Source organism: Nannospalax galili, unplaced genomic scaffold, assembly GCF_000622305.1.
Source record: "Nannospalax galili isolate Female #2095 unplaced genomic scaffold, S.galili_v1.0 scaffold39, whole genome shotgun sequence".
NCBI classification, from domain to species: domain Eukaryota; kingdom Metazoa; phylum Chordata; class Mammalia; order Rodentia; family Spalacidae; genus Nannospalax; species Nannospalax galili.
Window position 1 is genome coordinate 7,295,787 of NW_008346683.1, and position 72,089 is coordinate 7,367,875.

The 72,089-nt window shown below is 42.6% G+C and overlaps 2 protein-coding genes across 6 annotated transcripts; both read right to left on the bottom strand.

Moving 5' to 3' along the window:
* Positions 1 to 14,014: 14,014 nt before the first annotated feature.
* Positions 14,015 to 58,838, bottom strand: Txnrd1 (thioredoxin reductase 1). 5 transcript variants are annotated; one of them, XM_029568314.1, is made up of 15 exons: positions 58,689 to 58,824; positions 57,322 to 57,419; positions 40,603 to 40,940; positions 38,903 to 39,016; positions 37,405 to 37,477; positions 35,211 to 35,330; positions 32,688 to 32,830; positions 32,216 to 32,331; positions 29,604 to 29,829; positions 27,021 to 27,113; positions 26,638 to 26,714; positions 25,610 to 25,874; positions 22,109 to 22,204; positions 20,349 to 20,483; positions 14,015 to 15,902 (listed from the first exon to the last, which is right to left on the bottom strand). In XM_029568314.1, the coding sequence occupies exons 3-15, from the start codon at positions 40,906 to 40,908 to the stop codon at positions 15,840 to 15,842; spliced, it is 1,827 nt and encodes a 608-aa protein (XP_029424174.1). In that variant the 5' UTR covers positions 40,909 to 40,940; positions 57,322 to 57,419; positions 58,689 to 58,824; the 3' UTR covers positions 14,015 to 15,839. The 5 variants fall into 5 exon arrangements, with proteins under 5 accessions (XP_029424174.1, XP_017656104.1, XP_029424176.1 ...); XM_017800615.2 differs by lacking the exon at positions 57,322 to 57,419 and having other exon boundaries at positions 58,689 to 58,827; XM_029568316.1 differs by lacking the exon at positions 40,603 to 40,940 and having other exon boundaries at positions 58,689 to 58,823.
* Positions 44,416 to 46,511, bottom strand: Eid3 (EP300 interacting inhibitor of differentiation 3). The gene has a single exon (XM_008843144.2). The coding sequence runs from the start codon at positions 46,361 to 46,363 to the stop codon at positions 45,287 to 45,289; it is 1,077 nt and encodes a 358-aa protein (XP_008841366.1). The 5' UTR covers positions 46,364 to 46,511; the 3' UTR covers positions 44,416 to 45,286.
* Positions 58,839 to 72,089: the final 13,251 nt, after the last annotated feature.

Below are 72,089 nucleotides of genomic sequence, written 5' to 3' on the forward strand. Positions count from 1 at the left end.
GAGAGGCTTTTCAATAAATTGCTCTGGCACAGTTGGATAGCTATCCATAAGCACCAAACAAAAAAACAAATAAATTCTCAACCCCAGACCATACATTTTATTCAAGAATTAGCAGTCATGGATGAGAGAGAGAGAGAGAGAGAGAGAGAGAGAGAGAGAGAGAGAGAGAGAGAGAATCTAAATCTTGAGATCTAGGGTCAGAGACTTGACCCTCAAAGTGTGATCTATGAAAAAGAAATTTTGATAAACTGGATTTCATCAAAACTAAATGCTTGTTTTGCAGAAGAGTCTGTCAAGAGGGTGAAAGAACAGCTAGAGAAAATGTCTGTAAGCTCCATCTCTAACCAAGAACCGGTAGATATCTATATTACATAAAGAAAAAAATCTTCAACTGCCCTCTCTGATGGTTGGAAAGAAGACCCGAGAATAATGAAATGCCATTCGATGCCTGTCAGATTAGGAAATTTAAAAGTAAAGCAAAGAAAATACTTTACTATTCCTCTCCCCCTTGTGTATGTGTGCATATATGCACACATGTGTTACTAGGATTGAACATAGGGCCCCATATGTGCTAGGCGAGCACTCTCCCACTGAACCACACGCCCAGCATTTACCCTTTCAGCCCCTGGGTTAACAAACAGGTTATAGTATGCCGGGGACTGATGAATGCTGGACTTTCTGTCCTTGAGCCAGGAAAGTCCCTGGCTGGCCAGAGCAGTTGTTCACCCTGCACGAGGTTCCAGGCAATCACTGCTTCCTCTCCTGGCTTCCCTGTTGTACCATAATCTACGGAACACTGGGTGTTTTGCATTATAGCCTTGTTTATAGTCTTGCATATATTACATGGCTCAAGAAATATTTGGAGACAGAAGGAACAAAGGGATGGAGGAGAGAGGACGAAATGTAGGTGGCCAGTCATTTTGCCTTCAGTATTTCCAGACTACCTCAGCCTGCCTTTCAGGCACAGCGCTCTTTGTGCTGGCTCCCCGTGGGGGCATGCACACATCAGGAAACTAGTTCTGATGGCATCGTGCCAGTTTTTGTTTGCAGGGTTTCTCCCTGGCACACCATGAGCTGGCCCCATGCATGACTGTATCCTATTCACCACATGTAATCAAAGGTGTCAGAGAATGGGTGCTGAGTTCAGTCAGCCTGGGTTCAAAGCCTAACTCTACAGGTTACTAGCTGCATCACCTTGAGCAAGCTGTTTTGTCTTTATTTTTAAAAAAATATTTATTATTTTTATTTTATGTGTATGTGTGTATTGCCTGCATGTAGGTAAGTGCATCCATGTCATGCAATGCCCGCAGAAGACAGAAGAGGCTGTCAGATCCCCTGGAACTGGAGTACGGACAGTTGTTAGCTGCCATGTGGGTGCTGGGATTCAAACACAGGTCTTCTGCAAGAACCAGAGTTCTTAACCACTGAGCCATCTCTCCAGCCCCATGCTTTGACTTTTTCTACCTTAGTTTCCTCATCTGAAAATGAATGGATGGGTAGTGCAGGCTATATAGGGGCTAGCAAAATGGCTCAGCAAGGGAAGACACTTGCCGCCAAGTTTGATGACCTGAGTTTAATTCCTGGGACCCACATGATGAAAGGAGAAAACTAACTTCTGCAAGTTGTCCTTTAATCTCCATACATGCAGGGTGGTGTGTGCACACACATACATACAAAGTCAGTCAATCAATCAATAAATAAAATGTAATAATTCTTTTTAAAGAATAATACAGGATCAGGCTTGGGAAGGTGGCTCAGTGGGTAAAGTACTTGCTGTACAAACATCAGGAGCTGAGTTTGGATTCCCTGCACCTATATAAATACCAGGTGCTGAAGTGCATGTCTGAACCCCAGCACTGGGGTGGGTGGAAACACGTAGATCCCTGGAGCTCACTGGTCAGCTAGTCTAGCCAAATTGGTGAGCTTCAATTTCAGTAAGAGATCCTGACTCAAAAAAAAAGTTAGCAATAGAGAGAGACGCCCAGGGTCAATCTCTGTCCTCCACATGCACAAATACATATTCATATACCATACACCAAAACTAAAACAAACAAAAACCCAGGAGCCGGGGGCTAGAGAGATGGTTCAGTGGTTAACAGCACTTGTTGTTCTTCTAGAGGACCCAGTTTAGGTTCCCAGCACCCATGTCATGCTGTTCACAACTGCCTGTAACTCCAGCTCCAGGGGATCTGATGCCCTCTTCTGGCCCCTTCTGGTACCCGCACATAAATGATATACATTCACACAGACACACAAACATAAACACACACAGAAATAATAAAAATAAATCTTTTTTAAAACCCAGGAGCTGCCACCTGGTGTTTTTGTGAGAATTTATAAGTTGCTGAATGTAAACTGCTTAGCACAGTGCTTGGAATACAGAATGCTCAGTACTGTTAGCTGGAATTATACAGAAAGACAGAAACCCACAAACCCACTCAAGAGGTCAAAAGTAACTCACAGTGGCTTAAAGCTGCACATGCCTGCACTTTCTAAAATACAGGCAGACAGCAGTCTCTGGCTTCTCGGAAGGACAGGAGGGAGTATCTCAGGGTGAAGAAGAAGATGACACAGGAAGGCTGCAAGTCACCAATGACTATCCCTTGCCCATGTCCTTTTTTGTGTGTCCCCACTCATTTCCATAGAGACCATATAGGCCAGTGTCCCTGAAGTGTCTCTGGCTCCTGCGTACTTTCCACATGCCTTCTCCCTGGAGGCAGGCCAGGGTTCTTGTGGAGACCCTCTGCCATTGCTGTGTCTTCAGAGCCTAGTGTGCCGGACAGGCACTCTGTAATGATTTAGATCAACCGATGAGTCTAAATGCCTTAAGGGTTCTCTCATCTCACCTCATCTCATCTCATCTCCTGACCTGTGCTGATCAAGGCCCTTCTAATGTCGTTCTTCCTGTTGGCTGGGTCACAAACCAGGAAGCAGAATGACCACACACAATGGCTCCACCTGAGGACCTCCCCACTATTGTCCCTCTCCCTGACCCCTGACTTGAGAGAGCACAAGGGGAAATCGAGCATACTGGATTCAAGTCAGAAGTCTAAATCATCTTCATCATCATTCTTTTTTGAGACCTAACGTAACAGCCCCTCTGTCTACTCAGCCCAGTGACATCCACACAGATTCATTTTCTCTGCTCTTGGCACTTAATATTATCTTTGTGCATGAAGTGGACCACAGAGTCAGGCTCAAGTAGAATGAGAGCACCTACCCGGAAGAGAGTAGGTGAACTCTACAGGGCTGAATTAGCGTCTCCCCGCAGAATGGACCATCCTTCCTGTGTGTCCTATCCTTCCTGTGTGACCCATGGGACATGCCACCAACAGCACTTACTTACCCATTCTCCTTTCCTACACGGTTGTGTGGCTTTTCCAGGAAGATATGAACAAATGCCTATTTACCCCATACAGGACACCAAAGACAAACCAAGGAATGGATTCCACCCAATCTAGTTTGGGGCATCAATGGGTTCACCAGCGTTACTTGTATAAGCATGGGTGCCTCCAAGGCAACTGCATCACCAAAAAGCCCACTCAGCATGGGGGATGACTCTCAAAAGCTGTATTCCAGAACTCTCTGCACAGCTTGGAGGCAGCTCTGCAGGGTCTCTCTCCAATAACCACTGGCTGCTTATATAACCTTGGCAAGAGGTCTTGCCAATCTTGTAACTTTGGGCTTACAGAACCTGCTAAGTAGCTCCAGCTTCTCTCTCCTGGGGTGCGGGAGGGTGATGTTTCCATGCAGAGGAAATGGCTACACACACTGTGAGTCATTTAAAGGCAGGGACTTGTTCCTTTCATCAGCTTGGTAATGAACCCTCCCTGTCAAGGTTCCTTCCACACATGGAAGAGACCATGAGGTACCACCTCAGTCTTCTGACCTTGCATCTTGTTCACGTTGATATCCTTGACATTAAATACAGAGCCTGGCAAATGGAAGACGTGTCTACTGAATGGATAAAGATCCCTAAATATCCCCAAATAGGGTTGTGGAACATGTCCCCACTAAAACCCATTTGAGCACTGCTGTGGGAGCCAGGTTCCCTACTCCCCAGCCCTAGGGGAGGGGTAGCTATGGGGACAGGATGGGCTCTGCATCACAAGAGGTCTGAGGGTGCCCTTTATCTTTGCAACTCAGTAGTAATCCAGCTATCTGGCATTCTGACTGCCAGTCCTATATTGAGAAAGATCTGCAGGCCTAGGTCACTTTATCCATGAGGAATTGACAATGTCACTTAACGCAGGACCCTGTAGTTTATACTACCTGTGTTGTTTTTAACTTTATTATTTTTATTTTAGGTGTATGAGTATATGGCCTGCATGTATATAAGTCCACCCATATCATTAATGCCCACAGAGGTCAGAAGAGGGCCCCTGGAACTGGAGTTAGGATAGTTGTTGGCCACCATGTGGGTGCTGGGAATCAAACCTGGGTCCTCTGGAAGAGCAGCCAGTGCGTTTAACTGCTGATCCATCTCTCCAGTCCCATTTATACTCCTTGTAACTTTGGGATCGTCCCAGCACTTAGGAGCAAAGCGTGAATGCTTTCCCCATCATTAAATTTTCAAGTTGAGCACTGATGTTGATGGTCACATAGTGTTTCTGCATATCAGTGGATCAGCCCCTTATGTAAGTAGTCCTCTGGTTTGGGATTATAGGTTGTATTTAGATTTTTGAATCTCCTTCTCCCTAATCCTTCAGAAAAGTACTCAGCTAGCCCTGCCTGGACCACCACAGATATTATTTTGTGTCTCAGGGTATGGGGGTTGCAAATGAAGACCTGGACAGGCCCAGAGGCAGCCAACTAAAACCTGGGCAGGATACCTGCAGCGCCCTCAAAAAAAATAAAACAAAACAAAAAAAAACAATGTCTCATCCCCTAGGATGGTGGGCTGAGAATAGGCAAAGGCTGGTGTCTGTGTCAGTCAGAGCAGGGTGCTGGGGTGGGGCAGCAGGAAAGGTCTGCAGGGGACAGAAGAGTGTGTTAGAGAGGCGACCACACTAGCCTCATGGCCCCTACAGACCTAGGGAAGCACACAATGCCCTGGCTGTTTGTCAAACTTGGGAGAGAGGAAGGAACAGAGGAGGAAACAGAACATCATGAAGCCACCTGGAGTTCACTGTTTATAGCTTCACCCATAGACTCCAGCAGCTGGCTTTCCAGAGGTGTCGTGCACTGAGGGCCCTTTGAGAGCAGCTGGCCTTTGCCAAGAATAACTGCCAGGTCCAAATTGGTTTCCACCCAGAGGAGGGAAGATGGAAAGTTCCCAAAGCCCACTATGTAATGGGGCCTTTCACAGTTCACCCAGCAGACCCTGGAAAACAGCAAACAACTAGGTCAGCTGTTTAGAAATTACTGCAGGGGCCTTTTCAAGACAGCTAAAACTTGCTCTAGAATCTAGGGTGGCACCAAGGTGTGTCTTCGTGCCTCAGAAGCAGTAACCACGGCAAAAACCATCTCTGAATGTACCATCATAGTATGAAGGTCCCCACTGAAATGCATGTCAAAATTTAATCACTAGACTGGGGAGATGGCTCAGTGAGTAAAACGTTTGTCATGCAAGTATGAGGACCTGAGTTCAAAGGCCCAGAACTAACACAAAAGCTAGGCATGCATGGCAACGCACACCTGTAATTCCAGAGCTCCCATGGCAAGATGTGGAGCCTGAGACAGGAGAATCTTGGGAAGCTCAAGGACCAGCTAATCTGGTGTACACAGCGATGAGTCACCCTGTCTCAAACAAGGTAGAAGGTGAGGACTGACACCCAAGGTTGTTCTCTGACTTCCACACATGTGCCATGGTACACATGCACCATGGTATATGTGCACCAGAATTCACATACATACATGTACGTATAATATGCACATACACATCATACACATACTCAAAACAATTTTTTTTTGTCTTTTTGAGACAGGGTCTCCCTGTAGTCCCAGCTGTCCTGGAACTCACTATGTAGACCAAACTGGCCTCGAACTCACAAAGATCCACCTGCCTCTGCCTCCCAAGTGCTGGGATTAAAGGCATGAGCCACCACGGCAGCCTTCAAAATAATTTTTAAAGAAAACAATTGTAACCCCACTGTGAGACAGAACAGGTTGCATGTTCTTAAAAAGTGTTATGACATTATTTATTTAGTTATTTTGTGGCGTGTGGAGGAAGGAGGTGAACATCTGGAGGTCAGAGGACAACTTGAGGGAGCTGGTTCTCTCCCTCTACCATGCGGGTCCCAGGGATTGAACTCAGGTCTTCAGGCTTGGTGACAGGTACTTTTACCCAATGAACCATCTCACTGGGCCCTAGTTGGGACCTTTGAGAGATGACCATGTCTGTGCCATTCATTCAAGTGTTTACGTTCCTGTAAAACACATGGCTGGAGCCTACTGTTCCTAGAGGCAGACATGAGGGGACAGGACAGCTTTCAGACTTGGGAGTCACTCATACCACATACATGCCCACTTATGAGGTCCAGAAGTAATTACGTGCCTCCAAGACTCACTTTTCCCATCTGAACACTGGATGGCTCTTTCAAGATTGGAAGCAGTGCATGGGAATGTCTTGGATGCTCAGCTATTTCTCCTTGTCAGAGACTCCAATCCACAATGCTTCTCCCCCTGCCCTCTCAGGCCCTCATGAAGGCCTTTACTTACCTATGAACATGTATCTCAGAGCTGCCACCCTCCAGCTTCCCAAACAAGACCCTAAACCAAATGGAGCTCATCTACAAGTATATGGGAATTAGGTCTACTATAATTGGCTGAAGTCATATTGTGTAGACATTTAAAGATATGCCCAGTGCAAAGTTTTTGAATTGAGGTCTTTATCTTGTGAAGTATTTTCAAAAGTTCTTGGGGCTGGAGAGATGGCTCAGAGGTTAACAGCACTTGTTACTCTATGGGAGGACTGGAATTCAGATCCCAGCAACCACACTGGATGGCTCACAAACACCTCTAACTGCAGCTCCAAAGGATATGATGTTCTATTTCTGACTTTGGTATGTGCGCGCACACACCACAGAGTAAAATAAAATAAATCTTCCAAAAATATATACATCTACATATATAAAAGTGGTTTAGATGGAGTTACCCTATAACAGAGGAAAATGTCTTCTCCAGACAACATGGAGGCCATCAAATAAAAAGCACAATGCCAGGTAGGGGTTACCCCTTTTCAAGTTGTTGGTCAGTGAGGACCCAAAGATACCCCCTACAACATTACAAGCTAACTTGATGGTAAGACCCTATTGCTGAAGATACCACATGCTTGAGTCATAGGATATGGAGAAGCTGGTACTAAACCTGGAAACTTCATCCTTACTGGCTGGCTATGCACACCACGGGGGGAGAAAAGTCATCAACAGTCTTATTCAGCTGCGAACCCTGTGAGGTACAGTAATGACCGGCCTGGCAAGGCATGCACACTAAACTAATAGTGTTTTGAATATTATGGGGGCAACTAATCACTTTCCAATTAGATTTCAAGCCTGCTCCACAAGACAGAACCCATGAGGCCAGAAATCCATGGCTAGCTAGGTCACAGGACCTAGAGGAGAACCTAGTACTATTATTCTGCCAATTAACTGCCCCCTAAGTTCTTACATTTATATACAAACATTAGTGTAGCTCCCACCCCTCATCAGAGAAGTTTCTTTTTGCAGTAGATGTGATTAATACAGAGCCCCACAACTGGTCAATGTGCAGAGAATAAGAGATTGTGGAGTGCTAAGCTCTAAATGGAACGTCTCTATCACACTCCCTCCAAGGCTCAGGGATCATCTTAGAAAAGGGGACAGAAAGGCTGTAAGAACCATAGAGAGTAAATGTCTATAGTGGAATAGTATTTTGGGGACATGGCAGTACAGTTGCACACATGAACTCACACTGGTTGTGACTGCATGCATAAGACCTTCAGAAGATCAAGTCAGTCAAAATCCCAACATGGACAGGGGAGGGGGCTCATGAAATCTGACCCATATCTGAGGAACTATTCAAAATTGATGGCTCTTCCAGTAGATGGTCCAGGTGGTGGTTTGAATGAGAAGTGGCCCTCTAGGCTCAAGCATCAGAACCCTGGGTCAGTTGGTGCTGGTGTTTAGGGACGGTCATGGAATTTTAGGAGGTATGACCTTGGAGAAAGCCTGTCACTGGGGGTGGCCTTTAAGAGTTCATAGCCTTGCCCCACTTCCAATTTGCCCTCTCTTCTGCTTCTGTGTGCTTGAAGACAGGAACACTCAGCTTTCTGTTCCTGCTGCCTCCTGCCATGCCTCCCTCACCATGATGGACTCATCCCTCTGGAACTATAAGCAAAACAAGCTCTTCCTTCTGTAAGTTGCGTTGGTCATGATATTTTATCACAGCAACAGAAAAGTGACTAACACGGTTCCATACCCATGCAAATAAAGGCAGCACTAAATGGACTCAGTATTTAAATATAATTATATAACATATTTTTAAAATTATTCGTTAGTACCATTAAGGTAGTAAAGACTTGACCACTAAGTACCATGGGCAAAAGGCCCAATGTACTGTGTATCTCTAGATAGATAGATAGATGATAGATGATAGATACATAGATAGATAGATAGATAGATAGATAGATAGATAGATAGATGATAGATAGAGCACATGAAGGGCAAAGGGGAGGAACTGGAGAGGAGAGAATCCATTGGGGGATGGACTTAATCAAAACACACTAATAAATATAAAATAAATCTTTTTGAAAGCTCTTGAAGGTTTGGGGTAACACTGGGCCTTTTGCCCACGGTACTTAGTGGCTGAAAAGACTCAGTCTTCACTGCCTTAACAGCACTAATGAAGTTCATGGATGACATTCATTTTGCTGAGCTCTCCAGATACCTACCTTCCTGCCTTCTGTCAGGCCCTGCTGAGCCTATCCAGACCCTCTGAGGATTTAAAGAGTTGGATACGCAGTAGGCCTTAGATGCACAGACCACTGATATAGTTTGCTCTTATGCAATTTTGTCAGCATAAAGTATAAAAAGGAATGGTGGAAGGATGACATCATAGGAAACTATAAATTAGAGCAAGAGATACAGGAAAATTGAAAAGGAGCAGTTGCCATGGAAACAAGAGAAAAGAACAATAAAATCTATGGGATGTCACAGTCTGCTCTCTCATTCTAAAGTACATATGAAATTTCTCCATGAACTTGGGATTGCTGTTGAGAGCTGAATTGGTCGGAAAGCAAGGGCAAGTTCAGGCTTCTGTGAAAGACAGGACAGGGGACGACAAAGGCCTTGGCACAACACTTTGGTCTCTCAGCTTCCAGCTAGTTATTGAACAAAATAAGCCTAAAAAAGTGATTCATCTGATGGCTTGCAGGGTACAGGTATTATGCACATTATACAGAAACTGAGGCAGAATGAAATTAAAAACAGAGATTTAGCCAGGGCTATCCAGTCAAGAAATCACAGATCTGGGATTCAAACCTGGATCCCCTGGGTCAGAAGTGAGGTGAAAATTCAGCATGCCTAAAGTCGCTGCCTGTCAGTTACTCAGGGTAGGGATTAGAGTGAGGCGGTGGGAGGACTGACTCTCACCCTGACCTAAAGTGGGCAGTTCCCTGCTTCCCAGGATCTTCGATGGATGCTCAGGCTCTCCCAGAATGCTTACAGCCTGTCTCACCACCTCCACAGCATCCCTTTCCACGACCTTGCACCCCAAAGCTGAGCAATGCTCCCACCACTCTGCCCGAAACACCCTCTCCTGGCCTCCATTCCCCTCCATAGGACAGGGCCTCTCCTTTAGGATAGCTGCTGGCTTGTCGCAAAATGTTTCTTCTTCCTGCACTCCTGCCTTGGGGACTTTGCCATCCTCAGGACTGTAAACCCCTCCAGGGTTGAAGCACTGACCTACTTATTTAACCCTTGACTCTCTGCTCCTTTCTGGAACTCCCGTGTACAAGAGTCTAACACACATCTCAAGCCTGCACTGAAACCCAGCTGCTGCTGCCCACAGACCGGCCACATCTCTGATGTTTCTGTGAAATGGCACCCCCACACTCAATCCTTCAGACTCTTCAAATGCCTTTGACTACCTTCTCCTCCACCAACACCTAATCCAACACCCAGTCATACAGGGTCTGGTCTCAAATAACCAGCACGATGCTCTCCACAGGCATGGACGGGTACCACCATCCCATCCCAGTTACTGCAGCAACCCTGGCTCCCTCAGTTAGTCAAAGAACACCTCATTCCCTGTAGGTGTGCCCCTCTCTTCTTAAGAGCCTCCCATTAGCTCCTGTCCATCATGACAGGACGCCATCTAGTCCTCTGCCTCTCTCTGACCTGTAGTCTTCCTCTTCCCTTTGCTCGCTCAATTCTACCACACATTTCGAACAACCTCTCAATTACACTCTGCCTCAGGGGTTTTGCACCTGCTCATTTCTGCCTTGAGTGTTCTTTCCTTCAGATACCTGCTTGCCTTTGTCCCTCACTCCTCCAAGTCTTCAGTTTAATGTCATCTTCTCAAGTGAGGTCTTCCCTCAGCACCTTAATTAAAATTTGATTACCTATGCCCCAAGGCCCCAATTCCTCCATTTGCTTAGCAGTCTCTGTCCCTGTCTCCGTGTCTCTCTCTCTCTCCCTCCCTCCCTCTCTCCCTCCCTCCCTCATTGAGATAGGGTCTCATGTAGCCCAGGCTGGTTTCAAACTCACTATGCACCTATCCTACTTTTCTTCCCTTTGTTGTTGCTGACAAAGGGCAACTTAGGGAAGAAAGGGTTTCCTTAGCTCACAATTCAGGTTACAGTCCACCTACATTACAGGGAAGTCAACTTGAAATGGTAGGAACTTGAAATGGCTAGTCACATTCAGTCAAGAGAGTGCATGTCTACTGCTCAGCTCAATTTTTTTCCATTCGTACAATCCAGGGCCCAGTGCCACCCACATTCAGTGTGGGCCTCCTCACTTCAATGAACACAACTAAGAACAATCCCTCACAGGCGTGCCCAGAGGTCAGCCTGATCGATAAACCTTCATTACATTCTGCATTCATTATTTTCTGTTGCTGTGATAAAACACCATGATCAAGCGAACTTATAAAAGGAAGAGTTTATCTGAGCATATGGTTCCAGAGCAATCAGAGTCCATCGTGGCAGGGAAGCATGGTGGCCAGAGGCGGCCAGAGCAGAAAGAGGAGCACTCATGTCTTCAAGCAGGTACAGAAAGCTGAGAGCGACTAGAAATCCTGCAAAGTTTAAGAACTCTCTAAGCCCACCCTCAGTGATGTGCTTCCTCCAGCATGGCCACACCTTCTAAGACTTCCCAAAACAGTGTCACCAACTGGGGACAAAATGTCCAAATACCTGGAGCCTATGGGGGACATTCTCATTCAAATCACTAGACTCCTTTCCCAGGTGATTCTACATTGTGCCAAGTTGACAAAAGTAATGATCACAACTGACCTCAAACTCCTGAGCCTCTCACTTCTGGAAGGTGCTGAAATTACAGCCACCAATGGCACCAAGTTCGGCTCACCTTTGCCCATTTCCTTCCACTACAACAGTCTTGAAGACAAGTGTTTCTGATGCCTTCTCCACAGAGGCACTCACTACTCACCTCAGAATCTGCTACATTTTTGCTGACATAATAAAAAGGAATAGTGGCTTTTTTTTTTTTTTTTTTTTTTGAAAAATTGGCATATCCCCACACTAGCTGAGCACACGCACTTTCAGAGTAAGGCGTGCTGGATCTGTGGCACCTCTGTGGTATGGACATTCTATGGCATGGGGCATTCTTTAATTTTGCTGTTCAACTCTGCTGGCTTAGCCCTCACCCAAAGGCTGTGCTTTTGTAGTCATTAGGCACCACCACACATCCAGGGAGGCCAACCCCAAGCAAGGGCTTCTGACAGTCCTACATGCTTATTGGGTGCATCCACAGAGCCAAGGATCCATTTCAAAATCAACACATGCTTCCATTCGGTGTGCTGCAGAGATGGTGGTAGGACAGCAATGTAAAAAGAAGCATCATGACTGGAAACGAGAACAGGCCACTGGTGCCAGCTGTGCTTAGCTATCTTACTTGGCCTCAGTGCTGCCTGGGCAGCTTTGCCTACCCTAACCCTCGATTTCTGCACCTGTAATTGGCTTCCCTTTCCAATCTCAAATACTATGAACCAGTGCTGGACTAGGTGGTCAGTGATGAGATACCTTCATGAGAGGACAAAGGAGGTGGCATCCGAATCTACTACAGTTTACTACACAGATCGCCAGGAGCCAGCATTAATCAGTCACCATTAGCATCCCATGTCAGCAGGACATGAGCTGCTGTAGCACCTTGTTTCCTAGCAGTGCAATTTCAAGTTTAAAATGAGAAAGTTGGGGCCAGGTGTGGTGGTACATACCTTTAATCTAGTACTCAGTAGACAGGTGATCTCCATGTGTTTGAGGGCAGCCTGGTCTACATGGTCAGTTCCAGGTCAGCCAGTACTACATAATGAGACTCTGTCTCAAAAAAACAAGTAAAACCTTAAACTCTGGGAGTAGAGAATTGAGGCTGAGGGGATGGCTCATTGGGTAAGAATGCTTGCTGTTTTCCAAAGTGGTCAGACCAATATATAACTCCAACAGGAATACATGTTCCAACTGTTCCATGTTCATCAACATTTAATACTGTCATTCTTAAAGCTTGCAAGAGTAGGTTTACATGAGTTCTTCAGAGAAACAGTGTGATTTTATGAACTGCATCATGAGGTTAAGGAGCTTGAGAAGCTTTACAGTCCCACCTACAAGGTGAAGGTCCAGGATGGACAGTGGCACAGTTCTGGGAAGCAGGTGAGGCTGAAGTCCAAGTCTGCAGCCAAATGTGTAAGAACTAGAAGCAGATGAAGATGAAGCAGGATCAACGCCCCAGCCTAGGGGAAGGACAAATCTACCCTTGTTCAATGTGGGGCCTCAGGACTGGATGGACACCCGTCCACCCTGTGGATCTGATTCAAATGCTAACCCCTCCACACACACCCTCACAAGAACATTTGAAATGCTGTCCTGCCAGCTCTCTGGGCAGCCCTAAGCCAGCCAAGAGGACATGGAATTAGCCAGCAGCGTAGGCAGGAATGGCAGCTATCTCCATGCTCTTTGGTTTGCATCACCCTCACTGGTAAAGCTATCATGCTTATATCCTTTCTACTTTCTGTGGGAAGTAGCCCTAACGGGAAGAAATGAACAGACATCCACTGCCGCCATCTCCCCCAAGGCCTGATCCAGGTGACATTGCTCTACATTCCAAACCAAGCACACCAAACTTTAAAGTTGGGTTTTCTTTGTTGGGAACTGTGGGGCACAGGGGTGAAGAACCATTAGCACTTAGTGGTAGAGACAGATTCACCTGCCAGGCTTTCTGTAGAGCTCCTTAGACAATACTGGGAACTCTGGGAGTAGAGAACTAAGGTTGGAGAAAATAGAGAGAAGGTGGCTTTTAAGGGCCAGAGAGGAGGGGAGAGGCCCAGCTGGCAGGGCTGAGCCCAATTATACATCTCAGATCTAAAAGGGCTCAGCAAGGGACATTTGGACAATAGGATCTAGCTATGGTATGTAAGTAAAGTGGCAGAGGAAAGGCCAGTTAGTGTTAGAGCATCAGACAGGAGAGTGCAGACAGCACCACAAGACATGTGAAAATGGTGAGCCAAAGGATGCATGCTGCAGCCCAGGTCTATCAGAAGTGAGATGGAGTGTGGCAAGGGGAAGAGGCGAGGCTTTGGAGCCTCAGGCCTAGCTCTGGCCTTGGTAACTTGCACTACAAATTGACTGAAACCCTGGACAAGGAATTCACACCTCCAAGTCTGTTTCTCCATCTGTGAGTGGGTATGAGAACCCTCCTGTCTGGGTGCTGTGAGAATGAAGCCAGACAGTGTGTGCCAAGCCTTGTGTCTGGCACATGTTTCAGGGGCACTCATGTGGCTGTTATGGACGGCAGCCTGCAATTACTCCCAGTGAAAAGCAAATACATTTGGGGGAGGTATTTGCTAAGGACTACACAAAACAACAACTTTGAACACCTTTTAATGGTTCACATTTTTTCCCCCAGAAACTTTGTAACAAAAAATACATGTAATTGAAATTTGTGTTACAGTACATTGTGCAATTACAGAATCTAAACAAGTATGAAGTATCCTTCTTGTGGGGGCAGAACATTCCATTCCACTAAGAGAATCACAACATGATTAGGCACAATTTTCTCACATTGCCTGTTGTTCTAATCTCAGAGACTGGCAGACTTGGGAGAAAAAAAAAATCGAAACATAAATAAATAAAACTGAACGTAGTCAACTCCTTCAGCTCCCGTTCCTTTCTCCTTGTCCCATTTTCTTCACATACGCTGAAGGGACGAGGACATGAGGTGGAACGTTGTGGGCAGGGTAGGTCCTCTGCTGACTAGGAGCCAGGCAGATACATGGCTCCCTGAGTGGCTCAGAAATATACTGTAAAACGCCACCTAGTACTGTGGGTGGAGATTCCAGCAGAGCAGAGGGAACAAAAAGGAGCTATAGAACCCTGGCAGGAGCCTGACTTGCAGAGCACTCACTCAAAACCCAGCGTGGAAAGTAGGAAAGATGGCCTGCACATAAACGTCAGCCAGCATGTTTACACAGAAATGCAAAACTGAGGTGCTAATACCATGCTGTAAAAAATACCAGGTAGACTGTTAACAACACGAATGCTTCTACCAGGTTCATTCAACAGAAAAAGGAGAAAAAAATTAGGTTTTCCAATGAAAATCCTTCACATCCACCTGTGTTTAATAATAACTTACGATATGAACAGCTTCCTTAAAAGAGCAATTAACACAAAAGACTTCTGTGCTACATGTGGAAAGAGTTACTTTCCTATGAATGTGGTTCTCTAGAAAAGACAGATGAATAAAATAAACACAAAGCTGAAATACGATTTCAGCTTAGAGCAAAATGGACCTAACAAAAAACAAGAAGTTTTAAGCAAATTCAGCATTTTCCATTCAAATGATCTCAGCTCACTTAGACCAGACAATAAATTAAATCAAATAAGAGTCGGATTTTCCCCACCTGGGTGTTCATTGGCCTCTATGGTGGATGGTGTGGGACTATGCTACACTATTCCAAGTGCCATGCAATGGAATGTTTCTTCAAGTAGGCAGGCCAAGTAGCCATTCCCTTCCTAAGCAGGCCTTTGGGGATGTACCACAGGGGGAACTTGGTAAGACTGGATCATAGTTTTACTTGTTTTAAACATAGGACTTATTAAAAGAGATGATGTTACATAGGTCAGTAAAACAAACAGTGTATTTTAGTCATAGGGTAGTTTTGCTTTCATAGGACAAACCTATGCAGCTCTCATAAGCCACCTTGTGCCCCTTCCATACAATAAGACTATCTAGATAGTCCAGCCATGACTTGCTTCTGGACAAAAACTGATTTGCTAACATTTTTCATCCCTAGTATCATTAACCCCATGGAGAAAAAAGAAAAAATAGAACTGACATTAGACAACTTGGGAACAAGAGTAAGAAAACCTACAAAGGAGGGTCAAGCTAAACTGATACGACAGCTATTCCATCACTGCCCACCACTTGGGCTTGAGGCTGGTGACTTCATGGACGCATGCTCCGATGCACTGCCGAGTGTCAGTCTGAGTCCATTATGGTGACCCCAGCGTGATGCTGCCTGCCTTCTACTTGCCACCTGCTACCCACGAGATCCCAGGGGCCTTAAGCACAGCACCTTGAAAAAGTGCCGAGAGCCCAAGAGTCTCCCTGAACTTCACCTGGATGTGGGCAAGGAACCAAGTCAGTGGTTTGTAGTCTGGCAATAGCATCCACACTGGGGGCTTAACCTCAGCAGCCAGACTGGAGGATGTCTCCCCCAGAGCGCTTGGTCACCGACAACGTTGTGAATATCTGCAGGAAAGAGAAAGGTGGGACATTTTCAGACCCCTGAGCAACAAGTTCACAAATAATATCACATGTATCACAAGGACATCGTCTAATTCTCTAGAGGATAAGAAGTGAGAAAGGCATCAAAATGAGCTGCTTCACATGCTTGCAAACACTGGTGGCCAGCGGGCAGAGCCATAACAGCTTTTGATGACCCAGTTCATACCAAATGAAACACATGGAAAGTATGGTGACTAATTTGGGAGCTCTAGGGTGGGAACCAAGAACCTCATTTTCAGCCAAGAGTCCCAAGTGAGTCTACTGCATGCAAGGGAATTTCTGTGGCACAGCATCAGGAAATACACTAAGTATTCCTGGTCCGGGTGCCTACCACACAGTAAACTACCAAATGCTTATCTTTGTAGTTTTAGCAACTGCAGAAAACTCTCCAGTCAAGATTCTTCAGACTATAATAAAGTACGATTTACACCTAAGGGTGTAATAAACCAGCCCTCACCTTTAAGCAACTGTAAAACTGGACAAAGTGCACATAACAGCTATTTTAGACACTGGGTAATCTACATTGGACTATGATTCTCAAAAGAAGAGAAACAAACATGGTGACCCTTCAGTAAGCCAGTCTTTCTACCTCATGCCATGTACCAAACCCTGGCAAGGCAGAAGATCCAAAGAAAGAATGGATGGCTAAGTGGCTCAAACAGATGGATTGCATGCTGGGGAGGCTGCAAGGTGGGACGCAGAATTCCAGAGAAGGGAGTTATCCACAGAAATCTGCATGCAGGTTCCCTAGAGTCTTAAGAACAGAAGTAGGGTCCCACATGGCCAGGGAAAACCAAATTCTTGCAGGATGGAACCTCAACCCCACCCAAGGTCACAGGGTGTAGCAGAGGCTCAGTTCTTATACCTGTAATATAAGGAGCCACAGAGCCCCTGGGACATTCAGCAGAGACTCCAGGAAGGGGCTAAGGACCAGTAGCCCTGGAGTAAAAGCTATTATAGACCAAGGTAACAAACTTGAACACCATCTCAAAAGGATAAAACAGATCCACAAGGATGTTAACTGCCTGTCACAAAACAAAACAAAACCAACAAGAAGAAGGAAAAAAACAACCCTGGCTGTCCCAGAACACCTCTGTGACCAAATAGCTACAGCACAGAACAAGGACACTTCAGAGGCTCTGCGGTGACGTGTGAAGGTCCCCACACTGCCAAAGAGGGGAGTATGAGTGAGTATGAGTGAGCCAGGAGCCAGAGAAATGGGTAACAATAGGCCCTAGACACCAGCAGCTCATGATATGCCTGTTCTGGCTGAACTACTGTGTTGGATTTCTATTAATTTCTAAAATAGATGTATACAGTGTCTTCTGTGGCTAAGGACATGTGTGGAAGGAGGATAAAACCCTTCCATCGCAGCAATATTGAGGAAAGCTTGGCCATCAGCCTGACCCTGTCACATCTAACTCATGACAGTCACACAACACCAGCAATGAACAACTCTGGCTTCTAAGAGCAAACCAAATCTAACAATCAAAAACCAGATCCTACCATCTGGACCCACATCTACTGCACACAAGCCAGAAAACGTAGCGTTTATGTTGAGTCAAATTCACTGTGCATTTTGTTTCAGAGTACAATTAAGACTTCAAACCAGATGTTTCTGGTCATATTGAAGTAGCTGGTTTGAGAAAGGCCATATTATGGTGGCATTTACTTGTAATCCCAGTACAGAGGAGGCTGGGGATTATGAGTTCAAGTCCAGTCTGGGCTACATAGTGAGACTCTTTCACATTAAAAAAAAAAATTCATTATAAGCTATATGCACAATGGAACAAGGTGGGTATTCAGTTCCACATTCTTGTAATGAAATGTCTGTGGCCCACTATATAGGCTATAGTTCTGTACCTCTGGAATAGCATGTGGTGGGGGCACAATACAGAGCATGGGAACAGAGTCTCTTCACCCCCGTTTTTCCTATAAAGTTATTAGGATTCAATTGTCGGGCCACACCTTAAAGACTTTAATCACAAAAGTTCCATTTCTGAACAGCACAGCAGAATCTTTACTCTCAAAAGTAGAGATTTAATGTCAACACATGAAGTCTAGGCAATCCCAAAACCATATCCAAACTGACACAGAAACACTGAGGTTCTGTAGGGTCTGCCTGTCCTGTCAAGCAGACCCTCCCCCAACTGAAGGCCAGAGTGCATCTGGAGTGCCCAGTGAAGCAGACACACAGAGAGAAGAGTCTTGATCTTTGCTGACACTCTGAGACAAACCTTTTCACTGATTCTCAAAACAGTAAGAGAAAATAAATACTGGTTCCTTAGAATTCACTTATTTATTAATCTGAGAAAATCTCATTCTGTGGCCCAGACTTGATTTCAAACTCACAGTGATCCTCCTGTCTTAGCATCCCAAGTACTAATTGTGAGTCACTTTTTAATAGAAGGAAAGAACAAGAAAACAAAGCCATCTTGACTTACTTAGGCCAAAGCAACTTGAATTAATCAAAACCTCTTTTGAACAGACGGGGAAACTACTTTTGTAGAAAGGAGGAACGATGAGAGGAGCCGCTGGTCTGGGTCAGCCTGTAGCAGAAACAAGGTCTTTTTCCTATGTACTAATATACCAGCAGCACTGAAAAACTTCAGACCTAAGTACCTAACGGCCAATATCTTCAAATAGCAACCCAGAAGGAAATATGGATGGTTCACATTCAAAACAAAATAATTACAGAAGCGAATTATTTTTGTTAGCAAAGATGTAAAATCCTTGAAGTATTAATTTTGAACTTACTATAGGAAAAATGCATTTTAAAAAGTTGATAAATCTATAGTCCATGCTGTCTCCAAACTCCCTCTGTAGCTGAGGATGACCTTGAACTTCTGATTCTTCTACTTCCACCTCCCAAGTGCTGGGACTAAAGGTATGTACCATCACTCATAGTTTATGAGGTATTTGGGATTGAACCCAGGGCCTTATGCATACTAAGGTAAGCACTCTATCAAACTCTAACTCTAGCCTTTTGAATTTCTTGTGTACACGTTAGCACATGTGCCAAAGGATACTGGGTGTCTACCTCTTTCACTCTCCAAATATATTTTTAAAATATTTTGTTATTTTTATTATGTGTGTAGTGTACTGCTTGAATGTATGTAAGTGAACCCACGTTGCGCAATGCCTGCAGAGGTCAGAAGAGCGCATCGGATTCTCCTGGAACTAGAGTTATGAAGAGTTGTTAGCTGCCATGTGGGTACTAAGAATGGAACGTGGATCCTCTGCAAGAGCAGTCAGTGCCCCTAATGGCTGAGCAATCTCTCCAGTCCTACTCTCCAAAGATTTTTTTGAGACAGGGTCTCTCACTAAACCTGGAGTTAACCATTTCAGTTAGCCTGGCTGGTCAGCAAGTCCCCAGAATCCACCTGTCTCCTTCCCCTGAGTACTGGGGTTACAGATGTATGGCACACCACCAGACTGTTATTTGACTGCTGGGGATCTAAAATAAGTTCCTGAGCCACGCATGGTAGAGTACACCTTTAATCCCAGCACTTGGGAGGCAGAGGCAGGTGGATCTATGTGAGTTCAAGGCCAGCTGGGGCTACAGGGAGACCCTGTTTCAAAAAAAAAAAAAAAAAGACCAAAGAAAAGTTCCTAATGCTTGTGCAGAAAGCACTTTACTCATCAAGCCATGTCCCTAGGCCCCTCCTTTTCCTTCCAAGTCATGTCTTTTTAAAGGGGACATTTCATATATGCAACAAAAAGCTCAATTTTACAAGTGTCATCAAGAACAGAAACCAACCAGCTATTAAACTTCAGAATATAATCTGGTAAGAATGCATATACACATCCACTACAAGTGTGCACGCACACAAGCACAATGTATGCCCTGGACACTACTGTTTATGGCAGAGATAAAAACCACCATTATCAACCCATACCCATGCTGCCACCCACTAGTTCTCACACCTCTGGCTCGCCCGTCCTTCCTGGTTAAGCCCCACAGTATTCAGCCCCTGGATAACACAAACAGTGAAGAAACACTGATGCCCAGAGGCCTGTTCATTCCAGTTTCACTAACCATTACCATTCTCTGACACCATAAGCTGAAAAAGCAGACATCATTTAGCCTTGAGGCCACCCTAGATAACTGAGAAGTGAAATAATTGCCATGGAAATAACCTATGATGTGATAAATAAACGCTTTAAGGCCCATTTCTATAAGTCACGTTCAACTTTTGTCTAATTACAAGTTTACACCAGCAGCAACGAATATCTACAGCAGGAAAACTCAATTTTAGAAGCCAAGTCTCTTTGAAGTACGCTCAATCACTATCACGTGGTCAGAGATACAGGAGGATTTCTAAATACAGCAGAAAGGCGGCCAGTGAGCCCTAGGTCTTCTGTTCTAGGCTGGCAAATGCGACCAATTTTCAAGTCCTAGTGACTCACCTCTGCACAGACTGGATGGATTCCAATTGTACTGTCCAGCTGCTGTTTAGTCAATCCACACTTGAGTGCAGCTGCAAAGCCCTGTGTCACTTCTCCAGCATTTGGACCCAGTACATGAAAGCCCACAACACGTTCCTAAGATGTAAAATAAAATGCTGTAAGTAAGCTGGTTTCTCCCCTGCTCTTTCTATATAGCCTGGAGTACTTCCTCAATGTGTTCTAAGAAACCTATCTCAGAAACAGCCACCTACGTCTGCTAATGCTCCCTCCTAAGCTGCTTAGTACAGGTAAGTACAGGGAGTGAGTTGCTCATAGTAAGCAGGAGGAAAAACATCAAAGACTGGGGGCAATAATGAGGAATAACTGGAAAAGAATGCCTGTAGCTCCTTAGCCACCCAAGTGTTCTAGAAAATGTTATCAGAGGGCAATGATGTCCTCATGCCCTCTATTTGGTTTCCCCAGTGCCACACAAATGATCTGTGATGACTATGAGACTTATCAGCTGCCACACCAATTAATTAATTAATTTTTAAATATTTTATTTATTGTTTTTATTTTATGTGTATGAGTATATTGTCTGCATGTATGTGAGTGCACCCGTGTCGTGCAATGCCGCGGAGGTCAGAAGAGGGCTTCGGATTCCCCTGGAACTGGAGTTAAGGACGGTTCGCAGCCGCCATGTGGGTGCTGGGAATTGAACCCAGGTCTCTGCAAGAGCAGTCAGTGCTCCAAATCTGTAAATCAGGGGATGGCTTCTGTCGTAAATCCAAGGCAACACATCCTGAAACTGAGCTCTGCCAAAAATTCTAGAACTGCATCCTCTAAAAACAATAGTTTCTACACAGAACATGTTTTTTTTTTTTTTTGGTCTATTTGAGACAGGGTCTCTCTGTAGCCCCAACTGACCTGGAACTCACTATATAGACCAGGCTGGCCTTAAACTCACAGAGATCCACCTGCCTCTGCCTCCAGAGTGCTGGGATTAAAGGTGTGTGCCACCACACCTGGTGCAGAACATGTGTCTTATAGTCAGATCTTAAAGATTAAAACAATAGCCTAAAAACGTTTCTTGGGTTTTGAGCATACGGATTTCCTCAGCATTATTCATATTTTTCCTGAAAGACCTTTTTTAAAGGTCATGTGCTGGCTAAGTTGAAACAATTCAGTTTCAGATTCAATACATTATTTTAAGGGAATATGTGCATGTTACATATATGTGTTTGGGATATAATATAAAACAGTTCTTTCTGTGTGGTAGCAGTGAAAAGGTTTAAAAAATACCATTTTATTCAGTCCTTCACACTATGGGTCTGGAAACAATCCTACAAGCTGAAGGATTCTGCCCAAAGGCTTGGTTACATTTAGCAGCAGGTGATAGGTGATCAATCTCAAATCAGAACCCAGCTGAGGGGCTCTTCCCACTGCAGCCTTCTCTGTGGTGCCTCAGTCCTGTTCTTTGTGGTTCATTATTTGTAGCCCAAACTTCATTGCTCTATTCATAAACACAGACAGTTCCAAGCGTACCCTTGACTTCCTTCGCTCAGTGAGTTCTGACTGCCTACTGAAGATGGGTAAGGCCCTGCACCAGGAAAGATGAGGGGACAGAAAGCAAGAGAACCAAAACCCTTCCCTCTGAAGATGTCTCTGGAGCTGGGGAGACCAACAGATGGGAAACCAAATGAATGGCATGTACAGTGCATGGTCAGAAGACAGCTAGATCAAAAGCAAAACAAACGAGAAGAACTGAAAATTGTACTTACATTGTCTTTAAGATTACAGATGACTTTTGCATAACATTTGTTGTTATCTCTTGATGGAACTGTCCATTCCAATGGCCAAAAAAAACTATGGTAAACCTGAGAAGACATAAACACAACTTATATTACCTTAAGTAGGATGTTGTCAAACATTAGCTATGGTGAACAACAGTGAAGGTTCTTTAATAATCAGAGTCCTGTAAATTCTTGGGATAAATAGGATCTGACAAAAAGGTACAAAACTTGAAACTTTCTGTTGTCAAAGCAGTTTTTCTTAATCTTGCTCATTGCAACCTGAATAGTCAACCATAAGTAATACAACAGAAAGCCCAAGAGAATGAACAAAAAAGCCATGTTATTACTGTCTTGCATTAAGAAAGAATACAAAAAAAACTTTCACCATCTTGTTACCTCATAAAAATAACAGTTTGGGTTTTTAAAAAAAAAAAAAAACACACATTTTGAAGCCAGGGACATCATAGCAATTATCTGGTTTCTAGCTCTTTTGCTTGCTATTTCCAAGAAAGTTCCTCCTTAGGCATTATTCAACTGCACAGAAGGAAGGGAGACAGGAGAAGAGGGAAGAGCAGGACAGGCACCTTTCTGGTGTGACTCATGGATGAAGAAAAGGCTTTTCTTCTCCTGTTAGCCATAGTACAAAACAGCATATAACTGACTGCCTCTTCTGAAAAGTACCCTAGTTAGGTAACATAACAGTGGTCTGATGTTTAACATAATTTTTTAAATGTGTATTCTGAAACTGAATGCAATGTATCACAAAATTATGTAGGGAAAAGATTAAGAAAACTATTCCAAACTGTTATATTACAGACTATGAGTAGTTGCTTCTTAATTCAAAATTTCTTCACTGCAAATATATCATTTTGTAAAGAAAATAATTTTTTAAAGACTGTTTATATAAACATGAAATATTTACTAAGAATCTTAAAATGTAAATACTTCAAAAAAACTTGTTGGGAGTAGTAACGTATGTGTGGGTCTGTGGGTGCCTAAAGGAGGCCACAGGAGGTCAGGTACCCTCTAACACCTTATGCCTTGCACCCTTGACATTTGAAGCTTGCCATTTTCAACTAGGCTGGTGGCCAACAAGCCCCAGAGATTCTCCTGGCACCCAACCCCCCAATGATGGAGTTACAAGCATGGCACAGCTACACCTGGCATTTTATGTGGGTGCTGGGAATCTGAATTCAGGATCTCATGCCTGCAAAGCAAGTACTCTTACCCAATGAGCCACCAGTTCCTAAAAAGACTTTTTGACAGATCTATTCTCAAATAATAGAGAAGTGGACAGTGAATCATAAACATATCCACTAATCTATTTACAATTGTGAAAAACTAACAATCTAGAGAAGAATGGCCTAAGAAATCATAGTATAGTGTCCCTAAAAAGAATTTATATCTTATTAAAAAAATAATTCTTAGCTGGGCATGGTGGCGCATGCCTTTAATCCCAGCACTTGGGAGGCAGAGGCAGGTGGATCTCTGTGAGTTCGAGGCCAGCCTGGTCTACATAGTGAGTTCCAGGACAGCTGGGGCTACAAGGAGACCCTGTCTCAAAAAGACCAAAAAAATAATAATAATAATTCTTGAGCTGGAGAGATGGCTCAGCGGTTAAGAGCAATGACTGCTCTTGCAGAGGACCCAGGTTCAATTCCCAGCACCCATATGATAGATACGAACTGTCCTTAACTCCAGTTTCAGGGGAATCCGAAGCCCTCTTCTGACCTCCACAGCATTGCACGACATGGGTGCATTCACTTACATGCAGGCAATACATTCAAACACATAAAATAAAAATAATAAATAAAATAATAATTTTTGAATGCTTTTCCCACATATGTATAAGTACACCCATGTTGTGCAAAGCCCACGGAGGCAGAAGAGGGCATCAAATCCCCTGGAACCAGAGTTACACAGAGGGTTGTTAGCCCTCATGTGCATGCTGGGAACTGAACTGGGGTCCTGTGCAAGAGCAGCCAGCGCTTTTTAACCACTGAGCCAACTCTCTAGTCCTTTAAAATAGGCTTTTAAATCACAAAATTGAGTATTATTCACAAATCTGATATTTTAAACTTTCATTGCAAGCTTTTCAAAATGATTTAAATACAGTAAACCTATTTTGGGGTAGCATTATTTGTGTATATAAAAATACTGTATTTCGCCGGGTGTGGTGCACACGCCTTTAATCCCAGCACTCAGGAGGCGGAGGCAGGCGGATCTCTGAGTTCAAGGCCAGCCTGGTCTACATAGTGAGTTCCAGGACAGCTGGGGCTACAGGGAGACCCTGTCTTAAAAAGACCAAAAAAAAAAAGAAACTGTATTTCATGTGCATCTTCCTTCACTACATGATAAAAGGTAAGTGATAAAATTATCACAGAGGCTAATGCTAAAAACAAAAGAATTATTACTTATGCTCAGAATAGTAAAACTATAGCTAATTTTTAGTTTTATTTTCCTAATTTTGCTGTGCTTTTCATATTTTCAACAATATGTTTTCTAATCATTTATTAGTTATTTGTGTGTGTGTGCGTGTGTGTGCATGTGTGCATGTGCTACATTATACATGTAGAGGTCAGAGGACCACCCAAGGAGTCAGTTTTCTCCTCTCATCATCTGGGTTCCAGAGGTTGAACTCAGATTGTCAGGTTTGGTGGCAAGCAGCTTTACCTGCTAAGTTAGCCAGTTCCAAGAAGATTATTTAACAAAAAAAGAAATCTCACTAGACATGGTTTTTGAAGGAATTATTGGGTCACCTGAAAAAGTTGCGGAAAAGGTAAATCAAGTACTATTTCAAAATTAAATTTCCTAAAAGTGTTCAGTGTACATTAGTCATGTAAGAAAACAGCAGTGTCCATAAGGAAATACATATAAGAGGTACAAAAGGCATTCAGCTTACTCTCAAGTAGTTTAGAATAAAGCAACACAGATGTATACACATATATAGGAGAAAGAATGTATGAGGCTGGGGATGTGGGTCAGAATGCCTGTCTACCATGCATGAAGACCTGCATTCCATCCCCAGGACTACACAAAACCAGGTGTAATGATGCATATTTGTAATCACAGCACTGGGGAGTGGAAGTAAAAAGAGCAGAGGTTCAAGTTTATCCTCAGCTACCTAGCTAGTTTGAGCCTGGGCTACACTGAGACCCCTCTCTCAAGAGTATAAAGGCGGGTGTGGTGGCACCGCCTTTATCCCATCCTCAGTAGGCAGATGCAGACTGATCTCTGAGACTGAAGCCAGCCTGCTAGTCTACATAGCAAGTTCTAGGCCAGCTGGGTAAGGAGACACCATCTCAAAAAGCTTTAAAAAAAAAAAAAAAGTATGAAAAATATATAAAATAAATGGGCAAAACTGCAATATTTGTCAGTCAGGATAATAGTTATAAAGTAGTTTTTTGGTGCTTCTTTTTAACTTTTCTGTAAATTTGAATTTAATTTTTTAAAAAAGAAGAGTAACATAAAAGGAAAAGGAAAACTTACTTCAATATTTTCTTCCCCAAATTTTGCCACAGCTTTCTCTTCAGAAAGGCCACAACAACCATACTCCAAAGGGGTAAACACAGTTGTTGGGACATTTTCATAGTCACACTTGACAGTAGACCCGGCATACAGCCTCTGAGCCAGCAGTCTTCCTGCCTGGATAGCAACAGGAGTCAGCTCCAGTTTTCCTTCCAGAATGTCACCAATAGCGTAAATGTAAGGCACATTGGTCTGTTCTTCATCCGTCACAGGTATTTTTCCAGTCCTGCAAATTTAGTTAAAAGTCATTAATTGTCACTATTAGCTCTAAAAAACGAAGTCTCCTTTCTTCCCAAGAAGCTCCACACTGACTCGACAGAGAACAATGTTCTAACACACAATGGTGGTTTGCATGAAAATGTACCCTGTAAGTTCCAAGTATTTAGATATCTGGTCTCCAGTTGGTGGCACTGTTTTGAGAGGGTCAAGGAACCTTTAGAAGGTGTGGCCATGCTGGAAGAAGCACATCACTGGGGGCGGGGGCGGGCTCCAAGAGTTCTTAAGCTTCCAGTCTTCTCTGCTTCCTACACCTACTTAAAGGCGTGATGTCCAAGTTCCTGCTCTGCCACCATGCCTCCCCCGCTATTATGGACTCTTCCTTTTCTAAGTTCCCTTGGTTATGGTGCCTTATCACAGCAACAGAAAAGTAACTAATACATGTACTAAAACAAAACAGTAAAAGCAATCAAATGCTTAGCAACATCAATCCGGACCACTATTTAAAAAAAAAAAAAAAAACCAAAGAAATAAGTATTTAAAAAACTTACAATAGTATAGAGTGAAAATGCTAAATAACAATGATGAGAGAAAAACAAAAACAAAAACAAAAACAAAACAAACCCAACCAGCTAAGTAGGTGGGACTGAAAGAAGAGCTTTCAAAGCCTAAAGGGCATGCCACAACTATGGCACAAACTAACAAGCAAAAAAGGCAGATCAATGTGGTGAATAACTGAAACAGTCCAGAACAGGGTGGATTTTCTTTCTTACTTTTCATTTATCTTCACGCCCACGGTTTCTAGGCCAATAGTTCTTGTACAAGAATCTCTTCCTACTGCCAGCAACACCTGAAAAATTAGTGTATTATTGACCAATGTCAAGGACTATTGCATAAACCACTCATATCACAATCTAGCTCATTAACAACTTCTTCCTTTTCATAGCCACTTCACATACAGTATTTAAGTCACAGAGGGGACAATGGAAGCCATCCTTGTACCAAAAATAAATTCTAATACCAGAGTGAGATATTTAAAATAAACACAGAACCAAAGCATTTTAGAAAGAGCAAAGTCATTTTAAGTACTTAACAGATACCCAATGGGACACTGTTTTTCTTGTGATGAAGTACTGACCACAAACCCATCCCTTACCGTATTAAACTCTCCTTCGATGATTTCCTCACTGCTGGTGGACTGAGCTGTCACCTTAAGTCGGCCTGGTGTCCCTGCTTCAATTTGCTCAACCTATAAAAGTGATAAAGTTTGGTTCTGAAATAAAGATTTGCTGTGGTGGTTTGAATGAGTGTCCCCAGTTCATGGTGCTGTTTCAAGAGGGTCATGGAACCTTATTAAGTGTGGCCATGCTGGAGGAGGCACATCATTGGGGGTGGGCTTTGAGAGTTCTTATGTTTTGCCAGATTTCCTGTCTGTAATAACCTATTGACTGGGAAAGTGACTGACAGCCCTTTCATCTAGAACTCCCTCATGTCTGAAGTTAACTTTTGTCTCTGAGGAACAGTCAAACCATGGGTTTTTATAAAGCCATTTCTGGGAGAAATCAATAAAATCACCTGCAGTTTCTACTCTGCCGTCAAAACACAAGTCTGTTTGGGAACACTGTCAAGAGTCACTTTATTGCTGATATTAGTAAACAGTAAAGATTTCCTTTTAGGGGCTAGAGAGATGGTTGATCAGTTAAGAGCAACTGACTACTCTCACAGAAGACCCAGGTTCAGTTCCCAGCATCTACACGGTTTCTAACAACCATCCGTAACTCTAGTTTCAGGGGATTGATGTCCTCTTCTGACCTCTGTGGGCAATGCACAACACAAGTGCACTTACATATATGCAGGCAATATACCCATACATGTAAAATAAAAATAATATAAAAAAATTCCCCTTTAAAAAAAAGTGTGTGTGTGTGTGTGTGTGTGTGTGTGTGTGTGTGTGTGCGTGCGCGCGCGCGCATATGCACACCATAGTGTGAGGTGGAGGTCCAGAAAACCCTGGTTGTCAGTCCTTGCCTTCCTCCTGTTTTGAACCTGGATCTCTTGTTCACTGTTGCCTACACCAAGCTAGCTGACATGAGAGCTCTGGGGATTTTTTTGTCTCTGCCTCCTATCTCCCTACAGTGCTCTGGGATTAGAGATGCATGCTTTGCATTGGCTTTATGTGGGTTCTGAGGATCTGAACTCTGATCCTCATGCTTGCATGGCAAGTGCTCTATCTACTGATCTACCTCCCCAGCCCAAGATTTCCTCCTTGAATTCCCTTCCTTCTTACAGTTAAACATCTTTTGAATGTAACAGAAGTCTTCCCTGTGCGAGTCAAAGTGTTCTCTTACCCTAATCTGCTCTGTGTTCCAGCCAGGCCTTTCCTATATCAGAATAGTCTTTTTCCTTAGAGCCTTTTTGAACATTGTTCTCAGACCAAAATGCATTATCTTTCTCACCTCCTCCACAGAAGGCTCCTTCCACTCTTCTACTATACAAGAGAGCAGGAGTTTAGTACCTGGCTAAGATGCATGGGATACCCCCGACAGTCTACCAGCACCTGGCTAAGGTGCATCAGATACCCCTGTGACAGTCTACCAGCTTTTCAAAGGGTTCACAACTCCATGAATGTTGATATTATTGAGGAAGCTGTTGCATTTCAGAAAAGCAGATACTTCCTGCTGGTACAACACACAGTTGACTCCTAATCACAACCCTGATGCAAATAGAGCTGCTACACCTGTTCCCTAAAAACGGCTAGAATAATCAAGTACTGGTAACTCCCAGGCAATCTGCAACTCAATTCTCACAATGACATAAGACAGACACTTTAGATTTCTTCTATGCCAGGTTTTGTTCTAGTTACTTTAGAAGTATTAACTAGCACTACCCTCATTGGAAATTTGAGAGAAGTTAAGTAACTCTCCCTAAGTCATACGGCAACATATTAGCAGGAGAGTACTTGATTCTAGGTGAGAATGAGCCCAAAGTTTACATCCTACTGTTAGAAGAGTTTCATAGTCATGTAAATAATTTAAGTTAACTCACTGACAGAAAAACAATATAGTTAACATTTCTAAATTTAACAAAACCAGACTGCTTTTACTTGCACTACAGGAAACCTCTAGCCTGAAAGATAATGGATGTTATCACTTTCGTGTATTTGTGATACAGGAGATTGAACCTAGGGCCTCTTGTTTATTAGGCATTATAACACTGAGCTATGTCCCCAGCCCAATTTTGTCACTCTTACATGGTAATGATAACAGTCATAGAAGTTGATGTATTTTAGACCCTTGTATTCCAGCCCATATAACAAAAATAATTTCCAAGAAACCAGAATTATATAGCATCTGTGTTGACTACATAGCTAAGGGAAATGTCTTATTGCAGAAGATGGGAAGAAAAAGAATCAGCTTAGTCTTGGGGTGTGTGTGTGTGTGTGTGTGTGTGTGTGTGTATACCAGTGATTTAAACAGTATCAAGTATAGAAGCAAATCAAGACATAGCATAAAAGAATGCACTAAATAGAAAAGCACTGAAGAGAAAGTTGATTAAGAAAGGGAGGTTAGTGTGTAAGTAACAGCAGTGCTGGTACAAGCTCATGATCCAGTACATAATAGGGGAGGAACCACAGTATTTCTGGTGTTTTAAGATGCTCAAAAGATGCTTCTGCCACCATGCCTGTCTTGCTTTTATCATGAATATAAAAATCAGCAACCCTACAGAAACCCCTACTTACTTTAATTGGTACAAACTGCCTTACAAACTTGATACCATGTTCTTCCATGTGTTCACCAATTTTGTTTGCCATATCCTGGTCAAATCCTCTAAGGAGAATGGACCGTACCATTACAGTGACATCTAAACCAATACCAGCAAGGAATCCTGCACATTCCAAAGCAACATAGGATGCTCCAACTACAAGGGTCTTCCCCGGGCAGTAAGGCAAGGAGAAAAGATCGTCACTGAAAAAAATTAAGGGAAGGAAAAAGAGAAAAATGTTCATAATGAATAATGCATAGGTAATTTTACTTCCCTAAGAATAAAAAGCATTCATATTATGAACATTCAGTCAGACACTATACATATAACACATGAGAAAAACTGAAAAGGTCTTAGAAACTCTTCCTTTGTTGCCATCAAGCTGTGAGCAGCTAAGTACAGTCACCTGTGTAGCCTCTGGCATCAGTCTAACCCACAGGGACACAAACCATCTTGAAATGCATTACCTACTTGCAACCCAAACCCTGACCCTAATCCTACCATTGACCTTGGTTTCTTACTGGAAAACCTGTTTTGCCACTCACCTAAAAACACCCCTTACCAAGAGCAAAAGGAAGGGTGGAAAAAAACTGTCAAAATCTAATATTTGTAATATAAAAATTATAAAGATTTTAAGTTGACAAAAACACCATCAGAGGATGGTGTGATAAGAATAGGAGGTAGGAACTGACTAGGCAGTTAGGGTAAAAAGACTCCAAAGAAAAGTAGCCATTTTCTTGACTAAAAGTCAAAATGTCCTCAGGCCTCTTAGGAACATACTCTGTTCAAAAGGCCAAAAATGTCAAAAATATTTGGGACCTCTTATCTAATCCCTAAAAGATTTTAGAATTACCTCTTGGGGGTGGGGGAATGAAGAGGGTTACCTCTTCATTCAGGGGGGAATGTTAGAGTAGCAAAAAGCCCAAGAAAGGAAGGAAGAAGAAAGAGTACATGAAGTTATCATAAAAAAATGATGGGAAGAAATCGGAGGAGTTGGAGGGGAACCTGTAGGTTAAATTAGGAATACATAGTACATCAGAGATCATAAAATCATTGTCAGAAAATGAGTTTTTAAAAATATGAGGCTTGGGGGCTGGAAAGATGGTGGTTAAAAGCACTGGCTGTTCTTGCAAAGGACCTGGGTTTGGTTCCCAGCACCCACATGGTGGCTAACAACCATTTGTAACTCCAGTTCCAGGGGATCTGATGCCCTCTTCTGACTCTGAGGACATTGTACAACATGGGTGCACTTACATACATGTAGGTACACTCATACATGTAAATTTTTTAAAAATTAAAAAAAAAGAAATATGAGACATAGCTGGATATGAAGGTGCATACTTATAATCCTAGCAATCGGGAGGTGAAAGTAGGAGGATCACATGTTCAGGATCATGTGGGTCTCAGGCCAGTCTGGTCTACATAAAACCTTGCCAGAACCAATCCTCAGCCTCATCAACACCTAAATAATGAAGCTATCAGGCATGGTGGCACAGATGGTGGTTCAGATTCTCATGACACTGACGCAGAAAGATCACCTGATCCCAGGAGTCCAAGGTTAGGCTAAGGAATACAGTGAGACCCTGTTTCTAAAAAAAAATTTAAATGAGAAATAGGCCTATGTCCAAAGTATCCACCCCCCACAATAACCCCACACACATGCCCCAAAATTCCTATGTTAAAATTCTGCCAGGCGTGGTGGCTGGCACTTTAATCCCAGCACTTGGGAGGCAGAGGTAGGCAGATCTCTGTGAGTTCAAGGCCAGCCTGCCTGGTCTATATAGTTCCAGGACAGCTACAGCTTCAGGGAGCCCCTGTCTCAAAAAGGCCAATCAATCAATCAATCAATCAATCAATAAAAATAATAATAAATCACAACCAGAAATTCAGCACCCAAAAAGGCAGATAGTGAAAAATCTATCCTCATAATTTAAAACTTCTAAACAACAGTGTCAGTAGCATTATCTCTTGATGGGCAAAAATCTCTTTGCTTAACATATTTCAGAAGGTTCTTCTATAAGACACTGAAACAACTGGAAGAACAGGGCCTCATAAACCTGTACTTTCCAGCCAGATGTGATGGCACATGACTTTAACCCCAGTCCTGGGAAAGCAGAAGCAGGTGGATCAGTCTGGTCTACATAGAGAGTCCCAGGCCAGCCAGGCCTATGAGAAGACCTTATCTCAACAACAACAGAAAGAGTAAAACCTGCATTTCCCTAGTGTCAACAGGATCATAATTTAAGTTTTCCAAACACACACACACACACGACCAAACTTATTTTATGAACTGTCAATACTTACTTGGTTTTCAAACATGCACAAATACATTTCAAACACAAACAGAAAGTTAAACATCTATCTATATTTAGTACATCAGCAGTAGTGTTAACTCTACACAGTAGGATGACCAATGCTTGTACTTTGATTTTATTATGTTGTTAATCCTCTTTTCTCTTTTTTTCAGTCCCCAAGGAGGGCAAAATATGGTAAAGAACTCTTCCTTAAGTCTAAGAAATGAACTAAGTGGGTTTGAAGAAAGCAGCAGGGAAGCCCACGCTAGGCCTGTCCTGTCTGCTCTGCTCCTACCTGCTAATGCAGTACTCTTTGTCTCCAGGGATGCCCAGGTACCTTGGCCGTTCACCAGTGGCAATGAGAAATCGTTCTGCTGAATAAATTTTTTCTTTGCCTTTATTATTTGTTGCCTGTAAAGGAAACAATGTGTCAATTCCAGGATGTACTTACCCTTGAAATTGTAAACCTTATAATTAACAAAGACCGCTCACCACAGTATTTCATTTAATCATCATAATAACTTGATAATTCAGTAGAGACACTAAGGTGGGGTAGATAACAGACTGGCTCAAGGTCATAGGTAATCTGGTCCAGGACCCTGACATTCAACCCCCCAGCAAAAGTCACCAAAGTGGATAGTCTGGGTCACAGAGCCTTTTATACTTTATTTGACATTTTTAATTGTAAATACTTTCTCTGCTAACAACAACCAAAGCTAAAAACATGGGGCGGGGGGAGAATATAGGGTGAAGCTCTTTACAGGTACCTTAATCCTATGAGGACCAATAAATTTCCCATAAGCATTCTCATAAACAACTTTTTTCTCCCGAAGAGCTACTCGGTAGCCCCAGTTCAGGGAGCCGATGTGATTCTGTACAGATTCTGTCATTTTCTCCCAGTCATGTTTAACTGCATAAGAAAAAGACAAAACATTCAGTTCCTATAACCAATTAACAAGTTTCTCAGTAACTTCTCACAAGGAGTTCAGGTACATCTTTCAATCCAAAAAAACCAAGTTCTCCATTTTGAGCACATGAGCTATGCTCTCCTACACAGTGTTCTCTCCCCTTTAGAAGGCTACCGTAATAATAATGGAAGATTTCCTGGAAATCCTCAAGACTAAAATAATCACTACACAAATTTTTTTTCCTTATCTAGAAATGATAAAGAACATTTTACTTGGGATTATAAATACCAATTGGTGGTGAACAGGGTATCACTAAGACTTAGGGGCTCAAAGGAGATTTTGATATAGCCAGGTGCACAGGTACTAAGCTACTAACAGCATATGCTGGATGCAGGCAACGACAGCACCGTGAGCCTATCATTTTTCTCAACAAAGTTTTACTGAAATATAAACAAACTCATATTATCTTGTTTTCAGAATACAGACAGAGTTGAATGACCGTAATAGAAACTGTATATAAGGTCCTTGACCCCTAAAATACTTGCTTCATCTAAAAAGTTTGCTAAATCTTTTAGCGATATTATGAATTTCACATCCCCAAACACCCCCACCTGAAAAGAGATTTTTCTATTCTTTAAATATTTTATTTATTATTTTTATTTTATGTGTATGTGTGTATTGCCTACATGTAGGTAAGTGCAGATGTGTCGTGCAATGCCCGCGGAGGACAGAAGAGGCTTTTGGATCCCCTGGAACTGGAGTTACAAACAGTTGTTAGCTGCCATGTGGGTGCTGGGATTCAAACCCAGGTCTTCTGCAAGAACAGTCGATGTTCTTAACCGCTGAGCCATCTCTCCAGCCCCCATATTTTTCTATTTTATAATTAAATTAATCTTGTGAGTCAAAACACTAAAAAACTAAATTTTAAATTTTTAAAGGATAAAAATCAATTCTTTTAGCCAGGTCTGGTGGCAAACATGTAATCACAGCACTTAGGAGACTGAGGCAGAATGACAGCTAAGCTACCTGCTGGGTTTAAGGCTAGTTTGGGTTATGGAGTAAGAACTCTGCTTCAAACATTTTTTATTTATGTATATATGTGTGTATGTGTGTATGTAGTGCCTGCACAGGCCATAAGAGGGTGTTGGATCCCCTGAAGCTGGAGTTACAGGTGGTTGTATCCTGATATGGGTGCTGGAAACTGAACTCAGACCCTCTAGAAGAGCAGAAGGGCTCTCCTTCAATGAGACATCTCTGTAGGCCTAAGATCTCTTGTCTTAAATACAACAAAATCAATCCTTTGTAACTCATTAATTAATATGTTATACTAATGACTAGGGAAAAATAAAGACACTGATAAAACTATACTAGAGTGCTTGGTAGGGGACAAGTCCTGAGGAAGCTGTGGTTTAGGAGGAAGAAGACAACCAACATAAATAGAAGGCTTCCCTCACAAACAAGTAGCCTGGCCACACAGCAAGTGAAGAAACCAGGCAATGATACCAATGGTGAGCTTCCGCAGCTGGAAAGATGGCACAAAATCGGTCTGTGGCCTTATAGAGACTAGATTGCAGATAATCCATATAGTCAAAAAATGGATCCAACTTTGAGATCAGTCCATTTTTTTTTTAATTTTATATGTATGAGAAATGGTGCGCCCATGAATGTATGTGTACCATGTGTATGTGTGGTGCCCTTGAGATTAGAAGAGGGTGCTGGATCCCTTGGAACTGGAGTTACAGGTGGTTTATGAGTCACCACATGGGTGATGGGAACAGAAACTTGGTCCTCTGCAAAAGAAGTGGTTTTAACCACTAAGCCAACTTTCCAACTCTGAGATCAGTTCATTTTAGGAGGCTGTGGTACAAAGAGAATTAGGTACTTGGGTATGGGGATGCTGTAGGAGGCCTGGACCAGCCTGCCTGCCTGGCCTATCAACCACTGTAAGAAGAACAGGATTCACTGTCCACCAGGAATAGAAGAGGACAGAATATATGTCACCCCATAAGCCAATACCAATCTCTGTTCACATGTGGGCTTTTTGTTTTCTGGTCACAATGATGTGAGGATGCACCTGTCATTTAAAGCCCAGAAACCAATGATATGAACTCCGTGCAATGTAGTCATTACAACCAGGAATGTCCAGCCCTGAGTGGCAGTCACAATACCCCCATGGAGAAATAATGAGCTAGGTCAAAGGGAGGAACTGCTTCTGAAATTTTACAACTTATAGCCCTTAGGGCACTAACCCAGGCCAGCTTGGGCTACTAGCAGACCTTGTCTCAAAAACGTGTAAACAAGTTCTATGTATTAGGGTGGCACATTACAACATCACAGCTCAAAGCCCCCACAACACAAGCAGGACAGTTTTTCCTTCCACACCTGTGTCCTCGACTTTCCATCCATAGTTTTGGGAGTCTTTCAGGGCCTGTCCTAACAAGGCCGCTTGGTGCATCAGTTTTTTAGGTATGCAACCCACATTCACACATGTTCCTCCAAGACCTGTAACAACACAGAGAAGTCAGTTCATAGCCTGCATTACGGGTCTTCGAAGGAAGCCAAAGTTCATTAAGATGCAATGAAACAGCATATTTTATTTATTTAAAGTGGCCAATACTCTTAAAGCTTGCTTCCAAGTTTCATGATTACTAGTTCACAGAGCTTTACATCACAGTAACATTCTGAAACAAAACAAAGAGGTAGATTTCCACAATTTCTACATACTTCTAAGATTCAAAAATGGTTGATAATGATGCAAAAAACTGACATTTTACTATATGTATAATCTTATACTGGCCATGGAATCTACACACGGACCTAATAAAGTGGTTATTATGCTGTGTGGTTAGATACAGTGAGTCTGAAAGCTGTTTGCTGTTTATGTGAATTCTAAGGAATCATCCATAGCTTTCACTAATTCTCAAAAAAACCCTAATCTCAAAATTTCTCCCTCCCAAAATAGCATCTCTAAGCTTAAAAAATCACTGTGATTGCATTTTTCCATTAGATCAAAATGTAGGCAGGTGGGGGAGGTGGTTAGAGTAACAAGACAGCAGGGTGGCAATGGGCCTCCTAGTTCAAAGACATGGCCTCTGAGGAAAACACTACCAGAGTGCCACCACAAGCTCCACAGGGCAGGGGAATAAATTCAGCTCTAAGAATAGCACCCAACACAGCTGAATACTTCATTACTTGCTCAAGGGATGCATTAGAAATTGTGGTGCCATCTTACCTGAACTTCTTGCTTTCTTGCTGCCTGGCTCCTAATGCAAGCAGCCATGTAATCTTTTTTTTTTTTTTTTTTTTTTTAACTTTTACAAAAACTTTATTGAGAATTTCATACATGTATATAAGGAATTTTGATCAAATCCATGCCCACTCCCTCCCCTCCAACATTCCCCCCTCTGAAGAGGTAACCCTAAAATCTTGGATTAGATACAAGCTCCCAAATACGTTTGCAAGCAGCCACGTAATCTTTATAAAACGTATTTGTTGCACCTCTCCTCAGAGGTGCCCCATTACCTGTTTTCATTAGTCTAGTCCTCATCTTGACCTACAAAGTGCTGTACGGTTTGACTTGCCTTCTCTTCCAGTTTTATTTCACAGTCCCTCTAGCTCCAACTTCCCGGTTGTAACCACGAAGGACTCTTACCTAGCTCAGGGCCTACTATTCTCTGAAGTTGTGTTTTGGCCTCTGGTATAGCAGGCTTATTTTCATTCTGCCAGCTTCATCTAAATGCCACCTCCTCAGAAGCCTTGTTTGACAACCTTCCCAAAGTTAAACCTCTCCTTTACCCAATTTCTTTCTATTCCACTATGAATTGTCAGTACCACTTACTACAAATAGTAAAGTTCTTACTTATCTTTTGTCTGCCATTAGACTATAAGCTTTGTCCAAAGGGTCAGTAACTTCTTCAATACCATGTTCACTGCTATAGCCCCATGATCCCATTCATAAGTAATATTTGTTGAATGAATAACAAACATGTAAAACAGCAAGGGTTATCCTATTTAGATATCTGATTCCAATTCTTGATGAATATATGAGGTGGATTTAAAGCAGAAAACTTAAAGTGTCAAGTTCCAAAGTATAGATTATGAAAATATCTACCTTTAAGTCATACCTTATGAACAAGATTTCTAACTTCACTAAAGAACAGACTTCTTCAGCATTTAGCTAGATTCCATTTTTTAAAATATTTATTATTTTTATTTCTATGTGTATGAGTGTACTGTCTGCATGTATGTGAGTGCACCCCTGTCATGCAATGCCACGGAGGTCAGAAGAGGGCTTCAGATTTCCCTGGAACTAGAGTTAAGGACAGTTTGTAGCCACCATGTGGGTGCTGAGAATCAAACCCGGGTTCTCTGCAAGAGCAGTCAGTACTCTTAACCACTGAGCCATGTCTCCAGCCCCTAGATTCCATTTTAACTTAGCTCATGTGAAATCGTATTTTTGTTGGTTTTTTGTTGTCATCTTTGTTGTTTAAACTGGGTTTTAGGAGCCCTCTACATCACTGCCAGAGGAAAATACCTGTTTCTACCAAACTGCTTCTCAAGTATTTCAGAAGCTTACCCCATCGAGTTCCAAGGGGAGTTGGAGTGACAAAATCTAAGACCAGCACCTTCTTGCCATATTTTGCTGCCTCCTGGGAAAAAAGTTATTTACATGAGTTAACAATAGAGTATAAATGAGAGCAAATATCCATGTTGTTTTTATTATGAATGAAAGCCTGAGAATCTCAAATCCCCATGACTATTAGCTCACCTCTAGGGCAGAAGATATACTCAACTGCCTTTAGAGATTATAGGGACTATGGTTATAAAATTACTAGAACCAGCTAAAAGCCTTGGACTATTACATAATTCATAACAGTAATTCAAACAGTAATAGGTAAAGGAATGATCTAAAAGGTTGGTTTTTTCCTTTCTCATTTCCAATCAAGTGGTAAGCACCTTAAAACTAGTTAACTGATAACCTAAGGCCCTTGTCTCAACCCGTATCCTGTATATTAATGTCTTTAAAAGAATTTCTAAGTTTTACCTAGTTCTTTCTAAGGTAGAATGAGGCAGAGGTAGGCAGATCGCTGTGATATGAAGGCCAGCCTGGGCTACACAGTGAGTTCTAGGCCAGCCCAGGCTACAGGAAAACCCTGTCTCAAAACAAAACAAAACAAAACAAAACAAAAAAAGAAATTATCCTATAGAGATTCTTTATCTTTCTCAGCAAGTAAGCTTTATATACTGGCAATCAGACCTGCAAAGGTTACTGGAGAGGACTGAGTATGTGTGTCTTTCAAACACTGCACGACTAGAGAACAGTACATCACACTTACTCCTGAGTCACTTTTAGCAAAATACTGATTCAAGTCAGACACTGGGTAGCTAATTTGGGAGGCTTCATATGAGTCTGCCTTTACTGAATGACCATAAATAGCACTTTAGGGGAGTGTAACCACTTCATCTTTAAAGAACTTGTTAGAAAGGATGACAGGCCTAAGGGCCTGTCACACAGGCAACATATCTTATATTTCAAGTAAAGGCCAAAAAAGCCTCATTCCTAACCTTCCTATTTACAGATCTTCTTCCAAGTCAGGCCCAAGTCAGAATTAGTGGTTATTCTTAGATCACCTCAAATACAAAAGGGACAAATCATTTTTAGTAAGTTTTTTTAAAAAAAATCTAACCATTCTTCATCTTTCTATGAAGAACATAGAAAAGAGGAGCTGGTAACTAGAGAAATAAAGCGAAGGAAAAAAACCCAATGTTAGTAAAAACTAAATATATGTAACTTCAACTTCAAATCATTTCCACTCAACACCTTTATTATCTTTGAAAAGAATCTACCAAATTTAAAATGAATGAAAAAGTATCCTAAATCACTGGGCTCTTTCATATGAAGACCATACATTTCAGTCTGGAAACACGATGTACAAAGTGGCCTTCAAACATACCCCGTCCAAGTTATTGAGAAAAATACAAGAGTGGATCAAGTAAATCCCACAGAGAACGTGGAGAACTATCAGGCATGGAGTGTTCTAATCATCCTTCAGAGAGCATACAAGGAGCCTTGCCTTTGCTGCTGCCAATCCTCCTGAGCCTCCTCCAATGATGATAAGGTCGAAGTCATAGGACCCAGGGGGATCTTCAGAGCCATTCATTGTTGGAAGCTTTTGAAGTTGGTCTTCCTGATAAGGTTGAAGAAAAACAACAGAATGAAAACAATTTAACTGAAAAGCAGCAACGTCCAAGAAGCTGTGGAAGAAAATCTTTCTTTAAAGAAGAGCAAAAGTTTTCAAAGGGAAAATGCTGACACACACTACAGTTACATGGCAACGTTCAGCCTTCCTATAAGCCGATATCGGCATGTCTCTTCTAGGTCGTGATGGCTGAGGACCATGTCCCAATGCCCTCTCATCCCTGCCAACTACTCTGAAGTGTTCACATATTCCTCTCCATCCTGGTAGCCCAAACGAAACTGACTTAGGCCTAAATTAAGTTTGATCATCAACCATTTTCCTCGCAGAATTTTTTATAAACATGTATTTATATAATAATGGGTTTCAGTATGACATTTTCATGCATATTCCCCAGAGATGTTTTTAATTTTGAATTTAAAAAAATAGGGGGAGGGGGTTGTGTCACAGCATGGTTGTGGAGATCAGAGGACAACTTGCAGGAGTCAGTTCCCTCCTCCCAGGGATTGAACTCAGACATCAGGCTCGGTAGAAGGTGCCTTTACCCACTGAGCCATCTCTCCAGCCCTTTCCAGAGTTTTTTAAACCAAGTTTTAATTAGCCCCCCACCACACTTTGGAGAAAACAAACAAAAACAAAAACAAACTTCTACTGAGATCCTATCAATTCAAGTGTGGGACTGTTAGATATAAACTGTTTAGAAGCTTTTCTGTGTGTTTTATTAGAGCCAGCAATGCAATTTCGCCACCACTTTTAGTTTTTAGTGAAAGGAGAATGATTGGGTTAAAGTCTTAGATGAAGAAAAGGGGACTAGTTAATAATGAATATAATCTCAACGTAGCATCTATAAAGCTGGCCAAGCGCTTAGGCTTTTTTACACTGTGGCGCTGAGGCACAAAAATTGAAAAGATAAAAATCTCTGCTTTTGTAAGGTATTTTATGGGTTTGAGTTGTTTTTTTTCTTCAGCGCAAAGGCTCAAACGCATGGTCTTATGCAAGCACTCTACCACTGAACGCTTGCAAGGCATTTGAAATAGGCATGACTTATCAAGCTCATTCCTTTAATCTGTATGTTTGAAGCTCTTTTTGGTATTTTGCTTCCATATGCTTTGCATGTAACAGGTTTCATAATTTAGGTGTTAAGAAAACTTTGAAAACATTCTTTCAGTCTCCTAAACAAGTTATACTCCATATTGGTTCGTAACACTGTTTTGGTAGTACATTATTTACTACCTCTTAATAAAATAAAACCCTACCTACACTAATGAGGATAACGACTGAAAAGTCAGTAATCACAATAAAATGATTTTTTAAAAGTCCAATTTTGGGTTGGCGAGATGGCTCAGCAGTTAAGAACACCAGTTTTTCTTGTAGAAAACCCAGGTTCAAATCCCAGCACCCATATAGCAGCTAACAACCACCCGTAACTTCCAGGGGATCCGATGGCCTCTTCTGTCCTCCACCAGCATTGCATGACACAGGTGCACTTATCTACATGCAGACAATAACACTTATACACATTAAAAAAAAAAAAAAAGTCCAATTTTACCCTTAAAACTAAGAAGCCCCAAACTTACCAGCCCAGACTGTGTATTTTTCTCCTGCCTACAAACAGGTGTAGAGGATGGAAGGCAGAGACCAGGGTCAGCAGAACAGGGTGTCTGGGATGTGGAGGGGAGTGCCGTGGAGGAGTGTGAAGGAGGAGGCACAGCCCTGTGAGTGTCCCTCAGCAGCACGCCGGGCACACAGGGTGGCTCAGGGACTGAAGGGAGAAGACCTGGAAGCCAGCAACAGTTGGGGCAAGTGTGCGACACCCACACAGTCTGTACAAAAGGTCTAAGGTGAGAAGCTGGCAAACACAGCCAGCATTCATCAACTGACATTAGGACCAAGGCTGCTCCTTCAATGCAGGGCACTGTGGGGGAGGAAAAACAAGCTTGTAATAATGGCCACTCAGACCAAAGGCTCAGGTAAGTTCAGATAACCAGTGTTCTCCTCCCTAGGTAGTCTCCAAGAACATGAGGCTGGCCTGCTGATTTAAAAGCCATTTAGGGTGGTGCACACCTTTAATCCCAGCACACAGGTAGACCTGAGTTCCAAGCCCAGGTAGTCTACATAGTGAGATTCAGGTCAACCTGCGGAGTAAGATCCTGTCTCCAAAAAAAAAAAAAAAAAAAAGGTAAACAAACAAATGTAAATAAAATGTAAACAGATATTCTTAATAACCATTTTGGGGCCGGAGATAGCTCAGTGATTTAGAGTGCCAGGTTCCCAGAGGACCTGAGTCTAGTACCCAGTACCCACATCTGTGACTCACAACCTTCAGGTAGCTCACAACCTTTAGGCAGCTCAAAACCATCTGTAACTCCAGCTCCAGGGGGATCTGAAGCCTCTAGTCTCCCTAATCACCAGCAAGCACATAGGTGCCCACACCCACACACATTCACACCCCCCCACACACACGCACACACATACAGAACTAAAAATAAATCTTTTTTTTTTTACGTAACCATTGTAATCTCAACCTCATTTTATCTGCATGTTCTTAGGGGCCATGGTAAAAACACAAAAATGAAAACCATGTATCTTGGAGTCTACCTTTCTCAACATACCTACAAGTGAAAACAAGTGTACTCTATCCTCTCATCCTAAAAGGCTACATTCTCCCTCCTCCAAAGTTTATAACCTGTGTCTAACCTGGGTTTTCACAGTTCAAGCACAAAGTCAAATTTTATCAACCAACGTACAGATTTTACCAGAAAAAAAAGAGCCAAAGGAGCCTGAATCTAACTCTGTATAGTCGGCAAGACCCAGGCCACTGAAGCACTCAGTCTGACCCCAGAACTGAACACTATGCTTTCATTTATAACTGTACTTAAAACTAAACTTTCTATCATTCCACTCCAGCTAAATGGTATGTCACCTGAAATTAGGTAAAGACAGCTCCCTGAGACAGGCACCAGCCCTGCTAACATTCTGACTTTAACCTAGCCAAAACCAATTTAAGAGGGACATCCAGCTTTCAGGACTGCTAAGGCAATGTTGCTTAGAGCTATGAAATGACTGGTAATTAGTTATAGCAGAAGTGGGAAGTAAAATACCTACTAAATTGTAAATTTTAAGAGAGATGGACTGTTTTCCTGTCACTCTTCCTCCAGTGACCAGAACAGTGTCTGGCATAGTGGGCACCCACCAGTCACTGAATCCATCAATGTGGAGATTATAATCATTTGACAATAGACTCCTCCAGACTAAAGGTAAGGAATTTACTAAATATGAGACTCAAAGTCAATGAACCATTACAGAGATGTCACCAGGAAAGGAGGTGGCACTATGCAATTTGCTGACACTGATCTAGAGAATGGGGCACTAACTTGTGTGTCCCAATTAGACAGACACTGTGTTGGATATTTTATGTGCATTATATTCCATCAAATCCTCACAATACTCTTCAAATCAGATGTCATTTCAGATATGATAGGCTGTGACATTAAGAAACCTGTCCAGGCTGGCAGGATGGATCAGCAGGTAAAGATGCCTGCCACCAAGCCTAGGACAACTTGAGTTTAATCCCTGGGACCCACATGGTAGAGGGACCAAATCAACGCCTTTAAGATGTTCTCTGACCCCCACATGTACCATGCACACTAAATAAAAAATAATGTAGTAACAAAAATGTTTTTTAAAAAAAGAATACAAAAGAAACCTGCCCGGTGGCTCAGTCAATAAAAGAGCTTGCTACACAAACCTCATGATAACCTTAGTTCAATCCCTGGGGATTCCACAGTAATAGAACAGACTTTTGAAAGTTGTCCTCTAACACACACACACACACACACACACATATACCACACTTTAAAAAAAAAAAAAAAAAAACACATACCACACACACACCACACACACACACACCACACACACACCACACACAGCACACACATACACACACACTTTTCCTCTGCCATTTTCCCTGCCTCTCAATGCCTACCTGCCACAAAGGCCTGTATTATAAAGCTCTTAGGACTGGAGAAATGGCTCAGCAGTTAAGAGTGCTTGCTGTTCTTCCAGAGGGCCAGAGGTTCAGTTCTCAGCATCAACATTAGTCAGCATAAGCCTGAAACTCCAGCTCTAGGGATCATCTGACACCTTCTTATGGCCTCTGTGTGCACATAGCATGCACACATACACACACACAAATTTTAAAAAAAATAAATCTTTTGCTTTTCCCAATATTTCATACCTAGTTAACTATTTGTCCCATATATTTTCTAATTTAATCCTTACTGTAAACTTTAGAAACAGGAATGATTACCACTTGGCAAACCCAAACTTGAGGTTTACAAGGAGCAAAACTTGAACTGTTATGACTATCAATGGGACGGATCTAAGTCCTTTGATCACAAAATCACAAAATGAGCTTTTTAGTCAATTAAGTTCTAACTTAAAAAAAGAAATCCGTAAAATTCTCAAGTTGTTTCTTTTATTGATTCTTCAAACTTTAAGGTGCAGACAGCAGATTTGCAATTTCATTAATTTCTGTAACTGAATTCATCGCCCACTGGTCTTTTAAAGGTAAGAAGTCAGTTTAATTTCAAAATTTCAGGACAAACAGTAAAAGCCAGTGCAAGTGGCCAAATTAGGAAAAAAAAAAAAAAAATCACCTACATGTCAAATACTCCCAGAACACAAAGCATTCAACAGAGCAATCTCATGATAAAAAAAAGAACTGAGTGAGGATCTTTCTAACAGTAATAACATCTTTTCTTCCCAAAGGAGATCTATTGAAAACCCAAAGGGCTCTTTGAAAGAGACAAGCCAACGTGTGGTTCAGCAAGACCATCAGCAAACCAAATCCAAATGATTACCTCCCTTACTGTTCCAAGGTGACAAACACTGAAGGGATGCTACTTCTTTAAGTGAGAAAAGAGAAGGGGTCACTATAGAAAATAGTTTCTCACATTTCCTAAGAAGGCTTTATTTTCCCTTAATTCTCCACATTACTGAAGAATGTTTTCCACACCAAAGATTCCTCTTCATTTAGTCTTTGGATTTCCCTTCCCTGTACTACCACCTTAGATTTAGTTAGAAAGTTTATTGTTACTATTAAGTATAACAAATACCACTTAACAAATTTCTCTACTACCAAAGACTGAAGTTCATAAAGGGATAAAGAAAAGAAGCTCACAGGCATGTTTACTGCCTCCTCTGGAATGATTTTAATAACCCAAACTTTCTGCAGTTACCTCCACACATGGGACTAGAAGCCAGGGCAAGGAGGCAAGGATTCAACCACTGAGCTCTGAGCTACCTCTCTAGCTGACCTTTCGTTTACAGTCTTAAAACTTCAAGTACCCAAAAAAAAAAAAAAATCATGACTGTAAATTAAGTACATATGGATAAACATCTGAATTCAGGAGTTTCCAACTTGCAATGTCTAGAGCATTGCTTCCTTTTATCCAACTTAAGCCCACAAAAGAATTAGGCATTGTGGCACGTGCCTGACTCCAGCATTAGGATGGGAAGTTCAAGGATCTTGCTACAGTTTCAGATACAGAGCAAGACTGTTTAAAAAGAAAAAAGAAAAAAAAAAAAAAGGATTAATTGGCACAAATATTCAAACTTGTTACATGACAAAACATCGCTGACTCAGAAGGGACACTCTGTACTGGTAAAAATTACAGAGAAAAAGTAGTGACAGATTAACCAAATAGAGCTTGCAACTGGCTGTGACAAAAATATCCACATCTGAGAATACTCATAAGGTCACTGCAATTCCTGGCCAGCTTAACACTCAGAATGGTTTTCTATAAATCACTTGTCATAATTCCATGCATTTGACATTGCTATATTCCTCCTAGAATGCTTTTCATCTCTTCTAAATTGAATCCATCTTTCAACCCTTAGCTGCTTGATTCTAACAGTACACTCTACTTTGTTAAATTCACTTATCAGAGAAATTGTTAGAATATGAATACCCACTCTTTGAAAAGAAGCATGTCATCTAGGCTTTTTAAGTCTTAATATTGCCCATTTACTGCCTAATAGGCTTATTTCCCTTGACTCTTTTGCAAGTTGGCTAATATCTTTTCAGAAATTCAGAGCTAAGAACAGTATAAGACATTCAAACTACCAAGAAAAGCACACTGCACAACAGATAATTTCGTTTGTTCTTGAAATAGTTTACTAGAATATGTGCCTCTTTTTAGATTCAATTTTGAGATACTTTAGTACAAGATGGACTCCTATAATTACAAACAAAAATCTTTAGTATGAGTTTTTGATCATAGCCTCTGAAATTTCAAAAGTTGAGATAATATTTTTCCAGTCCTGTAAACTCAAAGATATAACTCCCTGTTTCCTGCCATAAGAACAGGAATCATTTTCTTCATCCACCTGACTAGTATTAGTTGGCTCTAATATTGGTAGTTTGTCTTGGTCAAGCCTTATTCTTGCAAAACCATCCCTTATAATAAAAGAAACGTAGAAGATATTCTCCACAGTACGAGAGAATGAATTTGGATCAATCACAAACTCAAAATAGGACACAGGCACGTCAGGACACTTTTCAAAGTAGGTTTGGAGCAACCCCAAGATTCTTTCTACTTCTTTTTCTGTGGTCTCCTGATTAGCATTCAAGTCCAGTTTCTTCAACTTCATGGGCATATCTCCGTTTCCTTCCATTTTGCAAGATCTTTTGTGATGTTCCAGTCGGGGCTTTCGTGCAGAATGTTCTGCCTTGAATGAACCAAAAATATAGTGGAATGTTTCAGCTCGCAGCATCCAGGACGTTGCTTCCTTCTGCACCGTCTCCCAGAAGAAAGACGCTATACTGTCATCACAGTCACTAAACTCTTCACACTCAGCCTCCATCCAATTCAGGCCCACGAATACAAACAGGACGTCACAAAATGTGATGTGATTAAAAAAGCGCATATCAGAATTTAACTGCTTTGCTTTTTCTTTACCCAGATCTGAAGCCAAAACCAGAAACTGGGCATCGAGAACTGCCTCTCTAGTTCTGCTCACACAGTCAAACAAGACATCGGCTTCTTCCAGGGCCTCGGTGAGCGACTCGCTGGCAGTGCGGACGATGTCCTCTCGGTTCTGCTGCACGCAGTAGATGAGCTGCCGGTAGTGCCTGCGGATGTTGCGGCACTTCTCCCGGTCCACCTCCAGCTCCAGGAGGTCTGGGTGCATGGCCGAGACGCCATCCGCACCCACCTCCACCTCCTTCGTCAGCACCTCTTCCTCTTCCTCCGCCTCCTCCCCCTCCTCCACCTGTTTCGCTGGGTACTCCAGGGCGCCAAGGCTCTCGACCTGCTCCTCTCCTTTCTCAGCCATGTCGGAACCTCCTTCCTTAGACTTGGCGACGCTTTGGGAGGACTGTCAAGGTGATACTGCTGGATACTGCTGAGGGCAGTGAGGGCGGTTGGAGGAGAGCCGGCTGGAGCCCAGGAGACTGCCCATGCGCACAGGGCCGCTCCGCGGTCCCTCCCCTGCCCGCCCCGCCTCCTGGCCACGCGGGTGCCTGCAGCCACCCCACGCTGCGCAATGCAAAGCCACAGCACATACAATGCCAGTCCTTGGTGGTAGTGCGATAGTCGGCAGTAACTGGTGGTAGTGCGATAGTCGGCAGTAACTAGTGATTCCACCAGCTTAAATCCACACTTTGGGGCCTTAAGACAAAATGTGGGAGGGAAGGGGTCAACTGGTTCCCTGCCCTAGGGGTGAGGCTACATCTTTTGTTCTTACTAGGATTAAGAGGCCTTTTATTTGTTTTGTGCTTTGTTCTGACACTCGAGAAGACCTCTGGCTAAACTGCCAGGAATGCCTTACAAGTAGGCTTTAGGTGGTATGGAGCTCATCGCACAAAGATAAACCTGATTACACCTATGTAGGCCCCCAAACAAAGCTCCTAAAAGATCTCAGGGGTGGGGCAGGTGGCCTGGAGGGGCATCCATGCTACCAAAGGGTGAGTGACACATAGCAAGATTCTGCCAAGAGCTGTTTATCTGGAAGCCTGCCAAAAGCAGAGGGTTACTGTCTCTAGAGAGGTGGCGAATCTGAATCCTAGAGGATAAGCAAATCTATGAGGACTTCAAAGTGTTATCTATAAATTGGGTGAATAATCTGTCTTGGAAAACCCACACACTGGCTCACTGGAAACCCACAGTGCAGTTAAACATGCTCAGGGTATTAGTCACACAAATGGTATGACAGTGTCAAGAGGACAGGCAGGCTCCCAACTCATTGATAGAGTGCTTTTCATGAGAGGGACTGTTAATTGCAGATTTTGAGGTATCAGGATGGTCACAGAGGAGAAAGTTACCAAAGTTTCTTGAAAATGCATGGATAGCAAAACCTAGTTTGTTATTCCAAAGTCCTTGATTATCTATATTAAAAAAAAAAAGCATAATTAAGAAAGGAACTGTAAACTGGGGGTGGTGGCCCACATCTTTAATCCCAGCACTTGGAGGCAGAGGCAGGCAGATCTGTGAGATCCAGGCCAGCCTGGTTTACCAGGCCCAGCTGGAGCTAAGGGGGACCCTGTCTCAAAAGACAGAAAAAAAAAAAAAAAAAAGGAAAGAAACATGCCTTTTTCAAGAACACCATTACATTAAGGTTACTGTGCTGTATACTATACTGTATGATCCTGCCTGGTAGATGGTTAGGTTCTCAGAAGCAACAACTTGGTTTTAAATCTTCCAAACTCAGCTGTTCTATGGATGCACTGACTGACTGTAAATTTCTGTACATTAAAAAAAACTTTGTTCCATTACCTATTATATGTTATTTAGCAACAAAGATTACTTTCAAAGATTAGTGGAAGTAACAGTAATACACTTGCAAGTAAAAGTTAAAGGCTTTTCAAAAAACACTTGCCTTATCTATCTCCTCTGAAGTAAGGGGAAGGGAAAAGAGGGTCTTGAGACCCAGGATCATGAAGGGCCATACATATTCCTCCCAAGTCTAGTAACTACAAACTATTATTTAAATCTGTTTTAAATCTCGAGTGAGTCCAAGACCCAAATCCAGAAAGGTTTGAGAGTTTTCTGATGTCCACTTTGAAAACACTATGTAAAAGAATTCCCGGGGCTGGTAAGATGGCTCAGTAGGTAAAGGTCCTTGCCACCAAGTCTGACGACCTGAGTTCAACTCCTGGAACCACATAGTAGAAGGAGAACCAACTCCCCCAAATTGTCCTCTGACCTCTCCACACATTCCCTTGGGTAACCCATCCCCCCACAAATGCATAGATAAATAAATGCAATAAAAACATTTCTTCAAGATGACATTAGAGAACACAATTTTAGAACTGCTAACAAGTAAAATAATCTCAAATTTAATGATTTCTCTCTAATCTATTTTTCTTTTGAGACAGGGTCCCACTATGTAAACTGATTGGTCTAGAACTTGCTATGAAGACCAGGCTAATTTCAAACTCACAGAGTCTGCCTCTGCCTCCCAAGTGCTGGGATTAAATATGCATACCACCCTGGGGCTCTCCTTAATTATTTTATTGGAATTTTACATTTGTAAAACCCTAAACCATTAAAATCCATTTTCTAACCTAAAGGTCCAATTACTATTATTTAATACAACTTTTTAAAATGGCAACATAATTTCAAGTTAATACTGTTAAGGTTTCTATGACTAGGAACAGAGAGCAAAAGTATACTGTTCCTTCAAGAAAATAAAATTAGCTGGGTGTGATGGCACATGCTGTTAATCCTCACACTCTGGAGGCAGAAGCAGGTGGATCTTTGTGAAATCAGTCAGCCTGGTCTACATATGGAGTTCCAGGCAGCTGGGGCTATAGGAGACCCTGTCTCAAAAAAATAAGAAGTAAATCCCCCCAAAATAAAATTATCCAGAGGTGGACTGGAGAGATGACTCAGCAATTAAGAGCACCGGCTGCTCTTGCAGAGGACCAGGGTTCAATTCCCAGGACCAACATGGCAGCTAACAACCGTCCCTAACTCTAGTTCCAGGGCATCTGACACCCTCTTCTGACCTTCGTGGGCACTGCCCGACATGGGTTCATTTACCTACATGCAGGCAATATACTCATACACATGAAATAAAATAAAATAAAAAATTACCCAGGGGTAGTGGCTCACACCTAGCACTTAGGAGGCTGAGGCAGGAGGGTTGTCAAGAATTCAAGCCACCTGGTCTCAAAGAAGATCCTGTCTCAAGGAAGGGAGGGAAGGAGGGGAGAGATACATTCAATAAAATATATAAAAGATACTTCCTTGAGACTAGAGAAATGGCTCAAAGATCCTTCTCTTCCAGAGGATCAGAGTTTGGTTCCCAGCACCTACCATGGATGCTCACAACTGCCTCTAACTACAGTGCCAAATAATCCAAAGCCCCTCTTCTGTTCTCCACTGGTACCCTAACACATTCATACAACCACATACAAATACTTCCTCATGCAGTTAACACTAATTCAACAAGTCAAAGTGGCTTCAGAGAAATGGGACGCTCCCTTCCTATTCACAGCCCTTGTTTGAAGAGTTGCTAAGCCCAGGATCATGGTCCTCCACCTCCTTTTGTCCATCTTTCCTCTCATGTTTTTCAGTGGCTTTTGTAGAAATTCAGAGCCATGAAATTAATTCCAAGCATTCAAAATTCCTGCTCTAAACAAATACTGATGAGATGGATGGCACAAATTACATGTGGCCAAATAAGGAAAGAACTCATTTGCCTAAGGTCCACTGGCTTTTTCAATGACACCCCCATCCCCCAAGGCTTACCTAGAACAAAGGGACTTTTGCAAGACTTCTTGGAACCAAAGGCAGGAACCATCAGGTGTGAGTCCCACAACTAACAGATAAGCTTACCCTGTCATTAGCTACTTCCTAAATTTTTCCATTCCTTTTTCTAATCACCACTTTTCTTCCTTCAACCCACCAAAGTATCTGTTAATTCAGAACTACAAAGAACAGTGGCAAGAGACTGGGAATATAATTCAACAAGACTGCATGCCTAGTATGCACAGGGCTCTGGGTTCAATCCACAGCACCACTAAGTCTATCAATCAATAGAGTAGAGAAATTTCCATTCTGATTTGCCAAAGTAGCTGGATGTAAGATATATTCTCTCTTTCATCTTAATTTCCCCTAATTATTTTTGTCTATATGAACTTTAATTTAGAGCTGGATGTGGTTATGCCTGTCTTCAATCCTAGCATTTCAGAGGCGGATGCAGGTAGATTTCTATGAGTTCCAGGCCAGCCTGGTATACATAGCGAGTTCCAGGCCAAGCCAGGGCTACAGAGAAATCTTGTCTCAAAAAAACAAGGGAAAAAAGTTTTGCTTTGTTTTTGTCAGTACATAGTAAAGGTAAACTTTGCTATGATGATCAGTGTCTGCTTTTTTATTGTTTTTTTTTTTTGTTTGTTTATTTTTTGAGATAGGTCTCCCTGTTGTTCCGGCTGGCCTGGAACTATGTAGACCAGGCTGGCCTCAATCTCACAGAGATCCTCCTACCTCTGCACCCCATTCCTGGGATTAAAGGCATGCACCACCACACCTGGCTCAATGTCTGTTTTTTTATGAGTTTCTGCCAGGAGTGGAAGCTCCCATCTGTAATCTCAACACTCAGAACACTAAGTAGAAGGAAGACTGTTGTGTGGGTTTAAGGCCAGCTTGGGCTACAAAGCAAGACCTTGATTCAAAACACCAGAGCTTCTGAAAAAAATATGGAGGGCCAGCAAAATGGCTCAGGGGCTAATGCACTTGTGAATCACGCCTAACCTCTGAGTTCACTTCCTGGAATCCACTTGAGGGTTGAAGAAGAGACCCAACCCCATGAAGTTCTCCTGGAATCTCTACAAAAGTGCCATAGTATGTATACCTTACAGACACATCACACAAACACAAACACTAAATCATTTTTTTTTCTTTTTTTTTAATGAACTGGGGGGCTCTTCCAGATGACTTGAATTTGGTTCCTAGCATCCATGGGGGAAGGGGGCTCCCAACAGCCTATAACTCCAGCTCCAGGTTATCTGATGCCCTCTTCTGGTCTCCACAGGCAGCTGCACACACATGGCATAGTCCCTCCCTCCCATCTTCCCTCCTCTCCCTCTCTCCTCTCCCTTCTCTCTCTCTCTCTCTCTCTCACACACACACACACACACACAATTATAAATAAAAAAAAAAATGGGCTGGAAGAAGAAAACCTATATCCCAATCTTTACCCTAGTTGGTATTAGCAACAACAGGCTGCTTAACCTGTGGCTACCACAGGTCCTTATTTGTAAGTTAGGAATTATAAAATTACTATGAGTACAGGATGAAAGTTATATGATAACTAAATAGCATTTTAAACTATTGAGTAAGTGCTAAATATATTGTAATGTATTACAAAGATAGCAAATGTTTAATACACAACAGATACTTAAAAAAGAAAACCAGATACAAATTAGTAATTTCACTCTTCATTGTTGCTGTAGGAAAAGTATTTTTAGGTTGGGGATATAGTTAAGTTAGTAGAGCACTTGCCTGATGTACACAAAGCCCTGGGTTTGATCCCAGTGCTGAGCATGGTGGTCTACAGCTATAATCCCAGCATTTGGGAGGTAGAGACAGGAGGATTAGAAGTTCAAGGTCATCCTTGGCTACATAGCCAATTTGAGACCAGCCTGGGATATATAAGACCCTATCTCAAGTTAAATCATTAGGGAAGAATAAAGGAATATATCCCATTTCAACGACTACTAGTAAGAAAAAAAATTTGCCAATGAACAAAATGTAAAAACTACTAAAAGTTTCAACTAATGAAAAGTATGTAAGAGGTTGCACTGAAGGAACTTGACTCTAGAGGCCTAGGTTCAGATAAGTATGTGCTTTCTTAGTTTCCATTTCTTTTCTCTAGAATTTGAGTTTCTTCATTTGCAAAACTAGTCTACTGGGTATTTCACTTTGCCTTACAGAACTGTTCTTGACCATTTAAAAAAAGTGATGACATAATTTTTGTTGATAGTGCTATGGCAGGCCTTGTACATGCTAGGCAATCCCTCTACCACTGAGCTATATCCCCAGCCCTAACAAATCTATTTTTAAGTAAATATCTTACCATACAGATTGGTGTGAATGATAACAAAGTAATGTCTAACCTGATGTTAACAACACAGTTGTTTGATAAACAGTAGCTAAAGTAACCTCATTTTCTTCTTAGCTGAGCAGGATACACATACATAAAATGCTGGAGGCACTTTGTTTACTGTATGGTGAAATAGCTTTGGAAAATTTTGAACTGCTTCCCACTGTACTGCCCCAGAACCTCTTCTGAAAAACTCAGAGCTTCATGTCTAATAGTCCATCTTCAATGAAATCAAAACTCCCTCCCTCAAGTGAGTTTCTAAGTCCCTACCACCATCTAGTCACTCAATAAATATTTATGGAATGCACATGAAGTGTTCAAAGACACACCAAATAGAAAAGCATCATTCTTCTGATTTAGAAGTCACAGTGGAATGACATCTCATTCAGCAAGACTCTGATGAATGGAGGTCTACTCTATGCCAGAACTATGGTAGGACTACTGGGATTTGTATGTGCTCCACCCTGACTCAGAAGCACGCCACCAGCCAGAGGAGCAGGCGTGTCTCAAAAGCAGTAGCTCAAAGCCGGACCTGTGGGCACTCCAGAGTGAGCTTTACAGATCCAGCCCTGGCTCTACCAGTAGCCAGCTGTGTGACACTGCACGCTCCCTGAACTCTCAAGGCCTTCATTTCTCACCTGCAATGCTCAATAACACCTCCTTCCAAGGGGCAGTTCTGAGGATTTAGAATTCAGGACACAAAACAGCTGTTACTGTCACTAATAGCGATATTCATTTAGATAGGAACACTGATACACCTTTGCAACTATAGGCACATAAAACAAGCCTAGCTCTCTACCCTTGATATGTAAGCCAGGAAACTATCTTTGGTATGCTCCCTCCTTTTCCAGAAATAAGGATTTTCAGGAGTGATATAAGGACACAGAGATATTTTGACCAAATGATACATTGTTCTCTGAGCAGGTAGTCACCTGGAAAAGTGGGTATAGAGGAGATGTCAGGAACTGAAATAAAGAACAAAACCTGGAAATTACAGGAACTACAGGTGTGACTATTCTCAGGTTCCAGAGCAGAGCAGAAGAAAAGAAAGGGCTGGTCCTGGCCTGGAAAGGTGCAGAATGCCACAGAGGGAAGTGACCCTTTTATTCTGGGTGAAGATCTGACAACAAGAAGGGAGCAATCCAGAATATGGCTCTGGACAGGTTAGGGAGGAGTAGTTCGGAATGGAAAGCCAGATAAGAGACGCTTAAGATGATGCAGACAAGAGAGGAAATGCACACCCTGATACAGGATGCAACTAAATGGAGGCAGTGGGCAGATGTGTGAACTGTTAGGTTCCAGCAAGTGAAAAGACAGGCACAGTGAGGGGAAATTTGAAGCCTGGATCACAAAAGAATGGTGAAGGAACAGCCATAGCTGTTTGTGTTGTCCTGAGCAGAAGTGGAAGGAGGGCATGCTAGGTCTCAACATGGATTCACAGCCTGTAAAATGTGCAATTATCAGCACCCGATATATTTGTTTGCAGCCCTAGCAACTTATGCCTCTATTTACATTTATTTATTTATTTATTTATTTATTTATTTATTTATTTAATTTTGGCCTTTTCGAGACACGGTCTACCTGTAGCTACAGCAGGCCTGGAACTCACTATATAGACCAGGTTGGCCTTGAACTCAGAGATCCACCTGCCTCTGCAGTGCTGGAGTCAGACCCAAAGCCTCCCATATGCGGCAAGTACTCTATCACTGAATGACATACCAGTCTATGCCTCTTCTAAATATTAGCAGTCTTGGACCCTTATTTCTCCTGGTGTACGCGGGAGAATCTGCTCACTTCCCCTCCCCTTCAAGGCAGTCCTCTCTCCCTCCTCAGCCTCAGCCCTAATCAGGCCAAATAGTCAAGTTACTCTACTAATGCTCCAAAGAGAAAGATTATCTCAAAGGAAGGAATCTGAAAAAGGTTTTGTCTGTTTTGATCGTTTGGTAGAGTGGTAAGAAAAGACCTGGAGAGTTGGTCAATCACCACTTATTTCCTGGTGGCTATTTAGTTAAGAGTCTGGCTCAGGTAACTTTAGGTGATAGGCTTGCAACCTACTACTATTTGAGAGTCTACCCCAGAGCCAGAGTGCAAGAGCGCAACTGAGTTCGGATTGTTCCTACGGCGTGATCTGCCTGGATGTGTGAACCAGTCTGTTACCTCTTCTATTGTTGCCTTAAAGAAACTGTGTCCCATGAGGCCAATTTTAATCTTGTTGCCCAAGACTATTCTCTCAACCTACTAAAGCCTTAACTAAGTCTAACAGCATTCTAATGGGTATTTGTCACTTTGCTCTTTCTTCTCAGTGCCACCAAGAGGAATTTATACTGTGATGTGGCACCTTCTTGACCATAGCTATGCCATGTTAAAGTTTAGGCTGACTCTAGCCTCTGAAATTATCAGGCAGTTGGCCCAGTGTATGGGAACACATGTCAGCAGGACCCCAACTGTCTTGGGAACAGGTCAGCGTGTCCTGTAGTGCACCTGCTAACTGCAGATGTATGGTTTCTGTAGGTAAAGTTTGGCTTGCTTCTGCAAAATAGAAATAGTTAAGGGGGTTTTCCACCTGTAAGCTTGAGAACTTAAACTTTTCACCCCTGGTTATGGTTTCTCTGAATAAAAGCTTACCCTAGAGAGGGCTCGGGGCTGCACTTGGGTTCCGACACCCTTGAGTAGTCGCTGGGCAGCTAAAAAACTTATGTTTGGCAAAACTTTGAGTGGTCTTCTCTGGTGAAGCACCCCACACTAATACAATTAACCTTTAAAACTCTGGAATCAGTGAGATGGTTTGGTGGATAAAGGCACTTGCTAAACCTGATAACTTGAGCTCAATCCCTGGGACCCGTATGGTAGAGGGAGAGAAGTGACTCCCACAACTGTCCTTTGACCTCTACATGTACCATGGCCATGTGTATGCACACATGCACGCATGCACACACATATGAATAAATGTAATTAAAAAAAACAAACAAACAAACAAAAAAAACCCAACTTGAATCCTAGAGATTCTGATTCCTATGCAAGGCAGGTTCCCTATAGGGAGACTTATAATCTTGCTTTTAAAAAAGAACCTAAAAAACCCTAAAAATTGCTGAGTTAATGGACAGCCTGGTTTACATAGTGAGTTCCAGGCCAGGAGCTCCAGGGGAGACCCTGTCTCAAAAAAAAAAAAAAAAAAAAAAAAAACCCTAAATTTAAAATGTTGCTGGGAGTGGTGGTATTCATCTACAATTCCTAGCACCCAAGAAGGCAGAGGCAAGAGAATCAATAAGTCCAAGACCAACCTGGCCTACATAGTGAGTTCAAAGCCAGCCTGGTCTACTAAGACCCTACCCTCAAAAAAAAAGGGGGGGGGGGACAAAAACAAAGGAATGTGCTAAAGTGGTAGAACATTAGCCCAGCATGTGCAAGGCCCTGGGTTCTAGCCCTGTATATTACAAAACAAAAAACACTAAGATGTTCCACTAGAGATATTACTCAGCAGTAAAGCACTTACCTAGCTAGCATGTGTATGCCCCTGTTCAATCCCTGGCACAGGAAAAAAAGGAAGGAGGGAAAACACATTTGTACAAACTCCTTTAAGAAATCACCTATGCCTAAGGCATGTCCTTCCGGAGTTCTCGCTCCCTCATCTTCTATAATATACCCGGTGTGGGAAACAACTTGTTCAAATTCACAAACCTTGAAACTTGCAATTTTACCTGTTGTTTCTCTTCTTCTATTTCTTAGCACTCAGTAAAAACCAAAAAGCAAAACCAGTAACAACAAAAACAGAATGGTAAGTTTACATAAGCAATAGACATACAATAAATGGTAAGTATGTGCAGGTGGTGTGGCTTTCATTCATGTCTCTGTACCTCACCAAAAGCCTGAAATTAACGGGTCGGGTCATACGGTTTTAAAAAAAGCCAGAGCATGTCAATAGTGTCAGTTCCAAAGCTTATGAAAAGTGATTGTTTTTACTCACAGAGGTTAAAATCAAGAGAATGAATAGGATTGCATAAAAACCAAATGCCTACCTAGATAACTCTGCAATGTAAATTTACAACACTGGTGAAGAGGAAAGGAGATGGGAAGAAATGTTAATAGACCTTTGAGCCATATTACTTAACAAACTGAAGGTCTAAGTAACACAATTACTTTAAAGGCAAAAAAGCCTTTTCATCTCCTTTAATTATTTGCCATACATTGGCCGTTTGTCTTTGAAGCCTAGTTCCATTTCCTGTACTCCTTCTTCTTGTGGAATCAAGAAAAGACAGTAAATGAAAGTGCAAATAGTAGCCTTTCTAAGGTCACATACATCTAAATCTTTTTCTTTTTTCTTTCTTTCTTTTTTTTTTTTTTTTTTTTTTTGGTTTTTTTTAAACAAGGTCTCCCTAACTGGCCTGGAACTCAATACTTAGACCAGGCTGGCCTTGAACTCAGATTCACCTGCCTCTGCCTCCCAAGTGCTGGGACTATAGGCGTGTGCCACCACACGCACCATAAATCTATTTTTACATTTAACAGGCCTCAGGTTTTTACTTCTAATAAAGCAATGTTCAAGCATGTGTTACAGTTTTTAAAAATCACAGTGGTGGACGAAGTGGCTCAATGAGTAAACATACTTGCTGCCAAGCATGAGGACTTGCGTTGGATCCCCAGGATGTACATGGGATAAAGAAAGAGATTTCTCCAAGTTGCCCTCAGACCTCCACATGCCAAATGGTCCCTCATCTGGTTAAATGCACATTTTTGTAATTCTGCAGGCTGTGACCCACACACCCTAACAGGAAGGATGAGGGAAGTCTGTCACACTTGCCAACTAGGGGTAGATTTCCTTGCCTTTCCATCCACCCAACTGATAACTCTGAGCTAGGAAAGAAATGCCTGATGGGAAGAGAACTCCGCGCAAGGGATTCCGGGCTGCCCCTCAGAGCCTGGGTTTCTGTTAATGCCAACCCCTCAGAAAATTAAGAAGAAGACGAAGTGCGTGCTGGATGATAAGAAAGCATTCCGTGTGTCCCCCTGACAACACACCCTGCCGCTGAGGACCGCGCTTACAGTAAGCGGGAGACTCTCAAATGTCACTGTAAAAGGAGGCACTGCCTTAGCCCTGCCTCCGGGCTCAGGCATCTGTTCAACTCGAGCACGTACGCGTGGACCTGGCGGGGGCTGGCGGTCCCGGGGCGCGGGCGCGTGGCTCCTACCTTCAGTGCTGGACCATGGCCGCCCTCCGCCGGCCGCCCGGGGGGCGCTGGGGTCCCAGCTCGCTGCCTCGCTCCTCCCGCCGCCGGCCCGCCGCCCTCTGTGGCACAAAGACGCGGCTGTGAGCCTTCCGCAGGGCGGGGCTTCCGGCTGAACCGCGCGCCCTCGGGTCGCCGCAGCCCGCCACGCCGGAGCGGTGAGGACTCGTTCCCAGGAGACCCAGGCTCAAGCCCAGCCAGGATCCCTGAACCCACCACTTGCTTTTCCAGGAAAGCCAGAATTCAGAGAAGCTTAAAATGAGCATCTTAAAACTCAGCAATCTCGGGGCCGGGGGTCACATTAACGCTAATACCTCTCACTTTGAGCTGGCTTTGAACTCTGCACAGAGGCGGAAATCCGACTCCCAGCGCTTCCTAGAAATCTGGAAGCTGGGGGGAAATGAAGAGCACTGTTGGGTGCTTTTTAAGGGACGCTGAAAGCAGTTCAGCCACACTCAGAATGAGACCAGGAACTGACAGTCCATTTCACAAAAAGGTGAAGTTGGTCAAGTCAGAGACCCTAGAGCTACACTGACATCTGTCCATTCACGGGAGGGAATTAAAAAAAAAAATCACAACGGCACTTAAAAGTAGAGCTGTTAATAGTAACAGCCAACAGGCCTTCAGTGCTTTGCTCATATTGACATTTAGTACAACTTTAGAAGTATTACCAGGTCCACTTCACAGGTAGGGCAACAGACACAAATGAGTCAAGTTGCCCAAGTCCGAGTAGCCCGGCAGCATCTGAGGCAAGGTTCAACTCCAGCAGGGGTCTAGGTTCTTAAGCACTGCCTCCCCCAGTAAGGAAGCGACAGCTGGGTTGGGTTCAGTCTCAGCTGCCCCAGTTAATAGCCTGGCAAGATGGGCAAGCCACTGGAAAACATGGGCATTACGTATGCGCTGACCATTTGTCAGGGTTTCTTAGGACTTAATGGTGTGGAGATGCCTGCAAAGGCGCGCTGGGGTTATTTAATGTTATCACGCCTCTGTCAATTTACTTGTCCAGGTGTAATTACATCTCAAGATGCATGCTTCTAGAATCGATGCCCATTTTCTCGCGGAGCCTGCAAGCCACCAGCCGCCAAGGGCCAGACTCAAGCCCCCATATGCTGAAGCTTGCTGACCCAGGCCACCCTCTGCTCCTAGTCGAGAAGCTCGCCCTCGCCGCCGTGCAGGAGCCCCAGCCCTCTCAGGCACCGCCGTGACGGCCCGCCCGCCCCGCAGCGCGGCCGAAGCACCGCCCAGCGCGACGCTCCTCCGCCCGGCACCGACAATCCTGGCACCTCCAGCAAGCCCGCATCCCAGGCACCGTCCGCTGACAGCAGGCTTACCAGAGGATGAAGACACCTGCACTGCACTCCTCACGGCAGCGGCACCTCCCGCGCGGGTGCAAGGCCAGACTGAAGCGAGCCAGAGGGCTGCGGGTTCCTAGTGGCCGCGAGAAGCCACGCCCAGCGGGCGGGCGAACTGCCAGTGTCAGAATGACAAAGCAAAAATCCAGTCCTCGTGCAGCCCTGGCAGCCTGCGCAGGTCGGCTTGTAAAAGGGATGGCTCCTAATTGGACGGCACCACATCCTGCCTTGCTCAGGACCGCCCCCAACCCAAGGCTGCCGCGGAAGCAAATCAAAGAATGTTGGGAACCAGAACCAAAGTAAGAGTGAGCCTCAAGTGACTGAGCTGCCTCTGCGTGGGCACCTCTGTCTCCATAACTTTGTTAGCCTTTAGAGTCACGTGGGGGTCTTTAGCCCTACTGACACCCAGATGCTCTGACACCTTGGTTACGGGTGTGACCTGCCTGGACACCGAGGTTTGAAAAACTCCAAAAGTGATTCTAATTGACAGCAGTCAGGGACCCACTGCCCTAAAGCTATGGATTAGTCAGTTTGGTAATTCCCTAAAGGAAGTTATCTGGCTTTTTAAAGCCGTGTCTACTTCATCCTGACTAATCCTTTAGAGAAGTGACTAAATCCCCATAGTGTACTTCCTCCTTATCCCAATCAGACTTTGGGTTGCTTTGTTTACTTCAAGGAAAGCTGAGAGGATATTTATCTCCTAGGGCACCAAGCCACCTGCTTCTACTAAAGAAGGAGTGCTCTCTGTGCCTCCCTGCTCCCAGGTCACTAGGAATACTTGGTGGATGAATGAATGAGTGAATGAAGTATCTGATCCACTACTTTGGTTAATGCCAGAGCTACAGAAAACTAGATGAAAGGGATGTTGGCTCCTCACAGCTAGAAGCCACACCTCCTGATAAGTGCTGGCTTCCATACCCCTTCTAGGCACTTCCAAGGTACAGGTCAGAAACTTGTATCAGCCTCTTGCCTAATGCACACACACTGCACAGGCTGACCCCACATACGTCTCCCACACTTTCCCAGCCCACTCCTCATATACACGGTATTTATATAGTGTCCAGCCTGATTCTGAGGTGTCTGGATTAGAACACCAGAGGGCTTAGCTCCTACAAGTTCAGGAATAATGTGGTTAAGGACCAAAGAATGGACAATTCCAGGAAAAGCAAGCTGGGCCCCCAGGATAATTGACATCATTTACCAGAGTCCTGGCTCCTCCTGAGCCAAGCTGGCCATTAACCGTTTTCTCATTGAAGGTCATAAATGCCTCAATCTTTAGAACACATAGAAAGTGAAAGTTATTTTAAGGGCATGTTTTTTCATAGACTTTTAAATCATTTAACTTGGGAATAACACACAATACTAGCGATGAAGGATGTTTCCAAGAGTTTGACACAGCATCTTGTATGAACAGGTCAGAGTGATCACAGCTGAGATTTTTCAAACAGCATATGAGTAAAGGCTAGATAAGGCATTTCAACTTCCCACTGTTCTTAAGCAGATTAGAGCACAGATCACCAGAATAGCTTCCCCTCATTGGGGAGTTACAGAAGGCTCTATTCTAGTCCTTTTTAAAAGTTGTTGGTGAAGTGTAGCGGAGCCTCACTTTCTACCACTTCTTATATAGCAATTGTTCTAATTCAACACCTAAGATTACGTTCCTGAAAGCCTAGGCCTTCAAAGCTCATTGGAAATGTCACCTCCTAGAGGGAGAGGGGGGCTTCCCTCATTCCCACCCCGTGTTAATTATCCCTTCCCTCTTTTGTGTCCCTAAATCCTACTAATAACTCACATCTGAATCTATCAACACTTTGGAAAAGTAAAACTTTGTTAGATTTATCTTGTCTCCCCAGAAAGTAGTACTCAGAAACTGCTGGAAAACCCTGTGTTAACTGCTGCCATCTCAACTAAAACAGATCTATGCAGGGATTTGTTTGAGGGTCCTAATGTATTCAACTATTGTTCTACCTGTAATATGTCCACATACAGAGTGCACTGAGCTAGAATAATCTGACAATCAAATCTCTCTTAAGACTTTCAGCTTTCTAGGCCCTAGAGATCAAGTCCAGACTGCGCAGTGGTATCAACAAGGCAAGGCCCACCCTTATTAATGCTATGTGTACACATATTGTGTACCTTATTTAGGCAGCAAAACATTCTTGGAGAAGCACACAGGAAGTAAAAGTAATTTTGACTTAAGGCTAAGACCACAAACCTCAAATCTGTCCTCAGCCCTTCCCAGCAATCATTTACACCCTGCCTTATTGTCCCACCTTGCAAAATGACTTTCATGTTTATTCTTCTTTTCTCAGATTTCTAATAGCCCTACTACATCTTACCCTTGGCTCAATGCCTTGTTTCTACTTTAAAGAAATAGTATCAATCAGACAGAATTTCCCAGTATTTCCCCATGGCCACCCAACTACTGAATTCTTTGCCTTCACTCCGATAGAATAAAAGAAAGTTCTCCTCCTATGTGTGAGCTCTCATCTTTTTTTGCCTTCTTGGTTTAAGAACTTCATCCTGGATGTAGTCCCCTCTGTCATCATCAAATTCTTATTCCAGACCAGATGGTTTCCATTGTCATACAAACGCACTGTACTTTAGTCATTTCACAGAAGCCTCCTGTCACCCCCTTAAGCCCATCCATCATTGCTTCCCTTCACAAGGGGATGGGAGTGGGGTGGGTGTTGAAAGAGTTCTTTGCATCCTGAAGAATAATGAACTAGAGTAGGGAGGTAGGACAAAAAAATCTAAGAATATGACACTTGGGCTGAGATCAGAGGAAACTGAAGGAGCAAGCCAGGAGAACACCTATAGAAGAAACCCCTCTGATCAGAGGCGACTGGAAGTAATGAGGCTCCAAGATGAAGACCTGCTTTACTTATCCAAGGATCAGCCAGGGAGCCAGGAAGAAAGGGGTATGTAGCGAAAACTTCGAGTGGAGGCACAGAAACCAATAAGAAATCTGCTGTGCTGTCTAAGCCAGAAGCAAGAAAGGCTTTGATTAGTGATGTAAGAAGATAAATTTGAAGGTAAACATAGTAATGTTTGCAGATGGGTGAAATAAAAGATGGAAAAGAGAAGAATCAATGATCATTCTAGACTTTTGGTTTGGCAAGTAGGTGAATGGTGGCATCCTTCTTAGGAGCAGGGCACTAAAGGAGGAGGAGACAAATGGTAGTTTGGTACAAATCCAGTGTCTGGCTTGAGAGGTCTATTATCTAAATGGAGATGTCAGGTAGACAGTTGGACAAAAATTAGAGAGAAATTACAAAGTCCACTATAAAAGACATTTAATCCTACATGTATTAGAGTTTTCCAGGAAAACAGAATCAGTAGAATGTCTAAGTGTAAGGGGGAGGCAGGGTTAAAAAATTAATGGGCTAACAGGGTGCAGTGGTACACATGCCTATAATCCCAGCACTTGGGAGGTGAAGGCAGAAGGATCAGGAGTTCAAATTCATCCTCAGCTACATAGGGAGGTTGAAGGTAGCCAGGACTGTATGAGACCATCTCACAACAAAACCAAAAAAATTGGCTCAATGATTTTGAAGTCCTACAAGTGTACAGGCTGGAAATTCAAGCAGCACTCTGGAGGCAGGATTGCTTCCTCTTCAGTGGACCTTGGGCTTTTCTCTTAGGGCCTTGAAGTAGCTGGGTAAAGCCCACACACATTATGGAAGGTAATCCTCTTTACTTTGAATCTACTGATTTCAGTGTTAATTACACTTTAAAAATACTTTCACAGCAACATCAAGTGTTTAACCAAATAAGTGGGTGACCACAGTTTAGCTAAGTTGACATACAAAATTAATTCTCACACTATGGTACTAGATGAAATCATCCAAGGAGTTAGTGTATTTAGGGAAATGAAGATGGCTCAGGACAGAGGCCTGAACACCCAATAAAGGATCCAGCAACAGAGAAGACACTGAAGGGAGGCGGGAGGAAAGTCAAGACAGCGTGGTGTCTCAGAAGTCAATAAAAAGTGCTCTACACAGGAGGAAGATCAACTAGAGCCACTGCTGCTGAGAAATCTTGTGGTTGGGGCTAGAGAGATGGCTCAGTGGTTCAGAGCACTCGCTGCTCTTGCAGGAGACCTGGGTTCGATTCCCAGCACATACATGATAGCTAACACCCATCTACAACTTCAGTTCCAGGGGATCTGACACCCTTTTCTGGCTACTTTGGGCATTGCACCACACAGGTGCACTTACACACATGCACATAAAACACTCATACACATAAAATAAATTAAAAACTCATATTGAAAAATCCTGTGAGATAAAGATGAAGTTATGGGGGTCACTGATGATTTTTTATGAAAATGAGGAGGGGAAAGAAATTCCAATCAGAGAGAATTCAACACAAAACATAGATAAGGAAATGAAGGTAGTAAGAAGAGCCAGCTCTTTCAAGGAGCTTCACTATTTAAAACAACAAAGCACAAAATGGAACTTGAAGAAGGCTGTAGGATGGAGACAACAAAGTTTAGGAGGTTTTTGTTTGGTTTTTGCATTTTTGTTCTTCTATGAAGGAACTCATTATATTATTATATTACTATACTATAGTGATTGTCCTATTGACATTGTCCCTATTGAGGGAATAATCCAGAGGGGAAAGTGACCAGTCCCAGACAGGAGAGGGGGAGAAGATATCACTGCAGAACGAATCTCTTGTGAACATACATTTGTTACACAATGGAGACTCTGAAGTAGAACCCAGGCTTTATCACTACCTAGAGAGTCAAGTCACTCAGCCTCTCAGCTTCTTTATCTCCTTTCCACAGGCCCTCTGTGGTCCTTCCACTTCTTCATCTCACCCAAACCTCCCTTTAACCCCAGTCATTAGCCTTCCGTCCTCCCTTTAATTACTGTGCTCCATCACCACAGGGCTTTGCTAACTCCCAGGCTCACTGCAAATCCAGTTTAAACATGTATCTCCTTGAGGGAACTATCAAAGAAACCAAGTCCTATGAAACATCCTCACATAGCAGTGTACTCTTTCTGTTTATACTTACCATAGTTGTAATTATAGTCTTATTTATAATTATTTTATCACTGTTAACCTCCCCCCTCTAGAACAGCACAGTCCAATAGAACTTTCTGCTATGATAGAAATGCTTTCTGCACTCTCCCACCCCAGTACCACATGTGACTGTTGAGCACTTAAAAGACGATTTGCACAGGATGGATCTGTTTATTTTACTTAAGTTTAATTGATTTAAATGTAAATAGCCATACCTGAGCAGGGGCCAGGATTATTATTTATGTTCACCACTGATAGTCCCAGGATTTAATACAGTGTGCACACAGACTAATCACTGAGTAAATATTTGTCAAGAGATTAAATCTGTGAAAATGAGGATATTGCTAGTTAATTTTTAGATTATATCTTTTTCCACAGAGGGAAAAAAATGTTTTTCTATGACAATTGTCAGTTCCCTTACAGATGTAAATCTGACTTTTAAGAACTTGCTGTAAGCCAGGCATGGTGGTGCACAACTTTAATCCCAGCACTGGGGAGGCAAAGGCAGGGGGATCTTTATGAGATTGAGGCCAGCCTGGTCTACATAGCGAGTTCCAGGTCAGCTGGAGCTACAGGGGAACCCTGTCTCAAAAAGACTGAAAAAAAACAAAACAAAACAAAAAACCCTGATCTACCTAGAGGGAAGCTGAGATGACAGTGACAATATATTGGTGATCTGAAAAAGAGGGAGAGAGAAAAAAGCCCATATGTAGTATGCTTAGAAAAGTGCCTAGAATACTGTGGGTGCTCAAAGCTAGTGGTCCCTAAGTGTCACTGTATACATAGAAGAGAGGAAATAATGATGGTGTGGGAATGCTGGAGAAGGCTCATAAAGCAAGTGGTATTTAATATGTATCTCAAGGAATAAGGTGGGAAAGTAGGTGTAGTGGAGGGAACTATCAGTGCTTAGTATGTGCCACATGTAAATCCAGGTTTCGCTTGATCAATTTAATCTCTCCAACAATATGATGGAAGGGAGATATTCTTATTCCTCCATCTTCCAGATGGAAAGCACTGAGGTATAAGGAGGATAAGGATATTGGCTACCTAGCTATTAAGAACAGGGCTGAGATTGAGCCCAAGCCTTTGACTCTTACCATAGTGCTGGTTACTTCTTGAACAGAACATTCCCAGGCAGAGGGAGTGATATACACAAAGATGTCGAGGTCACAGAAAACAAACTATATCTTTTACAACTTTGTTCAGAAACTCAGGAACATAAAGGGAGATGAAACATCAAAGACAGACAGGATTCCCATTGGGATTCATAGGCAGGAACTGCCTGGCTCATTCCCATATGTACTCAATGAATCCTGGAAAACATCGAGGTAGTACACTGTATGGTATTAGAAACTGGGATTCTAGAAGGTTAAAAGAATCTTACCAAAGCCAGTGTGTAAAGGCAGTAGGATAAAGATCCAGGGGATTCTACCTGCAAATCCATTGTTTGTTATACAGTTAAGTAATGTTCAGGGAGATAGAGATACATGGGTTAAAAGCAACATGCTATAGATTTTTTTAAAGCGGTAACTTTTAGACAAGGACTAGTAAAGACTTCACCCATGAACCACTCTGGAAACTCTGAAACCCCACTTGGGGGCCTATGACCCTGTGAAAACATCTCCCCTCAAACACATTCCTTTTTTTTTCTTACATTGAGCCACATTAAGACAATCTCTTTACATCTTTGTCACTTCCTGAACACCTCCATGCCAGGAGCTTGACAGGCTCTCATCAGTCCTTTCCTGCAGTCTTCGAGACTCATCATCTCCATTTACAGATCAGCAACTCAAGGCTGGGCAATTGACCCAAGGTCTCACAGTTGGTCCAAGATCCATACCAGTCTACACTTCTCTCCACCACACATTTACTTGAGGGACCAATCTTGGTTTTCCTGGTGCCTGGTACAGTGACTTCCCCATAGTAGACACACACCCAGGTTTGAATTCATCTGGCATTTGGAATTCAACGGGCTTTTGAGTGTTAGTGAAGTGGAGAAAATGAAGCATGCACTTGGTGCTCTCTCTGGTAAACCAGTCTTAGATGATGGTGAAAAAGCCCTCATTTGTAACACTTGCCAACTTCTGTGGTATAAACACTTCAACCTTAGTTTGTTTCAGTGGCTCTCCTGAGCCGACAGGTGCCAGCTGTAGCACACTGCCCAAAAGCTCACCCTAAGGTACGAGCTATCCTCCCTTCCTTGTTTCCTCTTCATAGCAGCTCTGTACTCAGACGTCACTGCCACCTCTGAAAATAAGAACAGGAACAGTTGTGCCTTTGCTAAAGCTCACTTTTACCAGCACCCTACAACCTAGTCCACATTCAAATGATCTAAGGTGCCCCATATCCTTTATACAGCAATGTCCTCCTGTATGTAGAACTATTCAGGTCATTTTACCTTTAATGGCCCTGGGTCTCCTCTTTCAGAAAGGTCAAGACTAATCCGCACAGCCTCACCTTCCTCAATTTCCTTCTGACAAGCAGTATGGCCCAGTAGTGATGGTGCCTGCTCTGAAGCCATGAGGTCTGGCTTTTCTGCTGGCAAGCTATGTGGCCCTTGAGCAGTTCTATTATCTCTCTGCGGCTCCATTTACTCATCGGTAAAGTGCTAACAAATATAGTGTATCTCGTGTGGTAGTTGTAGAATTAGAAGAGTACACAGATGTGAAGGACTAAGAACGTGGTAGGTATTCAATATCTGAGTTTTTAGCATCATTGTGTTGTTGTGACATGGTCTAAATCTATAAAGACCTTAGTAGGCTTAAAAGATTGGATCTTCCCCTTTTACAAGTTAGTTATTCATAGTAACTGTCAGTAATATGTTACACTAAACCCTGCTCAAAACCTAATCCAAAGTGTAACATTCATCTTTCTTTTCATTCCCAGTTTATACTAAGCATGATATTTTATTTTTTGATATGGAGTCTCATATCACTCTGGCTGGTTTTAAATTTGCTATGTAACTGAGGATGATCCTCCTGCCTTCACCTCTCCACTGGTGGGATTGCAGTCATGTGCCACCACACTATGTAGTGCTAGGGATCAAACTCAGGGCTTCATGCATGTTAGGCAAGAACTCTACCAACTGAACTGTAACCCCAGCCCCAAGCATGCCATTTTTAAATTTTTACTGAATTTTGTGTATTTCATACATAAAATCATCTTTATACTTCCTTCCACTTTGGCACCCTCCCCCACTGGTGTTCACACATTCTGTCATTTGTGTTAAGGCCTATCATGTACAGTTAGTGTCCCCAGTGCAAGTTCATCCACTAGGATCTAGTCAGCCTATCTATAGTCCCTCCCTTTAAGATCAGCTCTTCCTGGTCCAGCAGTAATCAACTGCCAAGAGTTCTTCAACTAAAATTGGGGACTGCTGTTCATTTCCACAGTTCTGTGCTGGGTTTTTGTCTGCTTAAGTTTGCAAAGCATGCCATTTTCTATAGTGCACACACTTGTTAATCAGAGCTTATCTTTCCCTGGCAAAAGAAAAACATAATTTTCTTAAATGACTTGCTAAAAGGAGAAGAATCAATATGAGGATCTTCTTCTCAAATTAGAATGTGAACGTTGTATCACATGAACATATAAACACAAGGTATATACACAACTACAACATGCAGAAATACTCTCCTATGTTCTGTTTGGTTTCGGTTTTTCACTGTCTTATTTCAATTCTAAAAGGAGGGGAAAGGTTTTTGCTATTTGTTTGTTTTTGAGATAACACCTCTGTACCTAGCCAGAAGAGAAAAGTTTTTAAAGTAGAAAACCACCCACCAGAAGAGCCTCAAGAGGCTCCATTCATCTGTAAAGTCTCAGATGTCTTGTCTTAGAAAACCAGAGATCAGCCACCCCTACTCCTAGCCAAGGAGTTTTCTATTAATTAATAATGGTAAACAGCTTTTAGATCCTATGGATCAAAGAAGTATCATATAACTTATTATTATTAACCATTAAGCTCTTAAACACTCTTAGGTACTTAATATTAAGTCAGCTTAATTTCTTACAGCTGACTACAGGCAATTGGTGGAGGTCCATGGTCACTGCCTGAGCTGAGCTAGAAGCCCTTTATCTTCCCAATTGGTAGCCAGCACTCTACCAGGAGTGTCGAATCTTTTGACACTGACATGAAGCTGTCATGTTTGTGTTCAAGAACCATGCAATCAAGTTACAAAAAATGCCAAAAAAAACCTTACAAGATTTAAAGGAAGTTTATGATTTACTGTTGGACCACATTTATAGCTATCCTTGTCCACATGTAGTGTGCTAATCAGACCTGCCTGCTAAATCCTTGTTTCAACTGACAGTGACCTATGTCTCATTTGGATGCATTAAGATCAATTTTTCAAGTTGTAGTTTAGTAATAGAATTCTTTAGTAATAGAATTCTTGCCCAGGCATAATGCTCTGGGTTGACTCCCCAACACAAACACACACAAAAAGACCAATTTTCTCACTAAAGACAGATAAGTCTTTAAGATCCTTCCCTGTATTTCCCCCCATTTTGGTTTTGGTTTTTTTTTGAGACACTGTCTCACTACCTGGCTGGCCTAGAATTCTATGTAGATCAGGGTGGCCTTGAACTCACAGAGATCTGCCTGCCTTTGCCTCTGCCTCCATGAGTGCTGGAATGAGTGCCTCCATGAGTGCACCACCATGCCCAGCCCTGAAAGCATTTTCAAATTTGTTTATTTGCAGATTCAAAATGTTTATTAAATCTTTCAATACTCTCAGGAACTCTCCAAAGTAGTGTTGCAAAGGAGGAAACTAGACTAACTCCTACTATTCTGGATAGGGTTCAAGTTAATCATTAACTGGACTACTTCTTCCTCAGAAGTAAAACATACACTACATCTCCAGTTCAGTCTTCAGAAATTGGCCTTTCCAAAAGGTTGCTGCTAACTCATGTGATATTAGACATCCATTAAAAATGATTCATAGACATTTAATAGCATGGGAAAATTTTCTACACCATAATGTTTAATGAAAATCATAAAGTTTAAAATAAATTTTGTGTAAAATGATCACATCTTGCTTTAAAAAGCATAGGAAAAGGGTTGAAATATACATTAAAATATTAATATCCATGCACGTACCTGTTCTTTCAGTGAGATAGGCACTAAGGAAACACAGATGAATAAAATCTGATTCCTCTGGTGAAAGTTTTAATAGAGGCTATGCTATGTGTCAGGAACTGTGGTAGGCATTTTGCATGTACCCTCATTACATCTCCATGTAACAGATGAGGAAACAAATTCTCAAAGAGACTCCAACATGTGACTATGACTAATGTACAACAGAGCATGAACATTAGTCACATTGTGAACATTTTGCCACAGAGCATGGCAAAAAAGACTCCTATCACTTATATATAAGAGAAGGCCCTCAAATACTTGTTTAATGAGTTTAAGACCAACAGCTGACTAGGATGTTAATTAAACAGAGGTCTATATTACAAAAAGCTTAACATAAATCTACCCAATTCATATGTAAATATGTTGGGAAGAGGATATTAATTAATTACTGCATTATAAGTATTACAAATATAACTTAGACAACAACTCAGCTATAGTGGTTGGCTGGGAATGTACCTCGGTGGTAAAGTGCTTGCCCAGTCTACCATACAATAAATTATTGGGTTTGATCCCCAGCACTGAAAGAAGATAAAAACAAGCAAAGCAATGATATTGGTAACAATTACCTCCTCTTAGCATGGATGTAACCCCAGAACTGTGTAATACAATAATATATTTTCTACTTCCTACTTAAGAGAAATCCTTGTGAGAAATACATGAGCTGTTTTCTTACATGGATAATTGGCTTCCACATTCCTTGCATTTTTTACAAAACAATAATGTGCCTGAGTAGAGGTAGATATAAATTCTTATAGGAATACTATATAATTACTGACATCTTTTCATCCATTTATATAGGAGCAGAGCACACACTGGGGAGGCAGAGGCAGGAGGATTGCTATGAGTTTGAGGCCAGCCTCAGCGACAGTGTGAGAGTCTGTCTCAGAAACAAACAAAACAATAAATAAAACAAAGAGCAGAGCACTCACCAGGAACCCACAGAGTGTAGCAGTTACCTCTACAAACAATACTAATGCAGTCATGACCTGGGGTGTGTGCACATATGTGTGTGTGTATGTAGGAGTTAGTGGGCTATACCATAACCAGCATTGATCAGGAACCTGGATTTTGGAGGCATAGTCCTCAGTGGTAAATTCCAGCTCTGTTACTGGTTATGTAGCTTGAGTGAGTTATCTAATTTGTGCCTTCATTTCCTTATCTGTGAAATGGAGATAATAGCAACATACACCTCAAGGAATTATATGATTAACGTGGTTAATGCTTACAGTGTTTAGAGCAGTGTTTCATGGCAATTGCTGCTGTTTAAGGGTTTGCTATTATTATCCCATGAGAAACATGAATAACAATTGAAGCAATTAAATGGAATACAATTCAGATCAGGTAATATGTCATAAGAAACATAGACCTCATTAATAACCAGAGAAATGGGACTGGAGAGATGGCTCAGTGGTTAAGAGCATTGGCTGCTCTTGCAGAGTTCAATTCCCATCACCTACATGGCAGCTAACAACCATCCATAACTCAAGTTCCTCTTCTGGCCACCATGGGCGGTGCATAACATGGGTACACTTACATATATGCAGGCATACACTCATACACATAAAATAAAAATGGTTTTGAAAAAGTCATAGAAACATAGCCTTTTCTCACCTCTCGAGCTGGCAAACAATAGCATATAGAAGCCTGTCACTTCTTCTCAATAGCCGGAGTTCACTGAATGCTGAGCTACAACCATTTGTAGCTACAGACCATTTGAAAGGCTCCAGAACTTCAGAAATGTGCCTACTCTGATTTAGAAATCCATTCTAGCACTCAGCACACAAGGAACAAACAACACCAGATGGTGAGAATTAAACTAGCCTCAGGTGCCTGCGCTTGCTTGTGAGGGGTTTTTATTTATTGAAGTAAGGCAATCCCTGTAGAGGCAACAGGGAGAGCTGACAGGCCTGGGCTTGACATGCTAACACAGAGCAAGTTACTCAGATACTAGCACTTGCTTCCTCCTCTGTAAAATAGAATTCAATCCAACAACCATGAAAGGTTGCTGTGGGGATTAAGTGGGAATGTGAGACATTGAAGTGTATAGGAACTCAAACCTCAGTTCCTCTCTCTCTTGTTGAAAGCCTCAAAGCTATGTTTTCCCTAAGTAGCCAGGGATAGGAATGAGCTACACTGGAGCCCCCAAGCTAGCCACATGTGGCATTTGGACACTTTGAACAAACTGTCACACAAGTTCTCTCAAATTTTAAATCTGTCTTCCATATCAACAGCTACAGGATGACATAAGGCTTCCTGCACCAGAAAGCCAGGTAAGCAGCAGTCCATCTACCAGACTGGCTAAGATGCAGTTGGCATGGTGGCTGATTGCACAACTTCCAGTTGCAAAAGCCACCATGACTTCCAGGAACACCTATCATGGTATCAGTATCATGAGCATCATGACTGAGGCAGGTGAGGCACTCCATGAAGGGTTCTGAGGAAGGAGTCGGAGGAAGCAGGGGAAGTGACCAGGAATTACCAGTGTGCTCACTAGAAAGCCAGCTAGCTACTCCATATATTAATACTTTTCTATATTTCATTTCCGTGTCATAAGAAGGTGACATCACCACCTACCTCACTGATGGCATTTCAAAGATTTAATAGAACATTCGTAAGTCTCTGGCACAGGAAGGACTGCATTAATGATGGTTATCACTGCCCACACATACACATTAATGCCATGCCTTCCGCATTCTCAGCACCTCTCTTAACACTAAACTCAATAGATCCAAGTTCACCTTGATGGTTGTTCTCAACTGTAACTTTAATGTTAAAAGACTGGAACAAGCCAGGCATGATGGTACATGCCTGAATCCCAGCATTTGGGAGGTAGAGGCAGGAAGATCAGGAGTTCAAGGTAATCCCCAAGGACACTGTGAGTTTGAGGTCAGCGTAGGCTACATGAGACCATATCTCTAAGGGTTAAAACAATGGTTCAAAACACAGACCAAAAGAAGAAAATGAGCTGGGTACAGAGGCACATGCTTTAATCCCATGGCTTGCTGATGTAGGAAGCCTTATGTCTCCTGGGAGAGCTTCCTAGTGGCTTTGGCCTAAAGAACAGACAGCACCATCAATTAATGAACTTAATTTTGTCTGGTAGTGGCTGTCATCCTGTAGCCGTTGATGTTGAAAATACATTTCCCAGTACTTGGGAGGCAAAGGCAGGCAGATCTCTGTGAGTTCAAGGCCAGCCTGGTCTACATAGTGAGTTC

Bases quoted from the DNA above. Each gene is read 5' to 3' on its own strand.
- Eid3 (XM_008843144.2), bottom strand. From the start codon at position 46,363: ATGGCTGAGAAAGGAGAGGAGCAGGTCGAGAGCCTTGGCGCCCTGGAG.
- Txnrd1 (XM_017800615.2), bottom strand. From the start codon at position 40,908: ATGTCAGTTGATGAATGCTGGCTGTGTTTGCCAGCTTCTCACCTTAGA. The intron at 32,831-35,210 runs GTGTGGAAGGAA...TTTCTTATGCAG, and splicing joins ATGGAAAGTCGAGGACACAG to TTAAACATGACTGGGAGAAA. The intron at 25,875-26,637 runs GTAAGAAAGAAA...CTAAATTTGCAG, and splicing joins GGCGTGAAGATAAATGAAAA to GACTGGAAAAATACCTGTGA.